Source organism: Buteo buteo, chromosome 1 (genome assembly GCF_964188355.1).
Source record: "Buteo buteo chromosome 1, bButBut1.hap1.1, whole genome shotgun sequence".
In the NCBI taxonomy this organism is placed as follows: domain Eukaryota; kingdom Metazoa; phylum Chordata; class Aves; order Accipitriformes; family Accipitridae; genus Buteo; species Buteo buteo.
In genome coordinates, this window is record NC_134171.1 from 20,810,185 (window position 1) to 20,866,422 (window position 56,238).

The window sequence follows — 56,238 nt, forward strand, 5'->3', positions numbered from 1 at the left end:
GCTTTAGGCAACCGCTATCCAGCCCAAGGCACTCGTGGCCCGCGGGCGGGAGGAAGCCTGCCAGGTGCCCGGGGTAAGGCACCACCGGGGCGGTCTCCCCGGCTCTGGGGACAACGTGGGGCCCTCCCGGGCTGAGCGGCGAGGGGGCCGCGGGGGGCCTGCGCCACACCGGGCAGCGGGGGGCTCGCCGTCCCGCTCACGCCGCCACCGGCGGTGCGGAACCCTTCCGTGAGGCGTCGCTTTCCAGCCGGCCGCCGCCGCCGCGCCGGACCGCTCCCGCAGTTGCCTGGTAACTCCGGTTAGCGAGGCGGGGTGCGGCGGCCAAAGCGGTCCGGTGCAGCAGCCCGCCCGCGGGCAGGGGCGTCGCGCCGCGATGCTGGACCCGGACAGCGGGCTCTCCCTCACCATAGCGCGGATCGTGCAGCGGCTGAAGGGCTCCAGCCTCCACTCCCAGCTGGAGCGACAGGCCCGGGTGAGCCCCGACCTGGCGCTGTGCCCCCAGGCCCGACTCCCTTTCCCGCTCTCCCTCGCCGGCCGTCGGCTTTGTTCCCGGCCGTCGCCGGCCGGCCCGGCCCGTGCGGCCTCCGCCGGGGTCCGGGGCCTTCCCGCCTTCCCTCCTTCCTCGACGGGGCTGGAGAGCGGTCCGGTTGTATTTATAGTTTCTCTCCTCGGGGCTGGAGGATTTCGCAGTGAATATGAAGACTATGCTTTTGAAATCTCACTGCTTCAAATAGTTCCTAAAATGAATCGCTTCGTCTTTTAACCTGTAATTTGGAAAGCTTTAAATACACCCCCCGCCCCCCCCCCTTCCTCCTCCGGAGTGCCTCTGAGAAAATGGGGGTTTGGTGAAAGGAAGTGAAAATAAATGAAAACCTCACGTGACAGTACCTTTTTGTAGCCGGGAAAACAGTTGCTTTTTTCTGTTTAGTAGCTTATCTGGACTTGAAACCAGATTTTCGTATTTCAGCTGAACTTCATTTAGGCTGTTTCAGATTACAATTGTGTCAATTTTCATGACCACAATGACATAGTAGTGGTGCTATAATGATTATTGTGCATTACTGAAATATTTTCGGTTGGGCTTTATAAAATTTTGGGGTTTATTTATTTATTTTGCAAACACTGCTCAAAATTGTGCTGATCTTTTTTAGGATAGAATGTCCGTTATTGGCCTTAGTTTTGTTGAGTTTTTAAATAAAGCATGACTTTGTTCTCTGAATATGCCCAAAGCTTTCCTTAGCAAGTGACATTACTGCGTGCCTTTTCTGTTTTTTGTTTTGTTTTGTTTTAAAATTTGCTGATTTGGTCTCTAAATGCCTTTTTAAATGTCTGTCTGCTTTGCTCCTGTGGACTGACTGCTCTCTAAGTACATGAATAAGCAAACGTGCACGACTTGAAGGGGGCTGGAATTATAAGAGAGTATAGGCGTTGGGTTCTGCTAAGTGTCCTGCAGAGTTCAGCATCCCAAATAGATAGCCTGACACGAGTTGCGGAGAGTCAAGTTTAAGACCTTGTCCTCGATAAAGGCAGTGAACAGGACTCTCTTTTAACAACTCCGTTAATGATTATAATAAAACCTGTATGTACTCACCTTTGCATTCATTCTTTTGTCTCTCTCTCCCATAGGCCTGATTTCACAGTCATTTGATACTTTGCATGCTTGTTTTGCAACACGAGGAAGCTTGGTGTTGTCAGGACTTGGCAGGGTGTTTAAATGCTGCTGGTGGATTGCTATTCTGTACAGGCATTTTGGTACAGGTGGACACTCTGAGGGCCTTAGCAGTGCCCTTCCATGGTGGTGTTTGATATCTGAAAGGGCAGTTAAATGCCTAAATCCCTCCCTGACTATATAGCATATCAATTTACTCAATACAACCAGAAATTCTGCAGAATCAAAACATAAAGGTAACCTGTAAAATAAGTAAAACACAGTGTAATGACCACAGCCAAATCTGTCATGATAGCTTTGCAGAACACTGATTTACAAATTTCTTGGAGCAGGAAAAAAACGTGTATATGTAGATCAGAAGATTATTCTAGTCATATGAAGTGCTAAGGGGAAAGAAAATAACGGGGCAATGAATATGCAGGTTGATTGTTAGAGTGGGTGTTTGGAGTGTTTGTAGTAGAAGATTAAATCAGAGCTGTAGTTCAGTGTAGTGATCTGAAAGATGAAAGTTTTTAGACACATCAGCTAGAGGATTTCTCAATGTAGAGAGTCATCTTTTGGAGCCTGTAGTTTAAATTAATAGGGCCAAATGTTCACCCTCTTTGTCAGGAATCTGTATGTTCTCCTTGATCTTGAATTTTTTTAATTGACTTTGCATGCATTTATGTTCTTTCATGCACAGTGTAGACTTGTTTTATTTATAATGCTCGTATAGTCATATTATTGCTATACTATGCAGTTGCAAAGGCCCTATCAGTGAGTTCCTTATTTTTGTCTATCCTTCAGCAGCTGTACAGAATTCTGAAGGTATCTGGATTTTGCTACTCTCTGTATTAAATTAAAGCTTGATTTCCCTCCCATTACTTGGGGTATTTCTGAAGTTGCGTTATCAAATATGAAATCTTTGCTATTGCTGTGCATCACACCTGAACTCCAGTTTATTGATAGGATGTGATGGGGTTTTTTTGTCTGCTGGTTAGCATTCAGTTTCTGAACAATGCTTTGTCTGCACTGGTTGCAGTATTGATCTACAGGTGGTCCCTTTTTAGGCGATTTTAAACTATTTTGGGGGATGCATACTATATTTTGAGAATTTTTTTTGAGGCAGTGCATCAGGGTAAAACTTACTTATTGTTTTGGATATTTATACTAAAGTTATATTTTACCTTTACAAAGATTCCTCTTTGTCTGTCAGTGTAGAAAATGATGTTGCTGCTCCTCATTCCTCAAAAGTACTTACCATCTCTGAAAACATGAAAGTCAGAATGGATCATAAGGTTCATTATAATATTGCCTGAAATTTTTGAGAGGTCATGTAGTCTCACAAACAGTATTTTAACTATTAACAAAAACTCTGTTTTGTAAATTAATCCCTTCTTTAATGTCCAGGAAGGAGAGCGCAAAACGAACAGTTTCTTTCATGAGTTAATAGAATTTTGGGGAAGGCACAATATCCCAACATTATTTGTGAGAGGTGATAGAGTAGCCCTGTGGTTATGAACTGATCACACCAGTGCTATGCTTAGCTGTTGCTGACAGCCTGAGCTAGTGTCAAGGACTGTGATACACAATCTCTTTGAAATAAGTTTGGTATGGGCATCAAACGATTTGCTGTCACAGCTTTAGGTCTGGGGATACCAAGATAATCACATTTTTGTCCCGAGGACTGAAGTAGATGTAGGGTGATATGCTTGTTAGTGGCAATTTGGAAAATAAATGTTAGGTTGATTTTGTAGGTTGAGTTTTGGTGTATTGGTAATGTGCCTGCAGTTAATACAAAGAGGTTAAAGCAGAAAAGAGTGTAAATATGCCTGTCATTTGCTTTGGAGCTTCTTCTGAGCATATTTTGTACTGTGTTTGAAAGGAAAGAATAACAGTTATAAAGAGCCAAAATACTAGATAGTAGCTTTTCAACAGGTAGAATTGTTGCTGGAGTTACTAGGGTATCGGAGGAGAAATCTGATCTCAGTTTCTCAGGCACAACTTTAATTGTGTGAGTTTGTAACCAAATTTGTTTGCTTTTGTCTTACTTTTTCTCTTCCCTGTCTGAATAAAATGTTTTTAAGGTAAAAATTAGAGGTGGTTAGAAACACTGAGACATGGACATCTTCAATCACAAAATGCAGCTTGAAAACAATTTCTTTTGTGGAATCTTGCAAAAATTTTGTTTTAGGGAAAATCTTTGTCAGTGAACTGACAGTAAAAATGGAACAGTTGAGAGACATGAAAAAAGTGCTACCTTTTTAACAAATTTTCATTTGCAGACAATTCAGAAACTTTGTTTTTCTTCATGTTTGAAGGAAGCCAGGCTTTATTAATCAGTTAAGATTAACCAGTCTTGCTTTTTGTCCTCCGCAGACCTCTAACAGAAATCAGTCTGATTCTGAGTTGGCTGGAACCTGTAGTGGCCAGTGGCAAATAACAAGTAAAGTTAAAAAAAACCCTCAAACCAGCAAACAAAGGCCTCAGTAATTTATTCCTAAAGAGCTTTTCTAAAACAGGAGGTGAAAATAACATGAAAGATAAAAGTTCTAAATTATGTTTTAAATTGAACAAGAAAGACTCACAATACAAGGAATCCCTCCAGGCATTTTCTGTGTAGAGGTTCTCAGATCTGTTTCTTGTAGGTATGTCTGTAGTGGGACAACATGAAGGAGAACTTGGAGATAAACAGGGTAATGGCTGTCAAAGTAGGCTAGAAGTGGTAACTTGAGCGTAAGAATCAGCTCTGACACCCCCTCCCATCCCTGTCTGACAACTAAGTATTAAGTTTGGGAGTGAGAAAACATTTTAGGAGGTACCTGATGGTATGAACAAGATGTGGAGAGGCGATGTGCTAGGATATGTCATGATCAGAGTGATTGTCCAGAGGAGAGGACTCTGCCATCACTCTTTGAGCAGGCCTGTGACTAGTGCCAGAAAGGTTTAAAGAAAATATTAATCAAAGTGAGAGGTAAGGGTCTTCACAAGACTTCAAATGGGGCAAAAAAGGAGAGAAGCTTGCTTTGGGAGCGCTAGGAACATTGCAGCTGGGGTATTGCCCAACTGTGTGCTTCTAAAGGGAGTACAGGTAAACACCTTAGAATAATTTATGTGGAGTGAATGGTTTGCAAGATATCCAAGGATATTATTTTCATGACATTTTTCTCCCAACAATTAAAAAAAGAAATTGATACTGATCCCTACTTAAGTAAAAGATCAAATTAAGGAGGAGAATGTTTCTGTGAAATGTAGCATTTATTTAATAAAACTTAGAAAATAAACATAGGCTCATGAGTCATCATAGATAATTAATGATACGTTTTTGTGCACTGTATTTAACAAAGGGCTTACTGTCCTCTCCTGATAGAGCTTGTACTTTGGTTTAAATGGTTCAGCAGTAGCATTTGTGGTACAGTGAATTTTAAATTGAATGCAGTTTTGTGTATGTTGAACAGATTATGGAGTTCAGAAGCAGTGCAAGCTTGATTTGCAGATTTTTTTTAGTAATGTAGATTACTAAAATGTTTTACCTTGTGTGTGTGTATTTTATTTGCAGCACTAATTTTATATTCAAATAAAACCTAGAAAATGTATTAAAATGTCACAATTATATTATTAAAAATGTATCCTGCATATCTTGCAGGAGAACATAACGTTTGAAGTTGTTTATTCCTGCATGAGGCTAATTGAAGCTCTCTGTTTCAACTGCTAGGTTATCTTTACTTGTATAAGAAAGTTTAAAATAATTTTTCCCTTAGTGTAATTACTGTAGAAATGTAGAAGGGTGGGAAAATTGTCAGTGTAGTCAGGGTTTTACACTTACTGAAATTTGTTTAGTTTTGCTCAGAATGTTTCCTCTTTCTGTTACAGAAATGTATAAACCAAAACCAAAATCACTCCCTTAAATTTGTAGGATTTTAAGTGTTTAGAGGCTGTTTATGTTGAAATTGATGTGGTCATACTTGAAGTGGTTTTTAAGAAGTTGGCTTGATTCTGATAAAATCTAGTTATGGCAGACTGGAGTATGTGAGAAAAGGTGACTATTTACAAGCTTTCATTGAATTTACTTCTGCTAAACTTGGACTATATTTGGGGTTGTGTGCTTTATTGTAATTTGGGAAATAATAGCAATAAAAGCTAAAAACATTGTGCACTTGTGCAAAATCATAACGAACAGTAATAAATGCTCTGAGAGTGTACGTACTTATCTAAAACAAAAAGACTTTGAAGAGAAATTATGGTGGATAGCCTGTAAAAATATTTAGATTATATAAAGTTAGTTGCAGAACTGTTTGCAGCAGGATAAAAATATGTGTTCACCTGATGCCGTTTCACATTTCAGTATAGTTGGATCACTTCTCTGCAGTGTTTATTATTGTTGAGAAAAGAAATAGTTTAACACAGGAGTTATGCTGGAACACTTTGTTCTGTCAAGCCTCCTCTTTGTAGTACATTGCTGGTCCTCTAGCTTTTTTCCTGTACTTCTTTTGAGTTCTGTGCCTTGATGGCTCATCTGTCCTCTTGCATGATCAATGCTGCTCTAGTCGTGATGATTGAATGCCATTTCCAAATTTAGATGCAAATTTGCAAATAGATTTGTCTCTGTGTTTAGTTGTTCTGCAAATCAATTTACTGTGCCCACCAACTTTTTCCAGCTGGGACTGTGCTATCCTTTTGCTTGCTTTCAGCTAGATCAATGTTGAGTGTCTGGATTTTCCTCCGTCTTGGCATCCAAGTGCAGAAAGCGCAATACATTTAGAGTATTGCTTATGATGGTGACTGCCTAGATTCCAGCAGGATACCTTGCCAAAATCAAAGGCAAAGAAGATGTACAGAATGGACTTCTAGTAGAAGCTTAGCCTCCTTTTGGCAAAATTTTGAAAGTCCCAGAACTATCTTTTCTCTTCTGTACAGCTGAAGGACAAGAGGGTGCCAAGAAATGCTGTAATGATAGCTTGTTTTATGAAGGAATGTCTAACATCCAGTTGCTTCTTGATTTGCAAGAAGCTGACCAAGACTGTAGATGAACATGGACACCCAATGCCTGAACCCTGGTGCCCTATCCATAAGAATATGCACAGTGCCAGTTATATGCGAAAAGAAACGGGTAGGCATTAACTTTTATTAAAAATCATTTGTTATTGCATGCTGAAATATGTTACATTCATCCCCGTCTCCTTTCAGAACTCTGTGTTGGCCTGACTGAGCCTCTGAATAGTGTGATTTCTTCCCTGGTCTTGCTGTCACTCTATGCCTTCAACAGGTTGTTCCCCTATATTGCTCGCTCTTCTTTAACCTGTTTGTGATAGCCTCCTTATAGTACCAGATTTATTTTTTTTTTAAAGAAAGATACTCTTTCATCAAGGTACGTGTATTGAAATTGGAGTCTGTAGCTCCACCTGGGTGTATGCTGCCTTTTGATCATGCAGGAAATGATTTCAGTTCATTAGTACAAATCTCATCAAGGTGATTTTTTTCCCAATAAACCTTAGCCAGGTATTTTTAGCAGTGTAAATCATAGTAATGCTTTTTATATAAATAAAATTTGGCAACTTATTTTTCATCCTACCAAAAACTCATAGGGGATGAAAATGCAAATGAGGCTTAGGCAGTATGTTCTACCAAGAAGTTTACAACAAACAAATCCTACCTAAAATATAACCACTTAAATGTATTTTGCAATGTAGTACAATACAGAAATAAGTTAGATTAGTTAGTCCAAAGGGAAGATGAAAGCATGTGGGAGACCTGGTCTAGTAATTTTGGAACATTAGCTCTGCTAAGTCTTCTTGACTCCTCAATTTAGTTCCCATAAACACCCATATAAATTCCAAAGAGGTACCATTCTGTTAAGTTACAGCAAAGCAATTCTGAAGGCATATCTTTTCACCTACCAAAATAAGTATTTTCTTCTTTGGTTATGTTACACAGAGCTAGAGTATGTTCCTCTGTGTTAGGACTGGCTGCAGCCGCTAGCTGGACCATCTGCCAGATTCTCACCTTTCAGGTGACTAACTTCTGATTTGAAAACTGATCAGCAATCCAGTATGCAATGAGTCTGTAACAGTAACAGTTTCTGTGGCTCTGTAGGTCTGCTTAGTTAGCACTGTAGGAATGTATCAGTCATAATCCAGAAGTAAACAAAAGTAAAAGTGGAAATGGGAGGAGGCTTTGGCAATTGCATCCTGAAATGGCAAGAGTGGAGACAGAAGTGCCCCCATAATTTGGGAGGGAATTTTCATGTTTCTTATATGAATATTTGTCTCAGTAGGGCATTTTGCAGTCCAGAGAAGGAAAAGAACACATGGAAGAGGCTAAAAGTAAAAGTTTTGATAAATTAAAGATTAGCATAGGAATATTTAGGATATATAGGAATATTTAGGATATATAGGAATATATATATATATATATAGGAAATGGCCTCAAGTTGCACCAGGGGAGGTTTAGATTGGATATGAGGAAAAATTTCTTTACTGAAAGGGTTGTCAGGCATTGGAACAGGCTGCCCAGGGAAGTGGAGGTATTCAAAAAACGCGTAGACAAGGCACTTCAGGACATGGTTTAATGGCCATGGTGGTGTTGGGTTGATGGTTGGACTCAATCTTAAAGGTCTTTTCCAACCTAAATGAGTCTGATTCTATTTGCTGCAGCTGCAGCAGGGCTAGGAATGATGAAATAGAACTTGACTGAATAAATGGGTGTGAAGAGGTGAAGGTAACTGGTGGAGATTGATGCACTAACATAATCCTTGGAGAAAGTTTTCCCCCAAAGTCCTATCTTGCTTCCTTTTTGACTGCCACCCTGCTGCATACAAAAATGTCACTGTTTCTTTGTTCTGCAGCTGGGGAACAGGCTCTCTTGGGAACAACAGTTTACAAGAAAGTCCTCTGTTGTATCTTTTGGCCTGACAGGGAAAATAAGAAGTCATCTGTGTGGGCTGAACTCCTTTATCCCCTTTAATGCAACACACTGTATCAATTTCCAGAATTTCCAGGAATCCATGAAAAAAAAAGGGTCATCAATATGAGTGTCAGACCTTCCTTAATGAGCCATAATTTTACAGATGTATGAACAGCAGAGAATTAAAATCCTATTCTCCTGATTGTACTTTTGTCACTTTTTGCACTGTTTACAGTGTCAAGACAATGAATCCACTTTTTAGTAGATTGTAAAGCTTTTTTTTTCTTGGTGATTCATCATATGTCAATGAGTAGTATTTGTGAGGAGTTTTTTTGCATATCTAGAAAGGACTTCGAAGCATGTGTACCAGGCCCCACAGGTAAACAGCCCATGGACCTTGGGATTAAAATTGGTCATATTTAACCCAGAAGACAAAGTTGAACATTTACAAAAGTGTGTGCAAAAATTTCCGAGGAACAGTAAGGCACAATCTGCCCAGTTTGACGTGTGTTACTTTATGTAAAATTCATACGGGAGAGGTACAAAACCACTGCCTTGCAGCAGTAAAAAATTAAACTCAGCCTGATGTACATCAGTCCAAAACCATTGTAGGACTTTCCATCAAAGTAGGTTCAGAAGGAATCCGTCATAAAATACTCCTTGAGGCTGTTGCTTAAAAGGGTATTTTGTGAGCTGCCCAAGAACTCCCATGAAACCTTTTTTTGTTTCCCTGCCTTTAGTGATGATCCTTTGCCAGCTTTTACCATTGTGCTGAATGGAATACATGTTTGTCATTTGACGTGAGAGTTATGCAACTCACCACATCTTACGGTTTGTGCTTATGATCACCTTTCTTTCTCGGAAAGCATGCTTACAGTCTCTTTGCTATTGCAGTTGATAAACCAAATATAAAAGCGTTCCTTACCTGTAATGGCAAGGTGACTTAAAATAAGAACAGAAATGCTGATGCTATCAGTCTCTGCATTATTGTCCGTTCCTCCTTTCAACGAGGGAAAATGGAAAGATTTCCTTAAAATTCTGCATTGTGAATTCATCTAGACCAAATTTTCCAGCAAGCTGTGCAGCACAGCAAATACCCTTTTCCATGTATAAACTGTAAGGAAAATGATAGGATTGTGGAGTTTGCTGGTTGTGTGTGATGGACCTAAAGCATGCCATGCTGTCAACAGCGCTGTTAGGGCTAGCAAACTGCGCAAGCTGGTGAAAGTTTATTTTTAATAGCAGCATAATTTACTGCAATAGAATCAGCATGTGATATGCCTACAGCATATTGCTGCATAGCTTTTGGTAAGAGATATCTCACATTTCTAGGTAGATGATGTGGCCATATGTTCTAGCATATGCCTTGAGCTGTCATGGCACTGGAGTAAGTTGCACATAGATCTTCCAGTGTTATTTTCAAGTTAGTAGCCAGGGTTGCTATTCTTTCCTAAACCTCTAGCTTTATCTTCTGGTGTTAATCAGCTATGGCCACACTCCATGTTTAGGAAGATATGTTTTAGAAGTCACTTCATAGAAACTCCTGAGTTTCTGATTGTTGCCCTTTTGGACCTTTGTGGTCTATTTATTTTTTCCTCTTGGTCTAGCTATAGAAGAAGAAGGAGATGCTATAGCAGCTGCTCCTGCTGTTGCTGAAAAATCTGCAGCAACTTCTGCGTGGTAGCCTCATGGTACGGTTGTACAGCTGGTTGGTGCCTAATTGTCTGTGTTGAGTGCATTTCATTACAAGAGGCTGTATATACCTGGTAGTCACAGCTGCAGTGGGGAATGTTTGGTCTGCAGTTTTTATCTGAAGTTTGAAGATGGAATTTCTTATCTGAAAGAGGTGAACTGTGGGAGGTTAAGTGAGAAGTTACGGAACATTTTCAATTTGATTCTTTCATGTACAATACAGTGAGTGGCTTCTAGTTATTTGCTTGTGTACCTTATGACAAATCCTTTAATGTGTAGAGTCTAGCATTTGTGCTAAGTATGTGGGGTACTTGCTCAGAATATTAAGCATATATGTCACTGGGTACTCCCTCTCCCTTCTTCTCTCTTCTTCCCCACATACAGCTTTTAGCAGTGATGTAAAAGCAAAGGCATCGAGTGAGGAATAAGTTGGCTGATTTTTTTGGCTGCAATTACCATTGTCAAGTTAGTAGGAGGCAGTTTGCTTTGTGTGCAACCTTAAGCATGTCTGTTTCTTATTTCATAACTTAAAATATGCAATTTACTTTGTTTTTAGTGCTTGCTTGATGCTTATTTATTTATTGATTTATTTATTTTTCATATTAGGTTAGCCTACACAGACCAGAAATTAAACTGGAATCACTAAAAGAAGATATTAAGGATTTTCTGAAGACGTCAGGTGTGTAATACTTCATTAATACATTTGTGAATACTATAGATCTATGTAAGACCGTATGTGACACACATGATGAAAATAGTAGTTTGTGCAACTTGGTATCTTGTTGCTGGCAGTAGCCAGAAGCAGACATTTAGTGATTCCAGATTATTAAATGAGAGAGAAAATTAAAAGGGAAAAAGTTCTTGGGTTCCAGCAGCATTTTGAAAAACATACTATGCAAAGAAGTGATTTTATTATTTTATAAGATACTGGTAATTTTTTTTAAAGTTCTGATCTAAAGATCTAAAGAATGATACAGGTGTTCAGTCATTTCTGAAAATGGGAATTAACATTCATGGAGGTACTCTTGAAAATTTTACCCTTAGTTATTTTCCAATTTCCATTGGAAGTTGTAACCTACGTAACTCTACCATGTGATATAAGTGATATAAGTGATATAACATTTATGATCACCAGGAACACTGTCTATTAATATTTATAGCTGTTTTAACAATATGTTGGCTTTGAAAAATATAGCATATAATTATTTAACAAAAACTCTATTGTAATCATTTGAACAGTAGATGGAAATAAAGGGTATTCAACCTTTATACAGACTTCAACTTGGAAGTTTTCCTATCTTAATTAAGTTAAGGTTTCTTCATGTCTTCCTGTCTATCTGGTAGGTAGACATGAATTGAGATAGGACAGAAAACACCAGTGACTCTACAGCAACTTCTCATTCATGTTCCGTTACCATTAATTCCTAAAGTTGTCTTCTGGATATTTTTCTATTTTAACAGGTTGGGAAAAGAAGCTTCAGAATGCTGTTTATAGTGAACTCAATGTGTGAGTTTATTTAGTATTTTTATTTAATAAGTTCTACTTGCATGATTTACTTTTGTTTCTTTTGTATATATATAGAGGTGTATGATGTGTTACTATTATCTGCAAGATCTGTCATACCAAGGGTGCCTGCTTCATTTCTGTTTTTAAAGTGCCATTATTTCTTTTTCATCCTAGTGAGAATACTGGACTCAAGTACATTTTAAAGAATGAGTGAAACAAATATCACCACATTTTGTAGTTACTTTAATAATTTCTTTGTTGTTTTAATTCCAAAGGTACCAACAGTCATAATATAATTTTTGTGTAGTTCAGGTAGTTATTGTAAATGAAATTTGATAATTTTCAGATATTTGTGTCAGCATTGCACATATTTGTTGTATTAATTATTTAAAAAATCTTTAAGGTATTAGATCTCTAGATTTACCAGATCAGTGCTTATCATGCTTGGGATATGGTCATAAACACACTGAAATTAATGAAATTCCCCTTTTATTATTGTTCAGCATATATCGTATTCAACTTCTGGGAAGCATAAGTTGCCTTTACGTTCTGGAGAAGTGGAAAGGTGAATTTGATAACAGATATACCCCTAAATGCAACTACCTAATAAGAATTGTGAATGCAAATCTGTTTGTGCTAATTTAAATAAGCTTATTAGAGTTACCAGTTTTGAACAATGTGTCTTAGTAGTACGAGGGACTCGATTCAGCAAAATACTTGTAAACGTATCTGTTAGTAAGGATTCATCTTCATCGTATCTTTCAAGAGAAAAATATTTACCTTTTGGACTAATGCATATGCTTTCTTCCGAGTTCACGGAAATAAGCTGCAAACAATAACGAGATTAGCCCTGGAAGATTGAAATTAACTAAGAATACCATGATTTCATGAGCATTGTGGTAAAGCCAAGAAACAGCACTGCTGAAATCTGTTAGTATTCATTCCATTTTACGCATAGGCACAGAGCTGTCCAAAACAAATTAGCGACAAGTAAAAGAATTACCTTACCAGTTAATAATGGGAAGAAATCTGGGGAGGGTTTCCCAAAATCATATGATAGGAACTGATTGAATACATTTAAACAAATAAAAATTCTGGCTAACTATAAGAGGAGCTTTGTGTAAATTTTGTTTCCTGAAAGATATTTGAGACAGTTAAAATTAAGCAGGATAAAATGTTTGGCAATAACTCATTGGAGATAATCTGCATTACTGGAAGATAAATTAGTGTTGTGTTTTGTTTTGGTTTTATTTTTGTTCCAGCTTTTATATTTTGGCATAATGCAGTTTATGAATGGATATTCAACTTTGTTTATGTCAACACCACAAAATTCTAATTGCTTTGGACATGTACATGTTCACTATTGATTTTTAAAAGGAAATCCTCCAAAAAAATATATTGTCTCTTGAAAAAATATAATATCCTGGATAGTGAAAGTTCCAGGGGGTCATAAAGATGACATGAAGTGAAGAGGATCCACTTTTAAAATACCTGATTTGTTCATAGAATTATTTGATTTTATTTTACAAATATGTGGAATTATGAGGAAGTATTGTTTTTAATATAAGAAGAACTCATGTTGAAATGTAATTAATACTTACATAACTTTATATTGTTTGTGTCCATAGGAAAGAATGAGGAAGAAATACTTCTAAAAATATTTATTTTTAGTTTTGATCAACATACACAGTGGTTTTACTACTGCTCTCATGAAAGAAGTTATGTTTAGGTTTACAAATACAGTATTAATTAAACAAAATAAAAATCTGAACATTTAAATTGTACTATACTTTCTTTAAGGTTTCCTTCGCCCTGTCATCCTGCAGCACCACCTGAGCACATGAAAGAACCGTTAGCTTACATGAGGAAAGCACAGGTTGGTTGTTATCAATGTTACCGTTCATATCAGAACTTTGATTAGACTATTTGAGATTTACTCTGTTGTTACTGTACAATTTCTAGTTTTTATACCTTAGGAAAAACACAAATTTGTAATTGCATTGAAGTTAATAATGGTGTTGTATATGACATTTTACATACATAGAAAAAACGCTCAAGTAATTCTGCATGAAAGAAGTAGGATATAGTGGCAGGTAAGTGAATATTGTAGAATAGAGACAATGTCAAATATGTCAAGGAGGAGAATTTGATTTTGTTGGGAAGAAGTATAGCTATAGGTCATTTCACTTAGGGTTACAAAAATATTGTTTTTAGGAGACATAGGCAGGCAGTTTCACAATGAAAGACAACAGGCTGCAGAGACAGTGAGGTCTTCGGAAGGAAGAGGTATATTTAATACTTAGAAATGTGAAAGGAAGATGAAAAGTATAGAACTAAGAAGCTTAAGGCATACTGAAGGAGAATAAGAGAAACTGGACTATAAAACATTAAATGAGGATTTTTGGTGTCAGGAGAAAAAATATTTTTGCTTCATTGGTTTTATTTTTTGTCCAATATATGCCATTTGAAATAAATAAAAAAAATCCACATAAAAGTGTAAAAAAAAAAAAAAGGCTTCAAGAATATGATCTAACGAAAATATCTGAGGTAAGGATAAAATTGTGTTTAACTCAGCTGTGCCTAGAAATATATTGCAGTGTTCTTTTACAAGTTATTCAATAAATTATGTTACTTTTTCAATCATATTGTTGCTTATTGCAGTAAGTCTTATCTTGCTGTCCTGGATTTCAGTCATTAGCATTTGGGGACAAAGATTGTATTAAACGATTTTTCTTCTGTGGTGTGAAATGTAATGCCACAATTTACTGCCTGAAAATAACCAGTCTTATCAGTTTCCTTATGGGAAAACCACAGAGGTGTATCTATGTATATGTTTGTCTAAACAAGCTTCATTGGTTATTATTTTATAGAAGTGTATACAGTACTTACAGTAACCAATATTTTTAGCTCTATGTGAAAGGAACTGTTTTTCTAATAGTTTAGGAATGAGTAGGAGAAGTCCTATCTTTACTAGTTTCAGAATTTCATAGCCCTGTTTCAAAGGGTATTATGCATGCATATCCTCTGGGGTGGGTTAACCCTGGTAGGCAGCTCAGCCATTTGCTCACTTGCCCCCAGCAGAATGAGGGAGAGAATCGGAAGGGCATAAGTGAGAAAACTTGTGATAAAGACAGGTAAAGACAGTTTAGCAGGTAAAGCAACAGCTACGCGTGCCAGCAAAGCAAAACAAGGAATTCATTCACAACTTCCCATCAGCAGGCAGGTGTTCAGCCATCTCCAGGAAAGCAGGGCTCCATTACGTGTAATGGTTACTTGGGCAGATAAACACCGTAACTCTGAACATCCCCCCTTCCTCCTTCTTTCTCCCATCTTTTTTGTTCAGAGCATGATGTCATATGGCCTGGAATATCCCTTTGCTCGGTTGGGGTCAGCTGTCCTAGCTCTGTCCTCTCCCAACTTCTTGTGCAGCCCCAGCCTTCTTGCTGGTGGGGAAGCGTGAGAAACAGAAAAGGCCTCAAAGCTATGTATGCACTTTCCAGCAATAGTTAAAACATTGGTGTGTTATCAACACTGTTTTGGTCACAAATCCAAAACACAGCACCATACCAGATACTGTGAAGAAAATTAACTCTATCCCAGCCAAAACCAGTAGATCCTCTTTAAAATCCTTTCTTGAAATACAACTCTTCAATAAACACATATGAATCCTTTTCATAGAGAAATATTGATAAATGGTGATAGTTGTGAAATAGTCATCAGTACACAGTTAGGGCATTAACTTGTTTTCTAAAGCCACTAAGGTATGTGTGAGTATTTGATTTTCAAGATGCAAACACATTTACCACTGTAGGTAATAGGTCCGTAAGAAAACAATTATGATCAGAGCAGTTGAATCACAACTATGTTTTATTTTGTTACTCTTTTTGAATAAAGAGCAATAAACAATGTAAAAGCTTACAGAGTCAGTGTTTCCGTGATTTTGGTTGGTTGTTCAAAGTATTTGGAAATAGCTAAAATGCAAATGCACAGGTTGCTAATACCATTCGGGAGTGAGCTAATAGTGGAAACTTACCAATTTACTTCTATTAGGTATCGAAAATCTAAATGTTTTGAAGGTAGAAGACTGGTTTTGTTTTATTTGTAGGTAGATTTTTTTTTTCACCTTATTTGTCTTCTAGCATCACAACAGTTGGAAAAGAATGTTTTGAAGCTATCAGCAAAATTTGTCCTAGTAGAAAAATGTTTTCCATATACATCATATTTGATTTTTATTATGTACAGGCACTGGTTAAGATGCTGTTCCAATGTTATGAGCTCATTGACTTTTTTTTTTTATCCTTTTCTATCTTAATTAATTTTGTTCTACTTCAGAATTCTGGAAAGAAGGGTAATAGTGTCTGAAAACCATCTTACTTTGATATCAGTTATTGGAATGACTTTGAATCAGTAATTAAAACTATATTAGTATTTTTCTAGACTAGATATTAAATGTTAATAATTAACCCTTTTTCTCCTCAAATTGGTTCTGTTTTCTCATTCTTAGGTAGTAGAATGAAGTTTTTGTACAGTATTCTCTTCACTACCTCAAAAGAAAAACAGCTTTCTAGGAAAGGATAGAGCATTAATGGCAATGAGTAGTAATGCTGTAAGTCATTCATGTAGTTGTGGTATTGTCCAGTGTAGAAAAAGTACTGCCGTTAATATTTGAATATTAACGTGACATACTGTCTGTTTTCTACTTGTGTCTGCTGGAGAGCTGTTCCTGTGATTGTGTTGAGATAGATAACTGGGTACAGCTGCTTTAGTCTGTCATTGTTCAGGTCTTTCCTAGATAGAGAAATATTAGGTCTTTTTTGTTTCTTTGTTTCCTGAAAAATGTCAGATATAATATTTAGAACCTTTCTTTAAAACATCAGGTTATTTCACATCTGGTGTTTTCTGAGCTATTTGGTCTGGTTACAATTTTGGGGAGACAGCTCACCTCTTCCCACCTTGTTAAACAGCAGAATTATTACTTAAAACCTATGCATCTGAATGTAGACAAAGTATTAGCACTAGGTTCTCGGATTAAAAATGTGAACTTTGCTGATTTTCTTTACATGCCCAGCAGAGGCTAGTGTGAGTTGAAACATTCCCTTATCATTAAACTGCTCTATAGACTATTTTCATATCTACATTTTGATGAGGTGAAATGATTGAAGACCTCTCTGACTGTTTGTTTAGATTCCAGAGTTCACTGGGAAAGCCTTTGCTAGATTTAGGACAACTCTGCTGCAAACAGCAATGAAGAAATGAAATGAAAAACATAAAAATAAGAACTGAAAGAGCTAAAGAGAAGCATAAGAAGCTGAGTCCAAAGAAATGTTAGGAATTGTGTCCACAGTCTGATAGCAACCACGAAGCTGTCTTTTAATTGTCATATGTAGATTTTAGAAAGTTCACAAGCCAAACACAATATATCTCAACAGGAACTCTTATCATAATAGTCCCATAATATGCAATTCATAAATTTGCACTGTTATGTTTTAATCCATGCAGGTCCTTTCTCCTCGTTTTAGCTGTAAGCTAGGAGCTTGTTGTTTCAGGGTTTTGAGAGAAATGTTGAACAAGTAAACTTAAGGAGGAGATAGGTTGATAAAATATGATGCCCCAGCATCCAGCTACAAAGATAAGGACCACGAAAACAGGAAAGGAGAAGCCAGTTCTGTATTGGAGTAGGTCTGCTTGGCTCCAGCAGCTGCTTTCAACAACTGGAGTGGGAAAAGTTCCTGCTTTCCAGAGCGAAGCAGCGTTCAATTAACTAGCTATCTTCAAAGGAAGCTGAATACTCTACTGGCTCTGGAGAACCCATGTTGTTTGAGTTAGTAATACTTATTTTTGCTTGATCTTCTTTAAAGTTTTGTTCCATGACTTCTAAATTTGTCTCCAATGAAAAAAATGATAGGTCTATCTGAAATTTGTGCAAACATAACTCTGGGTGACCTTCTGCAATACAGTATGCCTTCCTGAAGGTAGGGTAGCTTTTAAAACTAGGGTAGTGGATTGCATTCACAAAAATGGGAATTCTGATGTACTACTTCAGGAAATCGTAAGGGTAATTCAGTGTGTTCTACTTGAGTAGCACCAGCTGGTTATCTAAAAATACAGGGACCTGAAAAGATAAATTGTTCTCTGGTGGACTGCACTTCAGAGTTCTGGGAAAACAGAAGACTGTCTGTGTTTTAACCTGTTTGTCCCTTGCTTCATTAGAGTCTTTACCTCCATGCTTCTAGCCAAATCTGTGAAGATCGTACTGAAGTGGAGCTTTGCTAAAGCAAATCCTTTCCTCCCAGTACCTAAATTTTCCTGTGTTACTCTCTGCTTATTTTCAGGTCTTGCATTTTGAAGAAAGTCAATACATAAACAACAGACTTGATTAGAAAATTACTTTGAAGTACCTTGCTATATTTGCTGTTGATATTCTGGTAGGTTTTTAGGCTAGCTAAGGTCAGATTCCCTGTGTTGCACATGCTATACAGACACACAATCAAAAAAAAGCATTCTGACCTGTAGGTTTACAGTTACGAGCTAGAGCCCTCCCCAGTCCTATTTAAAATATGAGTAACATTACAGTTGATTTCAATAGGAGCATGGGTACAAGGAACTTTCTAAAGTATAATAGAGATTTTCCTATCCGTATCCTAATTTCTCCCAGAAGAGTTAAATAATCCCTAAAGGACAAAAACCAGCTAAATTATTAATTTTCTTTCTTGAAAGAGACTGGTGGACTCTAAAAAAATTAAAATGACAGTACTACATATTCTAATGCTGTGACTGCTGAAGATCTGCTTAAGACCTCCTGGTTTCTAAATGTCTTTGACAAAATAGACTTGAGTGGTTGAACAGTTGATAAAGAAAAATGGTGTTTTCTTTGAAAAGTATTGAAGTCAAAAGAAATTTGATAACATTTTTATTATTCCTGAAAGAATTTCTGTTTCTTGTTACAGAAGTTGGAGTAGGGGATATTCAGATCTCTTTTAGATCATGTATTGATTTGGTTTCTTTAGTCCTAAATTAAGTTATGCCTCTTATCAGAGGCCAAATGAAAAGTTCATGAGAATCAGAATGAGAGCAGTACCAACACAGTTTCTATATTTCTCTTCTTTTTGAAATTTACAGGTTTTGATTAGAGAAAATGTACCAAATGAAATCTGTGTCCAGACACCTTGAATTCTACCTGCAGAGTAGGTCTTATTAGGTACACTCTGAAAGAATCACATTTCTGTCTAGTCTTCTAGAAGAAAGAATTTTAGGATTCATTATTGTGGAAAAAACTAACTAATCCTGGCAAGTTTATGCAGTTGTGACATATTTCTGTTTAGTTTATTTGTTCTCCACCAAGTTTCATTTAACTGCAGTGAAAGTTTATAAATGACTTTGCTACAAGATGATAAGATAAATCTGATTTGTAATAGACATGTTTGAAATTGTTTGCAAATTGCAGTACTGCCTTCCTCAGTCTCAACTATTTTACTGAAGGTTATCGTTGTAACTATAGCAATCCCAGCAATGTATTTTCTTTGTGTTAAATTTCTTCATAAAATTAGAGGAGTCATCTTGGAAAATTTATTGTTCCCATCAATTAAGTGACTTTATGAATTCTGCCTCTGGCTTTTATTTCAGTTGAGGACACTGCATTCTGTTTCTGCTCACTGCAGGTAACTCTGCTGTCCTGGGCAGAGGGGAGGGTGTCTTGCTTGGAGAGGCTGTGTAGCCCTCACTTTTTTTTTACTTGGTTGCTTTTATTTGAACATCTTTTACCTGGCAGAGCCTTGAAGGCTGAATTATGGCACAGTTTATGAGCATCCGGGAGTGATTTATTACTAACTTGTTGCATCCCCAAGGCAATAAGCAGGCTAGTGTCTGCTCTGGCAGTTGTCAGTCACACCAGGAGAATCGACCTCTGTCACTCCTTGGAATGCACTGGGTTTTGGTCTTGCAAAGTTGCCATCTTCCTCCTCTGTGCCTCTTTTGTATCTTTTATATCTTGGACCATATCTGTGCTTAACCCCCCCCCCCCCCCCCCCTTGCCCTTAATTTTGATCTTGATGATTTCACTTTGTTTTTTAAACTGCTACTAACACCTCTGTATTCTCTATTTGTTTCCACTTTCCGAATTGTCCTATATGGCTTAGTAGTCTTTGTGCTCTCTCATTTCTCATTTCTTCCAGCAAGAAAACCACACTTCTTAGCAAAATAAGGTACTGTAAATGCCCTACACCAGCCCTCCGTGAGAGAATAACCAGTTTGTGGCATGGTGTTCTGTAACTGCAGCATTTGGAAGGCATTTGAATATGATAATACAGTTACATAAAAATATTATACAGAATATTATAAAAAATACTGCATTTTGGAAAACATTCCTTACAGTCAAATATCAGATCTGTTTTGTTTATGCAAGAGAAGGTAAAGCAATGACTTAATTGTGAGAAGAAATTTTTGGTGAAAGCTATTTTGTTTGATGGAAAAAGTCATGAGAGGATCTTGTAAATGGAAGCTAAAATGAAACAATTATAGGCAAGATATAATTTTTATTTTTTTAACAGAACATTTGAACATCTGCCCTTCCCTTCATTTGCTTCCTGTCTAATAAACTGCAGCCTCTTTTGGACAGAACTTTTAAGGTTGAGGAACATGTGGTTAGACAGCAACTAACTGTTGTAGAATTTGTGTCTAGAGCAAATTACAAATAATAAATAGAGCTAAATGACATTAAGAGGAGTCTTTGCATTCATTTGATCGAGGCCTGACTCATTATCCACAGAAAACTAAATTAAATATAAAACCCACCAGTGCTGCTGTAATCACGGAAGCAAAATCCTAAGTCAGTTGACAAGGAAGTCAATACTAGTTGGCATTAACTTCCTCTGAATTATCTGCGGATTAGGCACCATATGGTAAGTTTGAAGTCTATTGCAATAGTTGGAAGAATCTGATTGCTCTTTAAGCTGTCCGCTTGCTACTGAGGTATTGTCTACTTCTATTCTCTTTGATTAGAGAACTATTTCCTGAGCATTATTTTAGAAGAACTATTTTTTTGAGCATTACAGAATACCAAATTTCTAACTTTTTTAACTTCTGGAAACATGTAAGGTCCCTTTTGTGGTGTGCATTCTCTTCAGGTCACAAAGTGGAGAAGGCATCCATTGTACACAGTTGATTGCCCTGCTTATATGCATTTGAAAAATCTGTTAAGTGTTGATATAAGAGGAAGCTTGATCATTAGGCATATGTCAAAAATCAGAAATTGTGAAGTACATGATTTTTGGAGATCTGAAGTATGAACAACTCATTTTTCTGGTTCTTTATTGTGATGTAAATGATTAAATCTGTTTGCTCTGTTGTTTCCATTTAAACAAGCATGTAAATATTTCCTTGACATTTTTGCAGATGTCAGTCAGTGACTCTTGCTATCCTTTCTTATATATGACTTTAAAAAGCTGCTTGTTATTTCATGATAGATGCAATTAGAGGAAAAAGAAATTCCATATAATTTAATTTTTTAAATGTGTGTTTTAGGGAAGCTGGGAGAAGCGAATTCTGAAAAGTCTAAACAGCATGTGCACAGAACTCAGTATCCCACTAGCACAGAAGGTAATGTATGATTAACATTCTGTTGCCAAACTGACATTTTTTGGAAAGTAAGCCTCATCTTGCGCACTTGTAATGTAATGTTCATTTTACATGTGGTTATCAAGAGCTGCAATGCCAGTATCCAAATACTTTTAATACAGAATAATTTTCAGGGGTAATGGCAACGTATGCATCAGCTCAGCTTGGGAGAAGATGAAGTCTATAGGTAGATCTTCCTCTTTGCTGTTACAGTAATTATCCTCTTGAGGGAGCAGCATGTTGCAAAGCTAATTGCTGTGTTCATTGCTCTTAATAGAACATTTTTGTGTGCAGACTCAGCTGTGTAACTTCCAGCTGCATAGCCTGTATGTGATATAGATACAGTTTGTGTGCTGGAGGAAGCTATAGTTGAACTGGTACTTTAGGAGAGATACTGGTACATTGCTAATTTTGTTTGTCATTCATTCTGCTCTGTTTTGGTTTGCTTTTTATTAATTTAGAGCTTTAATTTTAAAGATCATGGAACTGGGGAATAATGTTAGAATGTTTTGTTCTTTATCTTTCTCCTGTTTTATATCTATGATGGGTAGCAGAACCTCTATGGTTCATCATTTGAGATAAAGGATGCAGCTGTGTTTGCTTTTCATGACTGTGCCGGGGACATGAATTTGATGACAAAGTCCAACAGCTCTATGGAATAAGCAGTAAATCTTCAGTAATATGAAGCTGACTACTAAATAGCCTAAAATTCATTAGTAAACACATGAAACTGTTTAATGGGCTTCTTTTTTCCTTGAACTGGAACTTGGACTTTCTACAGTAGAATATACCTTCAGGCTGGGGATAATTTGTAAGCAAAATAAGTTTGTGTTGCTAGTGCAATCTATTTTTTTAAAGTGTTACATTAATTTATGTATTTGAAACAGACATGCTTTTACTCATTCTGTTAAAAAAATAAGAGTTACTTTCTTGTGCCTTTCAGAGGCCTGTAAGTGAACAGAAAGAACTGCTTAATAAATGGAATGAAATGGGAACTGATGAGCCAGGTAAGGTCAACTAAATTTATGTGCAATAAATTTTTGTACATAGCAAAATAGCACGTACATCTTATTTGTCAGTCAAAGGTTAGTGTAATCACTTCAAGGTAAACTGATTTCAATCTTTTTTCTCATTGGTAATGTGTCATTATGCATAAATAAATATTCATTTCATTGTTATTTTATTTCAAATTATTGTACTAACTTTGAGTCATCAGTGAGATGTTAAGGTATAATACTCCTCATTCCAGTGCTTTAGAGATTTATACAACTAGGGCATAGCTCCTCTTAGTGTAAGCTCAGGCTAATAGAAAGAAAATGTTCAGAACTATGGGCAATTACGCTCAGACACTTTATTAACAAAAGGCAAAAATAACACTTGCACAGAATAGTCAGTCATATTATCCTTTGGGAGAGCAAGCTAACTATCTTGTTAGTTCATATCCTAGTTCCTTGAAAGAAATGGTTTTGCAAAGGTACTAGTTTGTATCGCAGTATCACCTCTGTGATGGCAAATACTTTTCATGCATTGCTATGACTAGTCCCTATTTTTTATCTGACAGCAGTACATTTACTTCAACAATGTATGCTGTTAAAAAAAGAAACCTAACCTCTTTTGAGTATCATATCTCTCCCATGTCTAAGAATGGTTCAATCTAAAGACTTACATGGAATTAGTAAAAACTTCCTGTTCAGCTGCTTGGGGTTTACAAAACTAAGGCACTAACAGTAGCATAATCTTGGAGAATATGTGGTGGTTGTAGTCATGATATCTGTGATAATTTTATTTTAATCTTTGCTTTAATATGTTATTTTGCTAGATTGTGTTACAGGTATGGGAAAATTGCATGTTTTTTTCATCTCTTGGTTTTAACATAGCATCATTGAAACCTTATTTCAGACCTAAGTCTCTTCCGGCCTGTTTATGCGCCTAAAGATTTTCTTGAGGTAAGCATTTATGAAATGATGACTCCGCCATTGACTTGCATCCATTATAGTCTTTTATGTGAAGGGAAAAATAATTATTAATGTGTTGCAAACAATTTGTCTTTTATAGCAAATGAAATTTGGCATGTTTTTTACAACTCCGTGTTTTGTTTACAAAACAAAATGCTATTGTCTCTTTTTTTTAACTGCTGTTTTAAATTGTACTTGTGATAACCTTCTCTTTCTCCAAAGAACAGTTTGGAACTAACTTTTTTCCTCTGAGAGAAATTCTCCAACTGATTTCATAAATCATTTTACATCTTTAAATTGCAATACGTTAAGCTGATAAATTACAATATGTGAAGCTGACAGACTGTTTGGTGGTAGATAGTAGACCTGTATGCAGTTGAAATTGTGGGTCATCTATGAAGACTGTGAAAGAACAGACATTAAACAGAACTCTCTGGAATTTGGAGGCTTTTGTCTGTAATCAAACCAAACCATTAAGAAAATGGTGACGGAATCTTTAAAGTCAGAAATGATAGTATTACTCTTTATTTTATATGGTTCAAGCACAGAACATCTTAGTAAAACAAAACTTGCTTTACCAGCTATGCCTAGAATAGGCACGGACAATGGAGAGTAAACATTGTTGATGACAGTGAACTTAATGGTGACACAATAGGAGATTTTGGATTAAAATGTGATTGAAAATAAAATTTTAAAAAATCCATATCTGTATATCCTGTGAGTTACACAGGAAACAAATCATCTAGAGCATGACAGTGTAGAATTATAGAGTTAAGATGGCCTCCTAATTTACAGAATAAAACCTAGAAATCTAATACTCAATTATCAGTCAAAATTAATGTATTAATATTTTGATGTGATTCAGTGCAAGTTTAGTGGAATGTCTTTTGTAGTGATAGAGGAGATTTATAGTATTTCTGACTTAAGTGTAAATTGTTTCATGGTTATGAATTGTGAATGCATTTCTGAATCCAACAATAAAATTTCTATCCATTTTATTACATTTCTAAAGAGCTCCTCTTGTTCAGTTAGTGATAATAATATTGGAAATTTTTAATTTATTCTGTTTCCATCACTGTACTAGCAACCAAGTTGTGTATTTGATCTGTAAACAAATCCATCTTCATTTTAGCCTTATCCAGTGACCCTCATGGTCACTCTTTTTCTTTTACACTGTTCTTTCCAGAGTTTGCAGTTTCTTATAATAATCTTTAAATTTACAAGTCTGACAGTGAGGTTATATGGTATTAGAATACTTACAAGATGGAGAATTGTAGAGGTAAGATGTTGTGGAAGAATTTCGTAAGAGCTGGAAACTTATCTTGGAAAGAATCCTTGCCAGCTCAACGTTATAATATCAAAATCTATACCCATGGAATAACAGTATGTAAGAGACTGTAAATTCCTTCATAGATCATAGTTACTTATCTTGACGTTATGATTCCTTGTTCTTTAAATTTTATTCTTACTTTAGGTTTTCAATTCTGTAATTTTTTCTTAAATGAAAGAAGATATTTTGGTGTATTGTTATTTAGTAAGAAATTATTTTGGTAGCAAATTATGTAGCACTTTGATAGAAAGCTACGTAAGGTTGCCAGTGTGAGAATATGGATAAAAATTCTTTCAGAAAAAAGTACTACTGAAGAATATCCTGGATATTGTAGCCATCAGAAATATACTTTTGGTGTTCAAATACCTTTGATGAGGAAGAGAATTTTAGTCAAGAATTTACTAGGTAGCCAGTACGTACTCCCATATATCAAAAATCTTTCTGCTTTTTTACTTCATAATTTGAGCTTACTTTTCAAAGTAGAATATATTTGCTTCCTTAAAAATTTTGTTCCTTTTTGATTTTGAAAATGTTGAGATATAATTTGGTAATTTGGGCCTCTATATATGATAGTTGCAGGAAATGGTTTTATGGTGAATGTCCTGTTTGTAATACTGATGATGTTAAGAAGAGTTCTGAATGTAAATTTCCAAATATGTGCAAGGAATGACAGAGCTGTCATTTTTAAGGTACTGATGAATCTTCGAAACCCAAATTATGAAAATGGAGAACAGCCTAGTTTCAGAAGTCATCTGGGGCTAATTCAAGTTCCTCTGAAAGTTAAAGATATTCCAGAATTGGTAAGTATATTTTTTCTCACAAGAGGTTTCTGTAAGAATTATTTTGCCTTGCTAATGAATAAGATTCTCAGCTATAAGGAAGAATATTAGTATCATGGTAAGTTTCTCCTTTCGAAAGTGAAAAATCAATCCAAATATGTAGTTAAAACACACAGGATAAAAAAATTTTATGAAAATACATTTTTAATGAAAAATGAAACATAAACAGTAAATTATCTGCCAGTAGGAAGGCTTTCATTTTATGCCACACAGGTTTGATTTGTGCCAAAAATACACTTGTGTACGTTATTTACTTGCTCTTTTTTTTCTGTACAAGAAACTTTAAATATGTAGTTTATCTTAATTCTACAGTTTTATTTGACACTGTACAAGATCAGTAACCTGACAATCTGTTAGCTTCTGATTTTCTTCTCAAAGTAATTTTAAATCCCTTTATTGTCAGATTGTACATGAAAGGAAATGCTTGGGTACCAGTATTATAATTGGAAGATAAGAGAGCTCTTCTTAATGCTTCACTGATAAGGGTCTAGAGGATTTTATACTAGTAGAAAAACTTGCACCTGAGTTGGAAAAGAGCTGGGAATTAGGTGTCTTTAACCTGGTCTTTCATTCACCACTTTATTCCATCCAGGTATAGCTCATAGTTGATGTGAGAATTGGGGCCTATAATAAAACTAGAGTAAGAATTGATGTGAGATTCTTCTCTTTAAAAACATGAGCTCATATTTCATATGTATACATTTAAAAGAACTATGTTTGGTTTAGAAAATATTTGCTTTAAGCCTTTCAGAAGAAATCTCTAGTGATTTAGAGAATTAAACATTGTTAATTACTGTTTTATGGTTTTGTTTCTTTGCAGAAAGAAGACTTCAGTGAACTAGGCTTAAATATAGGACAGCTGGGTATTGATGATTCAGCACAAGTGCCTCCTGGTTAGCTAATGCTGTGCTTCAGTCATTTAAATAGAACACTAATGAGTAGAATACTTGGCAATTATCAAGTAATTTGTTTATTTTTCCCATAATAAACCATAAAGATTTGTTCTGTAACTATGATTGTAGTGATTTTCTTTGTAAAATATAGCTAATAATAGAAAACATTGCAAATATGAAGGGTCAGATTTGGAGAAGATCTAAAATCATCACCTTAAGTTGAAAATATGTTAATTTCAGTGTGTTTAAACACTTCAGGATCTAGAGAACAAAATTGCCTGTCTCCAAAATTACAGAAAATATCAATAAATGTTAAGGCAGCTAACAGATAGGCATTTATAGAAACATCTTTTAAATAACTATCTTCAAGGAAAGATTACAGAAAATATCCATATATTAATATTCAGTAGCTTAAATAGTGCATAATTTTTGTTGTTTTTCCATGTGTGCCTTTATTCCTGTAGAAATAGGATTTTTAAATGGTCTTCCCATATAAGAATGGAAAACACTGTAGTATCAAGTGATTTTTCTTTTAAAATGGAAACTTACCTAATTGAAAGTCTACATTCATTTTGTATAGTGCTACTTAGGTATTTGTGTCCTTCAGACAAGAAAAAATTCTGTAGTATTATTTCATCTTATTTTTTGAAAAAGAACATCGGTGCTGATGCAGATTAATTTTTAGTGACATTAGCAGTAAAAGTCAGCTGAATGTCATGGTGTGTAGTAAAAATATAAAATACGTTACTATCTGGAGTATCTTATTTATTTATTTATTTGACATTCTTTTCTATTTCTTTACTTTCTAGAGTTCTTTGAAAATGAACATGTACGTGTTGGACAGAAAGGTATGGATCTGTTTTCATCTGTGATAAACTGTGAGTAGTTAGGAATGCATTTAGTAAATTTCTATCTCAGATGTACCTCTTAGAATTTTAAGATTTTAGACAGACTAACACAAAGCATTGTCAGTAATGCCATTGTAATTTAGACAGAGACAGTCAGTAATACCGTTGTAATTTAGACAGAGGCAGAAAAGCAAGCATTTGCAGTCTACCAGTAGCTACCAGATAAATAGCTCCATATATATTTCATTTAAAATAAAATAGGAAGCATAGAGACATAACTTTTTTGGTGATAACTTAACTTATGCCACCACTGAATTTCATTTTAAACAAAAGACTCTGGATTCCCTTCTCTGCACACACAGTTCTCATTAGTGTAATGGGATTTACGCCTGTGCGTCAGAACAGAGTCTTTTTAATGGTTATTTGCAATTGCAGAACTTGCTGAATATTGGAATACTTAGCCACTATGGAAAATTCAATCATTTGTCTGTGTATCCTGCTTTTTCTGAAGAAGTTCCGGGGTTTTTTTGTAGGTTAAGAAATAACCTACAAAAGAAAGGGAAAGATAAAAAGGAATAATCAATCATTCATTAGCTCAAGTTTGCTCATAGAAGAAACATAAAAGGAATGTTTGAAATCCATCAATATCTGCTCCTTACTGTCTCTTGTGATTCCTGCTAACATTATCACCATTGAAGAAAAAACAGAATGGATACCATCCTGAAAGTCCTCCATCCCTTTTTTTTGTTGCAGTAGCAAAATGGTGACCTTTCTTTTTTACTTCTCCTTTTGCGGTCCTCTTTCTATCCCTCATCGTTTGTTTTCTGATCCAAGAGCAACTCATTAGGGTAATATCCATCTTTCTGTTCTTTTCCTGTTCTTCCAAATAAATTCCCCATCCGGAGTTCCTGAGCCAGTCATTCAACTCCGCAATGTAATTCTTACTCCTCATCTCTTGTCTGTGTAGAGCAGCCTCTATTACAGAGATTGTCTTAGCTTTTCCTATATGTGAAGACACAGGATTTTGTAAAAATGTAAGTTAAGAGTCTCGACCATAAACTGAAATCTCAGTTAATTCGGTAGGAATCCTACTGCATGCTCTATGGGGTGTTGGTTATGACTTTGGTTGCCACTGGTGTATTGATTTTGCTTTTATATTAGATGTATTGCCAAGTCTGAGGAATTTCCTTTATTGTATTTAGGAAAAACCTGTATATAGCAAAGCTACTTTTTAATATTTTGTGTCTCAGTAAGAAACAGTAAGGTGAACACTCATGGACAATGAGATGAATCGCAGTCTTTTCCAAAGTTTTGTGAGGAATGTAGGAATGTTTTTTCTTTTTGCCCTCCTTGTTTAGGAAAAAAGGATCACACACCATCTGTGTTAGAGCTCTGCAGGCTAAACAGAAAATTGGCAGACTGGTTTATTCAGTATTTAAGAAGAGAAGGAAGGAGAGAGGAATCAATTAAATAGATTTATAATTCCAAACCTCATCCTTCTAAGTCATGTCAGGGCAGATATTCTGAATATTGAATTTAGTGAAATTTAGAAAAGCAAGTTATTTCTGAGAGACTTCAGAAAAATCAGAGGATACAGATTTGGAAACTTCTGAGTACCAGTACACCACCAATCTAATGCCTAGGTAATCTCACAGAAATATTCTCCCAACTCTCTCTGTGTTGTGAAAAACATTTTAGGTATGAGGGTACAGTTAATCACATAACCTCAATGGGAAACAACACTTCTACCAGATTAGAATAGCTAAAGGTGCATATCTTTCAAGCTTACAGATTTAAGTAAGGAATGAGATAATCTGCTCTAAGGTATGTACAGTACTGTATTCAGGATGAGGCCCTTGTGACAGAGTAGCCTAAAGCTTCACAGCAGTGACACATCTAAGCAAACCTGTCAACAGTAGAGTATTTGGTTTATGTCAGTCTGAAGGAAAACCAAATTTTTTTGAGAAAGAAAGTTTTTATCCTCCAGAGTACGTTTACCAATCATGAAGGAATATGACATTATGCTCCAAGATGGAAAATTCTTGCCCCACAGTTATCTGTGAACATATTCATGTAGTTAACATAAAAATAGGGGAGACACATAAAAACAGAATGAGTGGCAATCTCCTATTTGAACTGAGATACCACTCACAGTTAAACAGGAGTATTTTGTGACTGTATACAGCTGCTTGTTCTGCTTGATGCCAGCCTACTAGCTGCAACTAGCCTTGATAACAGTCACAGGTACATACTAAGAGGTTACATACTAAGTGCTGTTCTGCGAAGAGCCTTGCTTATTAGTATCAATTGCCTTGTTTCCCAGGGAACTACTTCAAAATTGCATTGTGGAAACCAGATCTTTTAGATATTTTCCCATTAGCTAATGCTTACAGCATGGTAAACCAGTTTGTAAAGTTAAAAATTAAAGCATTTGATAATTTGATAAACTTTGGAAGTCGTAAACTACATGAATTCATTACCTGCTTTGTTTCTTACAGTTTTAGCAGAGCAAGATAGTGCTGCAGCTCAACAGTATGTTCGTCAGGGTTGTCCAACAGCACTCCGAGCTGATTTGTGGGCCCTCATTCTCAATATTTCTAATCAGCCAGAGGTAAGGAGCAAAGTGAGAGTAAAATATGAAGACTAGGTGAAAACACAAATGTGCAAGCATGTATCTTCTAGTGATCTTTTTCAAAAATAGAAATGCCTACTGAGTTGTCACAGAAATTGATAAACATTTTATGAGAAATAGAAACATACCTGTAAAAAACTCTTTGCTGTGGTGAAGTCTTTCAGGGTCTTCCCTAATTTTTTAACAGATATATGAGCAAAATACTGTAGAACGAACTATTCAATTGATCTGGCTAGTTCCTGAGGCTTTCTTGTATGGTGCTGACTTTTTCAGAAGGGGACAAGAAAAAAGTCCTGGATAGAAGACTGAACCTCTCTTATCTTTGCTAAGTTTTATAAAAAGGTGTGCTATGCCGTTTTTGTGGCTATTTGAACCTGTCATCATATGCATGTACATATCTTGTAAATTGCTTTCTGTATTATTGCAGATACTCTACATATGTACAATCAAAAAGACATAAAGAGGAACTAGTAAGATGTGCATTGTTTCCATACTCCCTTGTACAGCAACAGTTTTTCATAGTACCTTATATTTGACTCAAGTCCTCAACAATCAAACCTTTTGCAGTATCCGAAGCCATGCTATAGTCAGCATATCTAATATACCATAAAATGTTAAATCCCTATTTAAACCTTTACAGAATTGTGAATACTTTGATGCAAGGCTTTTATTGCAATAAAAAATAACATGCATACATGTAAATTTGCTCATAAATCTGATAATTTTACAGTATCTCATGTCCTTTGAGGATGTAGCCATTTTCTTGTAATACTGGGGCATTTATTGGTAACTGCATAGTACAATCATAAGATCTTGCCCTTAAAAACAAATGTAAATCTTGTTCATTGGCAGCCTACCTAAGGAGTTGAAGTTATTTGGTCTGGTATTAGAATTACTTAGTTTAGGAGTATTAAAGGTGTGACATTAATGTTGTTGGTTACATTGCATCTGTTTATATTCTGTTAAATGCTGCATGCTCTAAGAGCATTTTTATCTTAATGTGGATAGTGAAATAATTGAATAAAAAAGCCAGGCATTCTGTTTTGATGACTGAAAGTCAAGATAATAATCAGAAAAATGATAAAATATTTCATTTTATATTCATGTAAATCATGAGTTGTTATGGAAATAGATTTATTAAAATCCATTTCCTGAAATTCACATGGACCATTTTCAACAGTTACCTTTTTTTAAGAGGAACAAGCTATGGCTGCCTATTAATATATTTGTCAGCCACACCGTTAGGTCCTTTAAAAGTTAACTCTAGTTTGCAGTTGTTTTTAATATGTGTTTATACTATGCATGAAGTGTGAGTTTTTTAGACATTCTCAAAAGGTTAGTCTCTGCTGTGAGGCTATTAACTCAATTTACTGTTAGGTAATGCTAACACCCTGAGACCTTCTTTTTGCATATACTGAAAGTACTACTTTATTTTTTGTAAAGTATAATAAAGTCTTTTTCAGATACATGTAGCTGTTTTATGATCTGCTGTATTTCATATAGATTTTATTCATTTCTCTAACACTTCTTTACCTCTTGTGTACAGTTTCTCTGCTGAAGTTGAATTGTGTGATTGCAGAGATTTCTTGCTGTAATATTTCTGATTTGTAGTTTAGACACTATTACATTTATAGCTGTATGAATCTATAACTCATAAGGACCATGAATTTCCTTTCTTTAATGTAAAACATTATGAGGGTTTGTTGTGGGCAGCATTGTGTGTGTTAGTATCCAATATTGTTGTTTGGAAAATTTTATTCAGTAAAGCTCAGCCTCTGTATAAAGCTAATATACAGCCAAGCAAGGGATGATACTAGCAATCTAGCATTGTAATTGTAAAAATGATAAACTGTAAGCTCTATAGGCAGGATTATTTAGAAATGTGTAAACACATTTCCTGGCAATGAATTGTTTGTTAGTTTTCATTTGTAATGGTACATTTTAGAGAAACTGTGTTAGAAGAGCATTTTTAAGGTTGCAAAGTCAAACATTTAAAAGCTGAACAGTGTCACAGTTAATATTGTCTGTGCAAACAGTCCGATTTGCTGTATGTATATATATATATTTTATCATATGATCTTGAATCACACAATTACAGTTTTTCCTGTGGGATGTCTGCCTTGTTGATTGCACAAAATGGATGGCACACACTTACTGAGAATCTGTTTAATTTTTTTTTAACTTCTGTTCAGTGTGTTACCCTATTGTTTACTCACTGCATACTATTCAAGCAGTGCTTAAAAACCAAAATTGTTCATTACCTTACAGGTTTTTTTTCCTCTAATTTTTTAAGTTAATGGGTTGAAAATCAGTCTCAATTCTGAAAATTCCAGCATGCAGAAATTAGTAATGCTTTGCTTTACTACAGCTTTTACTCAATGTAGTTTCCTAGGTTTTAAAACTTAATAAATAGGTGAGGTGACAAGTTCATAGTGGAACATGATGTAACTCTATGCCTTATCAGTAGGGTTATTTAGATTACGATCAGTAGGCAAAGGTACCCACTGCACCATTCAAACAGCAGAGAAGCCAGTAGCAGTAATACACTATCATCATGTTTGACTAGAGAAGGATGTACTTTACAAGTAGATATCACAGGTGTCTGGTAAAAGGAGAATAAGTTTTGGATCCTCTTCCAGGATTTGCCTGGAGGGACTCTCTGTAGCTCTTTTGTTCATTTTCTCTTTATGTAATCTGTTTAGTTTTTTTGTTTTGTATTTGTTTCTGGTACTTCTGTTCCAAAATCTGCAGCTCACCTCATTAATGTTGGTTGCCATTCTTTAGGTTTCATCCGATTCCCACAAATCTTAGTGTCTCCTTTCTAGACTTCTCAATGTCAGTCTTTCTTCATATTCCTCGTTCTATGCTTCACCCACCCATTTCTTATATTAGATTTGAGAGGCAAGTATAGATAGTGCAATCAAATGACGAGGGTAACCTAAAATTTAATCGTGAGCTGCTGACGGTTCAGCAGTGAGAGTGCAGCTCCTCTGTGCCAGGGATTTTGTGACAGGCCACAGGTGGACTGTGCCTGCACAGAGGTGGCTGAGTAATCCAAACCTTAATTTCAAAGAAGGTGAATCACCAGATTCTGTTTAAAGTAGCTTTGCTGGGTACTGCTGGAAGATACTGTTCTCTCTTGCCTGTGAGCTACTTTCAGAGCTCCCTTTTCCTTATGCTCTCAGGTGGATACGGTGTGACTTTTTTGGGTGGAAATTTTGGTATGTGGCTTTGTAAGGTCAGGAGGGCTGGGCACTGCAATCCTGAAATGTACTTTGTTTCAACTTGGAAAGATAAGTATGTTTGGAGGTGCAGTATAAAAAAATATATATAATTTTGAGAAAAGCTATAGTCTATATAAAAATGCAATACATTTTTAAAAAGGAAAAAGTTTACAAATCAAGGTTAGGTTAAGATTTGGCATACAGAGAAGAAAGGTTGAATCAGATGAAAATGGTATGATTCTTGTTTTATAACTGAAAAAAATTTTAGGGTAAGAATTGTACCACATTTTTGGACATTCCTGAACCTTGGTAGTAGTTAGTTATCTCATCTGGAGGAAGAAATGCAGCCAATAAAATAGCAAAATGAGACTTGAATCTTTTTTGAAGCCTGAGTGAAGCTCTTAAAAACATTCCTCACTGTGTGAGAAACTGATCACTGAGCAAGAGTCATGTGGCTTGAAAGTAAATCTGTAACCAATCTTGCTTATGATTCAGTTATAAGGAATAAATTTATTAATGCAGCATGAATCAAGCCTCTTGTCTTATGGAGAGGCATGGGCAAGATTCTCTTGTAGACAAGTTGTGGCTGAAAAACTGATGTGATTCCCAAGCCCAGACTTCATTTTGCATCACAACAGTCACAATTTAAGAGAAAATGAATGACAAGCAAGGACTTAAAGCCTTTATTCCTAGAATGGTTATGATTGGGTTTGCCTTGCAAGCATCTTTTCAATAATTTCTGATTTGTTTCCCAAACTTTTTCTCATGAGTTCTAGTTCAGGTGGACAGCTTGACCTTTTGGTCTTTTTACTAAATTATTGAAGTCTCACAATATAAATGTAAAAGTATTGTTTTACTCTGCTAATGTTTGCAATGTAAATTTGTTATTCATTTTTTCAGGGTAGAGTTTTGAATCATGTTTGAAATTTTAGTTCATGCTGAAATTATAACAGCAAGAGCAAACCGTGTTTGATTTTTTCTGAGTAATGACCAAGTTGTCCTAGTGGGTTTTTGTGAGAGCAAGGGAGAAACTATTATTTCTGAAAAAAGAAAAGTTGATGAACTGTTGACCCTTTTCATTTAAAATCGTATTGAAGAAAGTAGTCAACTGAATTATAAAGAACTTGTATTCAGTTTCTGCGAGTTGCTGAAGAGTCTGAGCCCAGTTGTTCTCTCTTTTAAGACAGTGCCCTAAACATCAGGTTGCTTATTCTTACCACCTTTTTAATTGCTTGAAATATTTACCCCAATTGAAACAAGTTAAGGAGGAAAATTGGGAAGGGTATGTGTTTCAGAAAATGTACATCCTATTGGTTAAGGCTAAGGAATTCAAGTCTCTGTTCTAACTCAGACAGTACTTGCCCTATATGCTAATAAGTAGATTGTTTTCTAAAATCAGTACAGAAGTCTGAAGGGTGGGAAATGGAAAGTTTCTACACTTTAGCTTTGCTAAAACGAAAAGAAATGTTACAGAATAGTTTAAATACATGCGTCATTCTGTGTTAACAAATAGCAAATCCTCTGTTCTGGTTAAACCTATTTAATTTAAATTTCTTTCAGCAGTCTTCTGTTTTTCTTCTGTGGAGGGTTCTGTTCACTGGCTATTGGCATAAACTGTAATTTATGCATAATTGCAATTAACATGATTCTTTACATTTCAGTTAATGCAGTTGAATTAAGAATAGGAAGCTGGTAAACATTTTAAGAAATTAACAACATATCATAGTTCAGTATGATGCCATAAACAAAACTGCACTGAAACCAGCATTCTAAACTCATGATGTCAGTACAGTAGAGCATCATTTATGAATTTTTTTCTTGTACAGAAATCTGTTCTTCATACATTCAGGAAAGTCATTCTTTGCATACCAAATCACTAAGTCTATTCTAAGTGTGAATAAATCAGCAGCAATTAAACTTAATACCAAGTTATTCTGACTGTTAAGATGAATGGACCATGTACTTCAGTGATTACTTTTTAGTTGTGGTTTTACAATAATTTTAATAATAACAGGAAAATCTATAGACTCTTGCGAGCAAACATAAAACATAATTGAATGGCTTTCTAATTCAGGAAGGAGAAGGTTAGCACAAAACACTGGGTTAGTGATAATGTGAACTTCTGGCTTGGAGCCACTGTGTGACCTCAGGTGAAAGTATTTTAAGAAGAAAACTTGTTTCTACATATAAATTTAAAGTGTTATCTATATGTGTGTAGCAAAAGTTTACTCTCTTCCTTCACACCACTTGCATTTCCCACTCCCAGCCAGCCCTTAGAAATTGTTCAAGGCAGCTGTAGAGAACTAAGAGCTAGGAAATGGTAACAGGAAACCATGAGGTTATTAGAATCTCTTTCTCCAGTTATGATAGATTAGTAGCTGCATTATCTAGTACCCTTGTAGTCATGAGTTTCATTGTACCATTTCTTAAGCAGGAGTACTTGCATGTACACCAGAAACAGTTAATCATGCAGTCTGCTTAGCATGAAAATTAAGTTTTGGTTCTGGATTTTTTTATTAGCTCCTTCTGTTCTAATATATACAACCATTTGAGATGGCAAAAAAAACTTTAGATATTATTCATTTGGCAGCGTTACACTTAATTAGACTACAGTATTGATGCTTTAAAATTGTGACTTGAATATTAGAGTAGTTCTCTGTGGCTTCTAACAACAGAATGCTACATTCATACTGCAAATAATTTGCATTTAGTAGATATTTATGTCTGATCCTTCCTAAAGAAATAGTGTAGTATTTATACTTCCCCTTTTTATTGCTCAGAAAGCAAAATGTAAATATATTCCCTGTGGTAGTTATCAGTACTTAATAAATACAGCTTTTGTCCTCATTTCAACTTAACAGCTTAATAATATATTAATTCTGATAGTTTCTAAGTGTATACTATTCACTGCATCTCAGTTTTGGATTAATACAAAGAACAATTACAATATTCCCTAGCTTTCTCTTTATTTTTTTCCATTCTCTCTTTCTCAAAATCTCATCTTACTTCCCATTTGTTCTTTAAAACCTTACTCCAGGCTTACCCTTTTTTTGCAAAGAAATCAGCAGTAAATATTATGTAAAGCTTGAAATATACAAGTGTTTGTGTGGTGTCCATAGAGACACATTGAAATCAAAATAGTTTTGTGAAGTGGGAAGGTGGTTTGGGACTGCTGATTTAGTTTATGAATTACTCCAAATCCATCTGAAACTGTGTTACTCAATCTGAAACTGGTATTCAATTGTAGGCATAATGGCAGAGAGGCATTTAGGGATTTAGGAATTACATGATGATAGTGAGATATTTAATTCTTTTTTTTTCCTTTGCAAGCTCTAAGAAGAAAGGGACAGAATAAGCAGAGAAGTGTTTATTCTGATTTTTCCCCATCGTTTCACCCTTGTGTATGTTCTGTAGACATTCAGGAAGTAATTGGAATTTAAAAAAAGGTCTGAGTTCTTTGTATTCTTCAGAAGATTTTTTTATATATTTATCATTTCATCTTTTCACAAATTTAAACTATTTAGAGATTCATATTAGATTAATATCAAAAATTTGCAGCAACGCAGTAATGGTAGAAGATACGATGAAATCTACTGGTGGAGAGGTGCATGAAAATAGAGGGTGACAAAGAAAAAGAGTGTAATGATTTTGAGCATTGAAAAGGTTTTGGGTATAGAGAGACCCAAAGGTTGGAAGATATGGATCTTTGGTTCGAACTAGTTCCTTCATTCACATTTTATTAATTATCTAAAGGGGAGCACATTTTATAATGTCTCAGCTCTCTGCCTCATTTCTTAGGGCTTGAACTAGAATAAACTGTGATAGAATGCTTCATAAATTGCGCAGTGGGTTTTTCAGCTGAATACATGCTTAAAATTTTTTTTATTGTTAAAAATTGGCTTTGTTAGTTTAAATACAAATTAAAGTTGTGTCTCAGACTGATGATGATAATATTTTTAATTTTAGGATATCTTGTATTATGAACAGCTTAAGTCAAATGTGATTCAGCATGACCTTTTAGTGGACAGCCTGATTTACAAAGTAAGTAATTTACTAAACAGTGATTAAGTGATTTATATACTCATCACACCAGTATGTTAGATGGTTTGGTTTTAAGCAGTATAAGAATAATTAGTGTGAATTTATTATTGTAAACTCTCTCCTTGTGCCTGTGTCAGCTTTTTTGTAAGACATTGGTTTGAGTTGAGGTGCTAAGTCATAAAGAAGCAGTAACTTCATTTGAAGGAATAACTGGTTTTGTGAGGAAGAAAGCACTGGGATCCGACTGCTTCCGTTTCAGGTTTCAAGTTCGAATACTTTAATCATCGTGTTAATATAGCATTATTTATTTTTAAAATATGGAGTATATGCCTAACTAGAGCTCTTTCGTGATTCAATGGTGAAACAGTGTCTTCTACCACTGTGTTAAGTTTAGCTTCTATGGGAGTCTGAAAAGATCTTTTGGCTTCAGACTGCTGTATTTTTTTATTACAGGATGTAAAGCTGACAGCAAGCAATGATGACTACTATTTTGTATTTGAGGATTATTTATATCAGGTATGTAACTAATTTTTTCTTAGAAAAGCTAGAAAGTATACTCCTGTGGGATTATACCATGTTTGGAGTAAGGACTGCCTTTGTGTTTCATGTGTAGGCAGAGTACAGTGGGGCCCTAAGCAGATGCATCTGTTTGCTGCATTACATATACTTTCCCTTCTGAATAACAATCTTGTACACTTAAACAGATTAAGCAGGACAGGCTTCTAAAACTCCTACTCTAAAGGACCCTACACAATGTCTTTCCCATGCAGTAAGCCCGAAAATATGGAGTCAGCCATATTCTTCCCCTTTCCAGGTTTGCAATAATAAAATTATTAATAGCTGTGGCATACAGAGGAATTAAGGCTTGAGAAGTATATTAAGGGTTCCAGTTTAAAAAAAAAAATAAAAAAATACTGCTTTACAGTGACCTACTGCAGTAAGCGTAAAAGATATTGTATTGACATATTTTTAAATTGAAGACATTGATTCTGCATAAGGTAGTGATATGTATGGTTACTTTTAGGATTGCTCCCATTCCAAAGCTGCTTCTATCAATGGGGAACCCAGATAATTTACAAAGAATTATCCTCATTGCTGCCTGTCAAATGCCCTTAAATAGAAGGAGATTACATTTATGAATTTCCTAATGTGTAGTTGATTGCAGTGTCAATATAAATGTCATGCAGCAAACTTAACATTTCCACAGTGCTTTCAATTTCATTAGTCACATCTGTTAGGTTAGACTTGATAATTTTTTGTTTTAGAGCTATGTGAAACTAAATGATTTCTTCTTTGATGGCAATATGTCAAACTGCTAATAATTTAACTAAGCAAGAAACTTTCCTTAATGCTGCTTAGTCCATATGGATATAAAAATATGTGTTACTATTTAAGCATACTATTCAATCATGTCTACATATAATATTTTAGCATAATAAGCATTTAAACATTAATACTTAAAATTATAACCTCATGAAATTACAGCCTTTTTTACTTAAAAATACTTACAGTATTAAGATCTGTATCTGAATTTGTTTCTGAATTAAAACTTGAAAAGTGACTACATAATGACAACTCAAACATTGATACTTATTCACTAAAATACTTACATGTTGAAGTTTTTCTTGATTTAAGGGTCAAAGATGATCTTCATTATTGTAACATTTTACCTTCATCATGGGATGTGAAATTCTTATTTCTGCTTCATTCATTCTATAGACTACTAAGGCATTTTAATTAGTCATTAACTGACAGTTCCAGTGGACACAGGATTATAATCTCTGAAGGAGTATGAACTAGTATACAGTATAATCCTTTGTTTGAAGACCATCAGAAATAGATTTTGTTCATCATTCTCAATATATAGCACAGTTAAACTAAAAGAATGATTACAGAATGAAAATCACAGAAAGGACTAAACTATCCTTAGTAATTTGAAGGAGAGTCACCAAAATCTTTGAAAAATTAAGTGGCTATTTTTACTGCAAGGCTTTGAGGCAAAGAATATCTCAAACTTCTAATTATTAGTTGCTCTAGTTTTGATTGGTACTTTGTGGTATTCCTCAGACTCTTTTCTAGAAGAAAGTTATTCATTTTCCTTGATAATTTTTTCTTCCAACCTAATTTGCAAATGCATTGCTGCCAAGTTATTTTGTTCTATGGCCCCTGGAAAAATTCTGCAGTATGAGTCACTCTGATATAGAATATTATTTATTGATTTCATTTGATAACTGGAATTAAATATTGGCTAAATAAAATAGGTAATGAAAATGTTAGTTTAAACCAGATAAATTATTTCTATGTTTGCATTTGAGTTTGTGGGTTTTTTTCATGACTAGTTACTGCCTCTACGTTTTCTAAGGCATTAAGCACAGTGTGACATTTATCTGTGTATTACTTAACAGATAAAGCATCCATCAAAACCAGAAACTTTGGGCATAAAATAACAATGAGGGTATTTGCTTGGATTATTGTTACCTCTTTAGTAGCATGCAATCCTTTTCGGGAAGAACACTGTGAAATTATGTAATTTATTTCCTTTAATATCTTTGCTTTCTTTATCCCAAAGTTTACATGTTTTTTCTACCTTTTTATTGAAATAGAATACAGTTATTTTAATATAATAATTTCTTTTCAATAAAAGCTTTGGCTTTGTTTGTTGTTTTTTTTTCTCAGTCCTTTGAATTCAGTGGTTTTCTTTTCAGTTTTGATTATAAATACCTAATAGGTTGCCAAACATTTCTGTACTTAAAAAGAGGTCTGTGTTATTGTTTTCTTTAGGGTTATCATTTTTGTGAATAAGAAAAATAATACATGAATTAATAAATTTGTAAATTCATTATTTCAGGCCAGAGGTTCAATTTGAATACTTTAGTCTTGCATCCTGCATAATGAATACATGCGAAGAACCTCACCCAGCAGTTTTTAGGTATAGTCATAACTTACGTTTGAGCTAGAGTCTATCTCATATGAAGATGCACAGTCTTAATTTAAAGACTTCCAGATACTGGTACTGGACACTGTATTCCTAAAAAGGGGGGCCTCAAATTAAGGTTACATTCTTTCCCCTATGAGAGAACATAATTTATGTCCCTTTTAGATTAGTTTCTTTTTCTTTCACCTCAGTTAACATATACAGAGAATTACATTTGCCTGTTTATTGTTATTGTCAGCTATATTTTGGCAGCTATGAAAATGATTGTGTATTGTGCAAAAATAATATTTAGCTTAAACTGTTTGAGATAAAGAAACTATTTTTTAAAAGATGTTTGTATCTGAGAAATAGTTTTGAGGTTCAAAAGAAGAAAAAGTCTCAAAATATGACCTGCTTTCCATAAAAAAAAAAAAAAAAAGCAATGATATTCAGATGTCACAGTGTTTTGGTTTTGCATGTTTCCTTTTGACAGATGCTGATATCCGGAAAATGTTTGCAATAATTAGTTGAAGGAAAAATCTGTTCATTTTTATTCACAATAAATTATGTAGTGAAACACCGTCTAGAATATTTCCACTTTTGCTACAGTTAAACAAACAAAACTCTTAAAAACCTGCAAGAGCAGAGAGGGTTTAAGGTATGCGTTCAGCTCGGGGGCCCCCAACATAAGAAGGACATGGACCTGTTGGAGCGAGTCCAGAGGAGGGCCACGAAGATATCGGGCAGCTGGAGCACCTCTCCTATGAAGACAGGCTGAGAGAGTTGGGTTTGTTCAGCCTGAAGAAGAGAAGGCTCTGGGGAGACCTTACAGCAGCCTTCCAGTACCTAAAGGGGGCCTGCAGGAAAGCTGGGGAGGGACTTTTTACAAGGGCATGTAGTGATAGGACAAGGGGTAATGGCTTTAAACTAAAAGAGGGTAGATTTAGATTAGATGTAAGGAGGAAGTTCTTCACTGTGAGGGTGGTGAGGCACTGGAACATGTTGCCCAGAGAGGCTGTGGCTGCGCCATCCCTGGCAGTGTTCAAGGCCAGGTTGGATGGGGCTTTGAGCAACCTGCTTTGGTGGAAGGTGTCCCTGCCCATGGCAGAGGGGTTGTACTAGATGACCTTTAAAAGGTCCCTTCCAACCCAAACCATTCTATGATTTTATGCAAGTCAGCAGCAAGTTGAACTCTGTCTTACTTCTGCCCTCTTGTGTACATTCTTGGTAGTGCAGTCTTTTAGTGTATGAAAACGTGAAGATTTTAACGTACAATGCTAATTATTACATTTTTTTACAACTGCATATAAGATGAGAGACTTTATTGCTAATTTTTTTCTAGGAATGCTTTTACTATTTAATTTTATACTCAATTGCTGTGAATACTGGATTTTTCATTTGTGTAAACAAAAATACAAACATGTTTTACAAAATACAATGTGCATTTCAGAACTTATGGATATGAGGTGAACACTATAATCTGTGCTTTTTGATAGAACTGAGTATCTTGCAGGCATTCTGTAAAGCTCCTGGGAACAAAAGCAATTGTAAGGATCAGTCTGCTGGAACAGCACACATGTGAAAGTGTAAATGTTTTGTTTGCTTATTCACTTACTAGGACTTCCCCAGGTCATAGTAACTGAATAGAAAAATATGTAATAGACATGAAAGCAGCCAGTTGCATGCACAGTCACTAATGATGTGACAGAGGGGGATAAACCTGTGCTGAGAGACAAAGAGGAGGGTTGGAGAATGTGGATATATTACTGACAACAAGTGAATGTGAAGGTAAAATCATAGCAAGTTCAAAGCGAGCCTGGAAATTTGAACAGGAACGTAAAGTAAGTTGGTCAAGAGCTTTCAACGTTATTAGCTCTCTTCAATAGCATCTAATAGGTGCTAATTAAGGCAGGTCCTTAAATCTGTTTGACATTGCTTTCTTGATCCAGTAAGTCAGCTGATTTTTATATGCTGTCTTTTCTACAGGTATTACTCTGTTTTTCCCGAGATACATCTGTATTGGAGCACTTTACTTACAGTAGTGCCACTCCACCCAAATCATACATACGAGGTAAAAGGAGTTGTTTTAAAAAAGATTGTATAGATTTTTGTTGACTGCTGCAGTAATACAGTATGTGAATTTGCTTTATATTCACTACACCTAGTAGACTACATTTAAAAGAACGTTAATAAAAACTTCATGTATCCAGCTGACATCTGCACAGATTCTGACAGATTAGAAGGCCAGATTGCAATGTTGTTCTTTTACTGTAGTTTTCGGTGTATAATTCTCCAGTGTTTTACCACAATAAACTAAACATAACTATGACAATATGGTAAAATCTTGACATCTGTCTTCATCAGAGATAGAAATTTAAGTACTCAACCTTGTCCTCGGCAACTTCAGTAAAGTTAGCAACTGGCAGTGGTGATAGGGTGTTATCTTCCCAAAGCAGTGAGTTTTGCAGATATTTGTAGACATGTTGCTGAAGAACTGTGGTCTCTGTTCGAAGGTCTGGGAGACCAGAGCTCTACCAGGCAATCTTACACTGATTTTTTTCAAAGCATAGTATCTTCCAGAGTATTAGCTTACTTTCGGATGTTCTTTGGCTTAAGTTCTCATGTGAGTCTCATTTTTCTCAACAATCTTAAATTCATTGGTTCAGTCCACTTGCCTTCTCTGCCAGCTTCTAATGCCATACTTCTGGACTCTTTCCTTGCTTCTTAGATCCTCACCTGCCTTGACTTTACCCAGAGGTTCCTAATTTTGTCTTCCTTCTTGAATCATTCAGCCATCCAATCACTTTTTTTTTTCCATGTACCTTTACCTTCTGCATTCCCATTTTCTTCCTTGGTCCCTCGTGCCTGTGTATTTAGCCAAATGTGATCCCCATACCAAGTACTTTTTTTGAACAGGACCTCTGCTGACTGTTTTTGTCTTGCTGCTTCTTATGTCACTAGAGGCAATGTTTGTTTTCTAATTTTTTTCTTCCTCCTTTATTGCTTTGTAGGTCTTTTCTCTCTCTTTAACTGAATTAGGGTATTTTCTTTACCTTATTCATGACACAAGCAAAGGGCTCACCTGACAGCAGAACAGCAGTGGGATCCCAGGTCGTGCTTCAGGCACAGAGCCGTGGCAGCCCAGAAACACAACTATGGGGAACATCCTACCTATTGCTAGACAAATCTGGGGAATGAAGTTGCTGAAATCTAAATCTCTGCTGAACCTGGGCAGTGTAAATCCGAAAGGCTTGTAGGTCCTATTTTTGGCTGATTTTCCAAGAGATGTGCTTTATGCTAAAAATACTCTCCTTACAGATTACAACTCCTGGCTGCACAGCAAGCAAACTATTGAAAGGAAAAGTAAAAAATATTTTTTATTTTAATGAAACAACTGATTTCTGTAATTGGAAAATACTGGATTTTATTTTCATGGGGTAGTAGGCAAGTGCTTTGCAGGGTAATTTTGAATTTAATTCATTTAATTCATGCTACAGGAAAATATCTAAGTCCAGATTTCATTGAACCTGACAAAAGTTTCCTGTGCTAAGTTCTGTGTAGAGTGAACAAAATACACAGAGATCTAATTGATCTCTGAATATTCTATAAATTTTCATGTAAGTAATTCCATTTTCTAGTTAAATTTTCTCATTTTAAAAATAAAATAATTACAGTTTTTAATTAGTTGTAATTATGCTTAAACCCACTTAATTTTTTAATAGTGGGTTTTAAATTATTAGGTTCTATAGTTAAAATGCAGTTAACTAATATAACATGTTTATTTTGCAGGGAAGATAAAAAGTTATATGGTCAGTCTGTACTGTCAGCGATTGTCATGACTTAATTAATCTTTTGTATCCAACAGATTACTTAAATGTTTTTTTGTTATATCAAAACTATACCATCCGTCTTCCTCTCTGTTGCCACTTAATGAAGCCTTGAATATTTTTTTTATCTGTTCTTACATATTTTTAAATGCCTTTCTGTCCCTAGGTCAGTCTGCCACAGCATGGCAGACTCACCCCCTTAATCTTACCCCCTCATAGAGCTTCACTGTCTTCAAGGTCTGCAGCAAGCACCTTTAGAGCTCCTAAGACACACAAATAAAATCTCTATGGGATAGCATTGCTGAAATCTTCCTCCTCTTTTTTACTTTTGTCATCCTCCCTTATTGGTGCTGCATTTTAGTTTTGTATCTGACGCCATACCTGACCTATTGCATTGCTTGCTTGTTTTAGACAATATCAAATGGTCAATAATGTAATTAGTTATGATTTTGTAATTTTCACTTAGAAACTACGTTTTTTATTTAAATCTTTACACCTTTTCGCAGATTAATCACTTTTTAATTGTGGTTTGATGATTCACAGGAAAGCTCGGAATGGAAGAATATGCTGTTTTCTATCCTCCAAATGGTAAGAATTATGCTATTGCCTCCTCTAGTGGCAGATTGGAAAGATACAGGATTTTTTTCTCAAATACATGATAACTTCTTTTTCTATTACAAATTATATTTCACTGTTATTCTGCAAAATTCGTTAATTTAAAGGAGTAAGCTGGACTGAAGCTACTTCAAAACCACATTCAGCCTGGTGTTAGTAGTCGCATACGGACTTTGTCTAAGTATGTGGGAAGGAGAAGGAAAACAACTTCTGGTGCAGCAGCTTGTATTCCAGTCTTGTGTCACTGCTTAGAGGATCTGAATGATACATGCTGAAACTGTCTGGCCCCCAGCTTTTCAGTACACAACAAACCACACCTTAAAGTCTTACCCTTTCAAAATTTGTGTTCATTTTAAAAATTCAGACATAACTAATCTATATAATTTTAAGTTAATATCATTGCTGTTGTTGTTACTTCAGTTATTCAAATTCTTTTTTCAGCTCTTTTGACCATTTCAATCCCTGTCTATTGAATCCTTTCCCTGTTTTTGCGCTGCATTTGTACTTTAAGTTCAAGGTCTTTTCTCTTGCTTTCAAGGCCTTACGTCACCAATCTTAAATCTGTGTCTCTGGCCTTGTCTTTTGTGTCTTCTGTGTTCCAGTGGTGTCAGTTGTAGCACATACTTTCATTCCCCCTTCTTCCATTTTTGCCTCTGCTATTCTTTGCAGCTTTGTAGCCATGAAGCATTGTCCTTATGACCTTTTGCCAAAGCAGCTCCCTCTTACCGGTCCTATATGAAAATTAATGAATGGGAGCTAAGATCAGCTCGAAAGGAGTAGAGAACTGTCATGATACAACTGCCAAGTCCTCTGAATGTTTTATCTGAGTACTACATGAATTACTAGAGGTCTTGGCCTCCTTTTTTCCTGCTCACTCCTTGTCAGTGTGTGACATTTATGGGTTGTCATTTATCTGAAATTAGGTTCTGACTTCAGCAAAGCTTATATGTAATAACTTCATGGGAATGAAGCTTTACTTGGCTTTCTAGGAACTATGGCATGTGTTTAAGCATGTAGTTGGTTGTACTGAAGTAAGTGATACAATTCCTGTACTTAAATGTTTACAACATTGAGACCTAAGACTGCAGGTGCCATAACAAGGAAATATGTCATTCCTATAGTAGGCAGAATAGAATTTAGAAACTTGGGGGAAAAATACTTTTTTTTTTACATGGATAAAAAGAAATATAAAAGAACAAAAAAAGAAATATTTTTGTTTTGTAGGTGTAATTCCTTTTCACGGCTTTTCTATGTATGGTAAGTGTGACTCTTATAAACTCTTAAAACCTCAGGACTGCTTTTTATCATATTGCAGTTTAAAGCTGTATGTACTTTTCTGCAACTTTTAAAATTGTGTGTATTCTGTTTCTTTGTGTATGAAGACTGTTGTGCATGTATATAATTTTAAACATTCCAGGCTGTTTCTATTTGCTTATATTACAGCCCACTACCGTGTGGGAGTTCCTTCTTTGAGAGCTAATAGCTGAGCTATACATCTTAATGTACATGAATAGAAGGATAAAATTTGTTGACAGAGTGCTCTTTTCTTGCGTTTCACTTCTGGTTAGACCAAGTTACCTGTGAAAAGAGTTTTTAAAAACATGAATTATGTGAAAGGCCTATTGCTGTATCCATTTGCCTAGAACAGGTGTCAAGGGGAAAGCTCAAATATCAACAACATTTCTAGGAGAAGAGCAGAAAGATCTCCTCAAGTCTGAGACGTAACAAGGCAGCTAGTGCAGAGATACTCCAACAATGTGAGACTTGGTTACAGCTTTTCATTTTTTTCCTTCGATTTATCAAAGGTGTTTGTGGCATCATGGGGCAAGCAGATTTTAAGATTATACTTAAAATGCTATGTTTTGCTAATAATAAAGTTTAATGATCACACTATCATTAAAATCAGGCAATTTAAATATGAAATGAAATCTTTAAGTCTTTGAAGTAATGAACAGCTTAGTTACAAACTTTTCCTTAGGTACTCACTAGGGGGCTTTCACTTTTTCTGTGTGAAACCGCTTTTCAAAATGTTTGGATTTGACTTTGCCCTTGAGAACAGCATCTCTCAAACTGGGTGTGAGCTTCTTCCCTCCCTGCTGTCCTCTGTCTTTACAAGGGCGCCAAAAATGCTGGTTGTGAGAAGGAGGGAGGCTGAAAAACAAGGCAACAGAAACACAGTAGTGTAACTCCAGGCTGTGGGTATGGTAGCTGGGACCAAGCAGAACATCCTGTGTATTCCATGCTGTGCTGCTATGGGAGGAGGTATCTGGATCCTTATGTAAACTCTATACACTTTTGCATGTTCGCCTGCATACGCTCCTAGGGTGCCAACTGTCAGGCACTGTTCTGTTATCTTCCTGGCCTTTATGTACATATGCACGCTGCCAAGTCTTCCACCTCCATCTTCAATCATTAAAAACATACACACTAGTAACACTCTGCTTTTCTTACCCCTATGTAAATACACATTTCTGTGAACATCTCACTCTACCTTAGCACCCCACCTCTCATACACATATGCCACTATTTTCTGTTAAGCCACCTTCTCTGATCTATATATATATATCTATATGAAAATGAATTCACACATGCATACATCCAGATATATATAAGTATCTATATCTGTGTGCATGTGTATACATATGTATGGAGACAAATGTATCCATATCCCTAGCTTTGTGTAAATAAACCTGGAAGGGAAGGTGAATGTAGATAGAGACTACGAGTGTGTTAAAATCTAAGCTGTCATCCATAATGGATGCACCTGTGAAATGAAGCAGTAGATGTGATGAGTGGGCAGATGAAAAGGCTGTTTACAGAAATGTATATAGAACAACTGTCTGTGAAACATGCATTGAATGAATGGAGTAGCAATCAGAGGGAACTGATTGTGTTTGTGCAGCATATACCTACAACATATTTATCTATATGTTAGCCTTTTACAAAAAGAAAAAAGGGACTGATTGAAAAAAAAAGGTTTGAGAACTGCTGCTTTACAAATGTAGCCAATTCTTATTTTGAATCAGGTATACTAAAAGACTTCTAAACAGTAAACTACCAAATGTCCATGGTTTTCAGATTTTATAAGAAATAAACAGGTGACTATCAGTCTGTCATACTTATGTGATGTTATTGTGGCAACCAAAAGCTATTTTTTTAATATTTTCATTTTCACAACACCCATCTTCAAGCAGCAAACTTATTCCAGTCTTACAAATGGGGAACTAATTCAGAGATGGTCACTAGCCCAAGGGCACACTGGAAGTTATAGGCTGTTGAATCAAAAACTTGCACTGTTTAGCATATCGTTTCCCTACACCCAGAGAAGCTATCTTTAAAGTGTATTTCTTATGCTTTGGAAGCCGGCACTGTAGTAAGCAGGTTCTAATTAGTTTAGATTCTTGAAATTTATACAACTCTTACCTATAATGTATTGTATTCCCTTTCTTAACTTTTTACGTCAAATGATAGACTCTATTATAAAATACTTACTTCTAAATAATTGGTTTAGTATTGTTTTTGTAAATTGTACCACTATAAATTACTTGGTTTTTTCCTCTTACTTCATGCACTTAATCATTGAACTCTTTTAGCAGTTTACAGTGTTGAGTCAATTATAATTCTTTTATCCTTTCAGTTGCTCCACTTTGTTTTCTGTACCATGAACCTTCCAAATTGTATCAGATATTCCGTGAGATGTATGTGCGTTTTTTCTTCAGACTCCATTCCATCTCTTCTCATCCCTCTGTAAGTTCATTAGGAATTAAAACCCACTCACTTGATATTCTGTTTGCTATGGAACAATAATATACAGTGGCATGATTTTCTATGCGATTAAAATATAACGTTTTACATATACTAAAATATTTCAGGCAAGCTTGGAAAAATAATTAGGTAACTCCAGTTTGGATATTTTTGTTTTCTACGTCAGTGTTAGTCTTTGCTATAGAGTATCAAGTACTTTAATAAAGTTCTTGTTTTATGAGGGTGCGGGGGTTTTTTTGAGAGTCAAGTCTTTTTTGTAATAGGTTTCTGAGTTCAAGAAGTCACATAAATGCATACTCACTTTCATTTTAATTAATGACATGTAAGTGCACACTTAAATATTTTCTGGGGTAGAGGGACTAAAATATAATCATATGTGTACAGATATTGTTTCAGTGATATTAAGTTAATGTCTGTTTCTTTAACTCAAGTATCTTTGTGTGGCAACACATGCTTTTTAACACTAGTAGATTAATTTAAATAATTTGGTTATGTTTATGACCAGGACCAGCTGTCTTGAATGTAAGACAATTATAGAAATTGGCTTATCTTCTATTTTAAAATAATAAAATATAGTAAATATATTTTTTTTCTCCTTCACAAAGTGCTGGATAGTTATATTACGTTTTGAAAACATTTCCTGGTTAAAAGAAAGTCCTTTCCTTGATATACCATTTCAAGGCTGTGCATTGTGCTTTCAGTCATTAATAGCAGGGAAGCGGGTCAGACAGGAATGTATTCATTTTCATGGTAATTTTTAAAAGAAATTTTAAAATGTGTTTACATTTAACTTTTTTTGTAGTTATCCCCGTTGCTGTTTGGTTTTAGTTATCAGAGGGATACTATTTCTCACATCCTCTGGTTTTTTTTGCAACTGAGGTCTATTTCATCCAAGTGGAAATATTTCAAGTAGGTCATATTATAATAACCCACTAAGGACTTAAACCCTGACGTACAAATACCGTAACTAACTTAGAGCTGAAAGGGACTATCACAACATATTATGTTGCTAATACATAACGTAGAATTGTAGGAGCAAGGCTTTAGTGACTGAAGGCATTAGAGCTGACTGCACCCTGCTTACCTGAGCTGTGTGTATTATATCATTGATAGTGTTTTATTGCTTGAATTAAAAATTCATGCATACTTACATGCTGATACTGTTTTCTCAGATTTGACAGGATGAGTGTTAGTATTCAAGGATATGGTCTTGTTTCATTAGGGCATTGTATCATTGTGTTTGCTGTTTGAGACTCTTCTACAAACCCACCTGCCGCAGCTCTTTTATCACCTTCGAGAAATTGGGGCTCAGCCGTAAGTACTTCTTTCTGACTTGCTATAAATGTTGCAGATTCATTGCTCTGAAAATGCTGTTCTGTAGTGTTTTAATTTAAAAGATATGGGAAATTATTCAAAAGTGCAAACATCAATGTGCCATTTTTCCTTGAAAGTCAGTTGGAGTCCTTTGTCTAACCTGCATGTATGTGCTTTGTGCGTTTTTTCTGTATGCTCTATGAAAAAGAGGAGAACTGCTCTATGAGAAATGCTGCATTATTCAGCTAAGTTTCGGTTAGTTCCATCAGATCCAACATGAATAAGTGATTTATTTCCTAGGGAACAGAAGACACAGAGATATGTTATTTACAGCAGAAGCTACTGGAAGGGGAGAGAGAGCAAAAGGCTGTCATTCTATAGTGTACTTATGGCATGAAGTTCAATAGAACCTGAAAATCTTGCTGTTGTAATTGGTATCCATCATAATAGCATAATAGGAGAAAGGATGAAACACTGGGGGTGATAATAGCTGAGGATCCCTCTAATGTGATTGTTTGGCCAGAATATTTTAATTATATTAGTATTTTGTCAAATGAGATGCTAAATAGTTTTCTGATGGCTGTTACAAAGGAAAATACTGATTATTAATGAAGCAAGAGAAAACGGCCATTCTTCCCAGAAGAGAAATGCAGAAGAATAATGAAATATTTTCAGTTTCTAGAGGATCTGTCTGATCATTATGGGAGACAGAAATATAATAACTGTTGTTTATCACTTGTTTTCAGGCTACGAATCTCATTTAAATGGATGGTACGAGCATTTTCTGGTTATTTAGCTACAGATCAGCTCTTGCTTCTGTGGGACAGAATCCTGGGATACAACTCTCTAGAAATTCTTGCTGGTAATAGAATTATTTTTACAAAACATGTTATATCCAGGTGCATGTAAGGCAAATACATGTTAGCTTCAATGTATTTTGTGACAAGAAGAAAATAGTTGTTCTTTGAATGCTGAAAGCAGATTACATATGTGTCAAAGAGTGTAACTTTTAGAAAACTAGAATTGCATAAATACTGCATCTCTAACAAAAGTATGCAAGGTAATTTTTTTTTATGATAGCACTCCAAAAATGCTAAGCGCGCTCTGAACAGAACATAGGATGTTCTCCCAGTTTCAGTGGTAACAATAAATTAGTTCACCTTTCACAAAATACAAGATTCATGTTAGTCATTTATGGCAAATACTTCTTCAGTACTTGCAGCAACTGAGAGTTACCCTGATTTTGCTGAATTTCTTCTTTCAAAGTCCCATCTTTTAAGAGACTTTGAAAGTTTTGTACTTACGTTTTATAAAGGAAATAGTGTCCTAAGATTTATGCAAGGTTTAAAATGGGAGTTCTAAAGAAGACATGTATCTTCAGTTGGGTCAGTTTTTAAATACGAAGTAGGTGAGTAGAAGAGAAAAGATTTTGGGTCCATTTGTACGTATAAGACAGCTATGTAGAGAGATATAATTATATAAGATAGTACAAAATAAATGAACTTTTTAAAATGTTATATAATACTCACAACTGAAATATTGCTGTTTAAATAAATTAGAATTATTGGCTTAGAAACTAACTAATTGTAAATCACCTTGTCCCTTTTAATTAAAAGCTAGTCATCTTAAACTCAAGCGTTTTCACCCAGACTTGTCTGAAAGAATGTTGTGGTTTTCTTGTCCATTTTAAAAAGTGGCCAGAGAAACTCAAACACAGCCATCCATTGTATATTATTCTTCAGAATCAAAATAGTTACTCTAGGGGAGTGAAAATTGGTATTTTACATCAAGATTAATTCTAACCACTAATTAACAGGTCAGCAACTTAAATATTTGGGCATTTTCTTTCAGTCCTGGCAGCTGCTGTGTTTGCTTTCCGAGCAGTCAACCTGATGGAGGTGACATCACTGGCTGCAGCTGAAGTAAGGATAAGTTTCAGTTAGAGGAGATTGAAATAGTTTCTGATGCTTTGCCAATGAGAGTAACTTAAGCTTCACATGGCACGTGGTACATAGTGCAAATCTTTCTGCCTAAATTCTTACCTTAGATAAAAAAACTAAGGAAATTGTGAACATGCAGTATGTAATACTGCTTTTCCGGAGTAAAAGGAAATAAAAGAGTACATTTGCGACAAAAATGCAGTGTTATCAAATTATTTTGTACAATTAGATTTTTTTTCTATTTTAGTATATAATGTGTGTTTGTGGGATATACTGTTTTTAAAATATTGTAGAGGTTTATACCTTTTTTCTCAGCACGTTTTAATGTAGTTGATTCTGTGCTTTTTGATATTACAGAGATTTTACAAGATTACTTTTGTCAATATTGAATCTGAAATTTCAGTATGAGTACTGCCATGGGAAATGAAGAAAATTAAGTCATTAAGATGAAGATTATTGTTGTTTATCTCTAGTCATTTGTTAAAATATATTTTTTCCCCAAATTCCGGTGATGTATTTTTTTTAACTTTGAGAACTTGTGATTACTCTTTTTTTTTTTTTTTAAACCTACTTTCATGAGAAGACATTGACTATTTGAGTCATTACATTGGACTTACTTCACAAGTACTAGCCAAGCCACAGGATAAGGATTCTTAATTCCCAGTTATTTTTAGAAGCAAGTTGAAATGTTAGACCCCTTATTCACCCATGATGCCATGTATATTTGAAGTAAGGCTAAAGGCTAAAATAAAGTTCCTCGGTTTATATACATAAACATATGCTTTTTCTTTGAAATGTTAGAATGAAAAAATAATACAATAAGGCACTAACATAAAACAGCATAATTTGTTTCTAGCCAGGTCTGAATCTAATTACTGTTAGTATTGTAGTCAGTATTTTAATCTTTTTCTGACTTCTTGACTTGCTTTAAAGAAATCTGATTCAAATGTCAGGTTTAACAAGCCTTTTTGGTTTTTATCCTAGGCTGTACTTGCTGACCTTTCAACCCTGAAAGTTATGCCTCTTCTTCAAATCTTCTTGTTTGCTACTGTCACTTGATCTGCTTCAACAATACTGGTACCACAATTCCAGTCTTTCTTGAGAAGCCGATCATCAACTATGCAATGTCTGCATAAAACCAAAATTAAACTGTATGTATAATATTCATTTAGCAATCATGATCTTAAAATTTTCTAACTAAAACCAGTAACTTTGCACATGAGTGTGTGCAGTGCATGCTACTGAATTTCAGTGTAACAGCAATGGTTATTACTTGTACATTGAGAATGGCTAGTTGTGCAAACAACAATATGAGTGTCTGAAATGCATGTAATATTAAATTAAATAAAGTAAAAGTAATGTGTGATCTGAGTTTTGTGATGTTAATGTCAGAGTTTTAAAAGCTCTCCTTTAATATGAAATTACTTTTTCAAGCTCACAGCTTAGAGGATATCAGCTCAAATACTGTCGACTGAGAAAATAAAGGACTTAAATTTGCTAGAATTTTTTCTCATTTTCTAAGAAAAAGATAGGATCATACACCAGTTCTGCTATCTCTATCTTATTTATTCTCTTCACAGAAATTTTCTCCATCTTCTTTCTCATGTTAGCTACTTCCGTTTATTCTTTTCATACACAGAGATGTAGTCACGCATTCCCCATTCATCTCTGGTTAGGTATACAGCTATCTCAGGTGTCTTCTAAACTCCTACCCAGAGTCCCATCAAAGGCCCCGTGTCATAAAATATGTTCCCCTGCAGAGAAGGCCTGAGCATAGCTTCCTTCAGAACTTGTTGGAGCCAGTCCTTGCATGAGCCAAAATATTCCCCTGAGAACGATGCCAAGAGGCCTTTTGCCGTGCCCCACACCCTCTTTGGGAGAGCGGTGCTATGCCTTTGCCAGTTTTCCAGCCTCTCTGATTCAACAGCTCAGGCTTCAGTTCAGAATCCAAACTCATATCAATGTGTGACGGATTGTCACTACACTGTCAGGCTGGCTCATCGTCTGTTAACGATCATATCTTTTTGTGAGGTGTTCCATTTTTTTCTGCTGATTTGTTTAATACCAAAGTTGGAATCAATAATCTGATTTGATTAAGCATATCATTACCTGAAAAAGGATCAAAGTCAAAAGAACATAATTGGTAATACAGCCACTGTGTTTGCCATAGGACTTCTATCTTTGCCTAATTTACATACATGTAGTTGTTATCATCTGTCATACATGCTGAATATATGACAGTAAAACCATGATTCCTTCATAGTTCGCTCAAAAGTTTTCAGAAAAGTGATCTAAGCTGTAGTCTCAGGTAGTTTTATGAGCTTTATGTCTGTGATTCTTGTCTCTGTCAGGATAATGAACTAAAAGAAACCTACTGAACTTTTATAGACTGCTAGTAAATTTGTAAGGCTAATTTTAAAAAAGGTAAAGTTGTGGACTCAGTATGATCACTTCTTATATAACTAACCAAACTGCTTAACAGATATGATGTACTGAATGAGACTATTTGGGGAAATTTTGTTCTGGATAACAAAGAAAATCAATCTTTTCCTTAATATTTGCAAGAAATTGTTTTAACTGTTTAACTAGAAGCTTTTCTATGAAATTTAGTTTTTAGAAAGAGGACATGTGACAGCTTTCCTCTTTACAGCAAGTATTACCCTGTTTTATATATGGGGAATGGAGGCATAGAAAGATTAAGTGATTTGCTAAAGATTACAGAGTAAATTCCTAAAAGAGGTTGAGCAGTCTCTTCTCTCCTGAATTCCTGTTTATGCTTCAGGATGCTCAGTTTGTGTATTAACCGCAAGACCTTATTTCATCTTCAGAACAACACATAATGCACCTTAAAAATGCATCTCTAAAAATGCAGCATTTTGCAGTTTTTAAAATCCATAAGATTGGGTAGCAATTTAGAAATCATAATGTTACAAAGCAGTCACAAGGATTGTGGCTCAGTAAGGTCATTACAAGGTTACCGTGGCTTTTTAGGGAATTAAAAGTATTTACTAAATAGCAAGGGAGATTCCCTAGAGGCCTGCTGACCCTCTAATTCCCATCACTCTGTGCAAGTAAGTACATGGCGCAGAATCTGAACATTACCCTAACCCATTCCATATTGGGATTTTTGAGCAGTATTTTTTCTTTTTTTTTTTTCATTTTCAATAGTTTTGAAAATGTTATAAGTAGGCAGAGATGGAGGCTGTTGGGTTCTTGTTCGAACAAGCAGTTCTATAACTAAGAGAACGTGGTCCATTTTCCTCTGACTTGGCATCTTGTTATTCATCCTAACAATCTCGCGTCTCCCTTGTGTCCCCTCTGCCTTCCCCACTGGAGTACTTCAACTCCTCTTCCTGACCTCCGCCCTCGTTTCTCCTGAAGGCTGGAGAGGCGACCTCACGCTCTGCGGCTGGTGTGGGTCAACACACGTCTTCGGCTAGACGGCTCGTGCTGACTGCCCAGGCTGGCTGCTCCGTCAGCCTGGCTGGGGTGATGCTGTGCCTCTTGCTTCAGGGCTGGCCAAAGGCCTCACAGACTGCGTGCAGTTCTTGAGCCAGCTATCGTACGGACCAGCTGTAGCAGCAAATCTCTTGAAGACCTCTGCTGCCTTTTGTCAGATGTTTAAGTTGACCGTTTTGAGACATGTAAAGATGCGTATACACATGGAGAGACACGTATACAGGAATAATGAGTATAATTTCTTTAAAATTTTCTTTCTTTAAAAATGAGATTAACATGAGATTAACAATGAACCAGATCCTCTCCTTAGACTTCAAGTATACTGTTAGATCTTTATATCTTTTTCTAAAGTCTATTTTAAAAAATTTGCTTTTACTGAAGAGGTATTGTTTTCATGTTCCCCTCAGTTTCTCAGTTTAGTTCCAGTAAAATATTGTGTTTCAGATTCTGGCTGATATTTGTATTTTTAATCTCCCTTGCTTAAATAACACTCTTTCATTTCAAATATTTTTAAAAAATACTAAAATAACTGGTTTCTTTCGTACAGCTAGATACTTCTCTTGTATACATAGGTAGTATCAATTACTTAAATTTTAATTCTTTACTTTTAGAGACCAGTTAAAACCTGCTGATGTCTGTAGTCTTATCATTTGACTTCCAAATTTCTAAAACTCCTTTTTCTTTTTTTGCTGTTTTAAGTAATGGCCAGATTTTGACAGTAGAATCATATCTAAGTTGATAATTACATTGATTTAAACAGGCTCGGCTGAACCTTCAGTGGCTCAATTTAGCCAAATTGTTTTTCTTGCTCTGTTCTTCCCAATCTGAAATCAATATAAACAAGACATTTTAGTACAAGAACCAACTGTCTCCATATTTATAGATAAAGAACAATTTTTTGCTGCTTACCTTAGGATTCTGGCTATGGTCTGTCAAAGTTTTCTTGTAATGTCAAATAGACTTTAAAAAATGCAAAAGTAAATAGTCGTGTCTAAAAATGTACCCAAGTGATCTTCGTTCAGTACTTCCAAAAATATATTGAAACTTAAATCTTGATGGCTGGGTTACGGAACAATTGAATAACTAGAACAGTTTCTACTTCTTAGTGGAAATTTTTTGTCATAGCAACAAATTTTATTATGAGAAATGGGGAGAGTATGGAGACTGTAAAACAGTTAGATATCCCAGTAAAGGGAAAGGGCTGGAGAGAGACACCAGTTTAAGACGCATTTCTACTTGTTAGTGGAAACCAGCGAAAAAAATATGCCCAAGCATATGCC

At 35.5% G+C, this 56,238-nt stretch overlaps 1 protein-coding gene across 3 annotated transcripts; it reads left to right on the forward strand.

Moving 5' to 3' along the window:
- Window positions 1-312: 312 nt before the first annotated feature.
- TBC1D19 (TBC1 domain family member 19) lies at window positions 313-52,860 on the forward strand. 3 transcript variants are annotated; one of them, XM_075024165.1, is made up of 21 exons: window positions 313-472; window positions 10,850-10,922; window positions 11,705-11,750; window positions 13,551-13,626; window positions 21,270-21,344; window positions 22,306-22,369; window positions 23,262-23,308; window positions 25,337-25,447; window positions 26,307-26,379; window positions 27,189-27,257; window positions 29,726-29,838; window positions 37,050-37,124; window positions 37,578-37,640; window positions 42,025-42,109; window positions 44,409-44,453; window positions 45,705-45,737; window positions 48,118-48,227; window positions 49,468-49,559; window positions 50,306-50,421; window positions 51,411-51,481; window positions 52,484-52,860. In XM_075024165.1, the coding sequence occupies exons 1-21, from the start codon at window positions 374-376 to the stop codon at window positions 52,556-52,558; spliced, it is 1,611 nt and encodes a 536-aa protein (XP_074880266.1). In that variant the 5' UTR covers window positions 313-373; the 3' UTR covers window positions 52,559-52,860. The 3 variants fall into 3 exon arrangements, with proteins under 3 accessions (XP_074880266.1, XP_074880283.1, XP_074880275.1); XM_075024174.1 differs by having other exon boundaries at window positions 314-472; window positions 27,189-27,227; XM_075024182.1 differs by lacking the exon at window positions 45,705-45,737.
- Window positions 52,861-56,238: the final 3,378 nt, after the last annotated feature.

What these genes read in the sequence shown, in the direction of transcription:
- TBC1D19 (XM_075024165.1), top strand. Translation starts at nt 374, where the DNA reads ATGCTGGACCCGGACAGCGGGCTCTCCCTCACCATAGCGCGGATCGTG. An exon ending in GTATCCCACTAGCACAGAAG is followed by an intron (nt 21,345 to 22,305) that starts GTAATGTATGAT and finishes TGTGCCTTTCAG; the next exon opens with AGGCCTGTAAGTGAACAGAA. An exon ending in GTTTTCATCTGTGATAAACT is followed by an intron (nt 27,258 to 29,725) that starts GTGAGTAGTTAG and finishes TGTTTCTTACAG; the next exon opens with TTTTAGCAGAGCAAGATAGT.